Source organism: Rhinolophus sinicus, linkage group LG04 (genome assembly GCF_036562045.2).
Source record: "Rhinolophus sinicus isolate RSC01 linkage group LG04, ASM3656204v1, whole genome shotgun sequence".
NCBI classification, from domain to species: Eukaryota; Metazoa; Chordata; class Mammalia; order Chiroptera; family Rhinolophidae; genus Rhinolophus; species Rhinolophus sinicus.
Genome location: NC_133754.1, coordinates 131521347 through 131593435, shown reverse-complemented (window position 1 = coordinate 131593435; position 72089 = coordinate 131521347). Strand labels below are relative to the sequence as shown.

At 34.1% G+C, this 72089-nt stretch overlaps 1 pseudogene; it reads right to left on the bottom strand.

The window, feature by feature from the left end:
• Window positions 1-41010: 41010 nt before the first annotated feature.
• On the bottom strand, window positions 41011-67651 carry LOC109437548 (elongation factor 1-alpha 1; annotated as a pseudogene).
• Window positions 67652-72089: the final 4438 nt, after the last annotated feature.

Below are 72089 nucleotides of genomic sequence, written 5' to 3'. Positions count from 1 at the left end.
CAGCCAGCCAGCCTGAGGGTCAATCCCACCTACTGATGTGCCAAGAGCAATCAAGGCTCAACTATAACAGGAGAGCACACACAAACCACACAAGGGACATTCCTGGGGCACTTGGCTCAGAGGACCAGGAAGACTGTGCCACTGGGCCCCACAGGGCACCGACTACATAAGGCCACCAGACAAGACAGGGAGATGTATCAGCCCTACCTAATACATAGAAACAAACACAGAGAGGCAGCCAAAATAAGGAAACAAAGAAATACATCTCAAATGAATGAACAGGAGAAAACTCCAGAAAAAGAACTAAGTAAAATGGAGGCAAGCAACCTACCAGAGACGGAGTTCAAAACAATGGTTATAAGGATGCTCAAGGAACTTAGTGAGAACTTCAACAAAGAGATAACAAGCATGAAAAAAGATGCAAAAAGCATTAAAAAAAACAACCAGTCAGAAGTGAAGAATACAATAACTGAAATGAAGAATGCACTAGAAGGAATCACCAGCAGAATAGATGAAGACGAGGACTGAATCAGTGATTTCTAATAAAAATCTTAAATAAATAAAAAGTATGTAACAATACCATGCTATTCAGCAATAAAAAAAGGAATGACCTAGTAAATCACGAAAGATGGATGAATCTTAAATATATGTTGCTCATTTGAAAGAGCTGATTTAAAAGGCTACTCACTGTATGAGTTCATTTATATAATATTCTATAAACATCAAAACTATAGAGATGATAAACATATCAAAGTTTTACACAAATTTGGGCCGGAAGGTATTGAACAGGTGAAACACACTGTAATTTTATGGCAGTGAAACTATTCTATAGAATACTGTAATTATGGTATACATGACAACATGACTTTGTCAAAAGTTATAGAACTTTATAGCACAAAGATTGAATCTTAACATATGAAAATAAAAATAAAAATCATTTTTTAGGTCCAGGGGTTACAGAATGGAATGTAGGATATGGTACAAGATTTAACTGTATTAAAAATGTATGAAACAACCTCACTGAAGGAGGTAGGGGGAAAAGAGTTGGTCTAAGTAATTTTAGAAATGAGTGGAGTCTATAGGTCCTATAATGAAATATGCAAGGAACAGTATGTAATCACTCTACTTGAGTTGATAAAGCTTTTTCCCATAGATGTAAGGGTTAACAATTCTGAAATTACTATGCATGTATAATGGCACTGAACAATTAAGTAAATGGATGGCAGATGGTTGGAGCCAGGTTTCTCTGTTGGAGTTGGAGCTTACAGCAAGAGGGCAGAATTATCCATATGATAATGGAATAGAATCAGAAACATCAGTATGAACTCATAATTGACTTAATATAGGTATAGGTGGATACATATAGAAATAATTATAGCTATACTTACATACGTGGGTTAGTATACACACATATATTTCCTTGCCCTAGCAACTGATTTTGCCTAGAATCAACAACACTCCCATAATAATGAGCACCTGAATGTCCACATTGTGGTTTTTAATATCCTTCAGTAAAAAGAACCAGGGCTTCTTGGAGAAATGACTGATTCTGGACTGGGGCAGTAAGTATTTAGGATGAGCCTGGAGCAATTGTAGTGCCAGAAACTGAGGAAGTATCATAAAAACCACAGGGATGTCAAGGAGAAACAGGAGTCAAGTGAACGAGCTTGTGGTTGATAATGTTTCTGTTAAACAGCTGAGTTAAATCTAAATAGGTGTTAATGTGGTTAAAATTTGAATATAAAATAAAAATGGGATATTCTCCTGAAAAATATACTACATAATAATTTACTATTAGTTATACTAAATAACGGTAATATGACCATTTACTTATAGGCATTTTTGAATTGCCAGAAGAAATAAAGACTAAAAATAAAGAGCTTAAGTATGCCTATAAAAATTAAAGAATTCATTGGTACAATTTAAAGTATCAAATACAATTTTGAACACTGGATTTCTCCCAAAAATCACTTACACAAAGCAAGCATAGCTATAGATATCTGGATTGACACATGGATAGACAGATGATGATACGTAGATAGATAGGTAAGTAGCTAGATGGATAGCATTATTTTCTGAAGTTTTTGTGTAGAAAGGTGAGTACTATTCCTATAACAAAGAAATGAGGCTAATATTTGCAAAATGACTCTTTCCAGCCTAAACCCTCCCTCTTCCTTCCCTTAGTGATGGTCCATAGTATTTTGGAATACATATAATAAAGCAGAAATTGTTTAACTGACAGAATCTGGAGAAAGAGATCCTACCCACCAAAAGATATGAGAATTCTGATAAAAAATCTTTGGAACGTAGGAGAACAAGTGAGGGAGAAATTTGGGTTTTCAGTTTAAAACATGAATTGTTAGTTAATAATTAATTTGACCAAGTTATTCTTGAATTGGCTATAAGGTTATCAGCTATTTCTCAGAAATAATTGCTTAAGGTTAAAAAAAAATAGTTGTTTCTGAACAATAAATATATTTTCCTGCCAAATTTGAGGATTCAGCTATACATAAATGATAAACCATCGTTTTGTCTTTTATTCAGGCAACAAAGTAGAAACCAAAGTTTAATTCTCGGGGTCTGAGAGATTAGTTTTTCTCTTTAATACGGGTGACTACATATGTGCTAGCAAATTTTGACAAGCACAGCATTAATCCATTTTTGAAAACTATGGCTTTGATTTTTTTTTTTTTTTTTTTTTTGTCATTCTGGTTGTTCTCTCTAGATGTTCTCTATTGCTCTCTACCCAGCAAGTTATATTTCCCGTTAAGAAATGCCAGGCACAAGAGTGCAGTTATGATCCTTAATCTTTATTTTATTTTGCTTTTTCCCTGTTTTGTTTTAATGCAGCTTTGAAATTTTAGTAGCTCACAAAAAATGTAATTATGTTTATCTTTTATTTTTGTGTTATTTTAAAAACACAGTGTTTGAAATTATTTTTGTTGTTGTTGTTTTTTTATAGCTGAACAGGTGAAAATTAGTATTCTTTTTCAAGCTTAATGCTATGATAGAGAAAAGTATATTAAGAAAACTTTGAATAGCTTTCTTTATTCCATGAATAGAGGAGATAAAGCAGACAGTTGATTCCTTCTTCCACTCCTCAGAGGAGGAGGCACTGAACTTAAAAGTCTATAATTTACTCTCAAACTACTAGTTAGCACCACAAAAACATGCATTTGTTGTTGAAATAGTTTCTGTCAGAAGTTGTTTAGTGGCTTTCCTCCCTTTACAAATAAAATGTTCATTCATTATATGTGTTTCCATTTCTGAACAAAATTCAACATTTGGTTAAAACACTTTTGAGACTCATGCTACTAAATTACTTGAATTAGGAGTAGTCTTAAAAAGTACACAGTTCTTTATGTTTTCTTTGCTATAAATGTAGAATGCTATTTGTAACAATGAGGTTTTTTTCCATTTAAGGGAAAAATAAATGTAATAGGCAATGGAGTGAAGGACATATTTAAGAAACACAAAATTTTAATAGTTATTTTTTAAATGTCATAAAATTCACAATTCCTTTTTTTGTTTTTATGGAAATGCTTTATCTCACTTTGCTATACCCTTTTTATTGATATGTGTTCATCTGACAAGTGTACATGAAAAGAGGTTGTATAACAAGACAAAATACAGACACTCCCTAGAAAATGGTAAAGAAAAGCACTGTGTAAGCTATCAAATTTAACTCTAAATTCAATTCCAGAAAGCTTGACAACACTTTTTATGTCAAGTTGCTATTTTAAAAGTTTACTTTAATATAAAGTTGGAATTTTAGTCCAACAGTATTAGTATATAAATATATTTTGAAACAAACAAAAAGTCTGTGAAACTCTGTGACCAAGACATTAAGAAAATAATTCAACGAGGAAATAAAAATGAATTCAATCTCTGGATGTCAAAAGCAAGGTATGCGTTATTAAAAAAAAAAAAGTGATGATTGTACTATTCCAAAATAATTACATTTGTTTCTAAAATTAATAGCTTTATAATCACATAATTTTTATAAGTTTATACATCAGAACTTTGATTTAATTTTTTTAAGATTTTAGCATCTTTGATGTTATTTACATGATAGAAAAATAAGAGAGAAGTGTCCAAGTAGCTGATTAATGCAAATTTTAAATGTTGCTATAGTGTCCAACTCAAATGTGTGAATACTGTGATTTATATGAGTAATAGATTCATAGAAAAAAATCCAAAATTTTTAGATTAGACAACTAGACTTTTGGTTATTTTGGTTATTCAAGGAAATAGGCTATGGGGAGGTCTAGTGTTCGGCAGGGGTGAAAAGATAATGAGTGAATGTGATAATATTTGTGTGATTTTGATATAACCAGATGAATATGTTCAGTAGACAACTCAAGAAAGCTATCCGCACTGGAATAAGGGTTATTGTATTTATGGATAAGAATGAGGAGGCCCAACTGAATAAAAAATCAGAAACACGACACTGAAAAAACATTTAAAGGTTATATGGGAAATGTTGCTATATAAAGGACCAATAAAATAGAAATAGGAAGAGAATATGATTTGAGTGGCCACGGAAGAAGAATCATTTCAAAAACCTTTTCAATCATTTTAAATACTGGAAAAGTTCATTAAGACTTTACGCCACTAACAATTAAAAAATGACCAATAGATCTTGTTCTTAATTGACTTCAGCAGGAGTGATTTCTCTGAAAAGTGAAAGCACAAAATACATTCATAAGACATAATGGGAAGATGAGGACATAAGAGCAAGGAATAAAAGCAGTTATTTTTAACAACATTGGCTATGAAAGAAAGTATTATTGCTGAGTCCAAGAAAGGATTTTTTTTTTAAATCGCACTTGCACAAACCTTTGTGATAACATCTTAATACATCTATCCATGTTATTATGCTTATTAAATTGGTTTCAGTGTTAAAATGTTGGGTATATGGAATTTTTCCTAGTGCTTTCTCTTCCCCTCTTTAATCCATTTAATCAGAATAATGTAACAATAAACCAGAAAGCAAAAGTGTATAAAAGACTGTAAATGATGCTACTAACAATTATTCTTATTGAGCAATACTCTTCTATCAGCCAACTTTGCCCCACCATTAACATATAAACAGCTCTAGGAAGTCAAAAGGGAAATAAATCATAAAGTCACTATTTTTCAATGTGTGGTTAACAGATCACCAGCACCAAAATTATTTGGACATTTGTTAAAAATATATATCCCCAAGTCTCCACTAAAGGCATATACAAAAATCTTATTTTTAAAAGGAACCAAAAGTAATATTTATGATTAAGTAAAAAAGGGAAATATGATACAATGAAACAGAAGTTTTGGGCAGTGGAGCTAAGGAGTCTTTTATTTGAATTAGAAAGACAGAAGAAGTTTGGGAGCCCCATTCTTTAATGTCAGTTTTCTTCTTAACAATAGTGATTGGTGCAGGGGAGGTTGTAAAGTACATCTTTTAGGTCTATTCAAGCTCTAACATCCTATGGCGATGCAAAACGCTGGCAAACCAGACATTGTTTAAATTGACAAATAACTATTGTGGGAGTCATGATTTCACATGAGATCTGAAAATATCCTGTTTCTGCTTCTATTTTTCTGTTTCTTGTTTTCTTTCTTATTATTAGGATTGTTATTATTTTAAAAACAGCAACTTTGAAAAACAAGTTTTAATTTCTAATCTTACATGTCAAAATATTATATCTTTCCCAGACAGAAATATTGATTATTTTACCTAGCCCCTCTCTGGAAATTTCAGAAGTTTTTAAGTGACTAAATGTTTCTCAAGTTTTGTTGTTGTTCTTATTGTACACAAAATAATAGATAAGATAAATGATTAATTGATAAGATAAATGATTAATGGATTAAGATAAAAGGGACTTTGGGGATTTTCCCATCCCAAATGCTCATTTTAGACTTCTACTTTGGATGAAAATTAAGCCATAGATTTACCACATCACCTGAAAAAAATTAATAACTAGACGAAATACAGGAAATGACGTTATTATAAGATGTTGAACATCAGCCAATAATGAAGAGTGACCTCAAGATATGGGAAATAAAGAAAGCAACTTCTATAATTGCCCCCCAGCTTACTGCTTAGAGAAAATTTCCAGGCAACAATATAGGGCTGGGGGCGCGGGACTCTGGAATGAGTCCAATAGTTCCCTGAGTCAAAGAGATGAAGCTAGGTTTCCAAGGGTGGCCAAGCAGGCTAGAATTTACAGGACAGAGTACCAAAGAGGAGGGACCTATGCAAAAAAAAAGAAAAAGAAAATCAAAGATCTCTAGAGGACACCCTTCATGTTTTTTAGCTGAGTACTGATCAAATCACAGAGAGGAGGAAACTACCCAGAGCCAGGAAAATAACTGCCTAAAGGAGGAACCTGCCCCTGCAACGCCCCTCCCCCCGCCAAAAATAATCTCTAGAATCCATACAGACCCAGTACTAATCTCTGTTCCCATCAGTTACAATGGAAAACTCTCATAGTTTTCAGGGCACTATGTAGAACATTAAGAGGGGTTTTGCCTAAGTAATTGGGTGAAGTTAGCCTTAAATGGTGCTCTAGTACCATCTAGTAACAAAGTTTATGAACAGGACCAAAAAGAATGAAACCAATTCTAAATAATCTAACTACAACCCGGAATAAAGATTTAAAAAATTGAAAAATACAGAACTATCTTCCACACAATCCCGATGTTAGGCATTCAATCACATTCACCAGGCATTCAAAAAATCAGGGAAATACAACCTGTGCTGGAGAGAAAAATCAACAAATAAAACTGAACCTGAACTGACTCAATTGTTATAATTAACAGAAAATTACATTAAAACAACAACTAACCCTGAATGCATTATGTATTCCACATGTTCAAAAAACTAGAATAAAGGTTGACTATATTAAACAGGGACACATATGGAATATTACAAAAACCCAAATTAAATTTTTAGAGCTGGATACTATACTTTCAGAGATTAGCGAAAAGGAAGAAGTAGCAATAGGAAATAGCCAAAAATATACACAAAGGAAAAGAAGACTGAAAAAATAAAATAAAATAACAGAACATCACAGTACTGAGGGAGAATATCAAATGGTCTCATGTCAATATAATTTCATTGTGAATGGACTCTGGAAAAGGGTGAAAGGGGTCAGAAAAATAAAAATTGAAGAAATAATGGTCAACATTTTTCCAAATCTGAGGAAAAATATAAACCCACACATCCATCCCCTTACTTTAGAGGTTTGGTGATATTTAGAGACTCATCTATTAATATCCCTTAGATGGCCAGTGGTAGATTAAGGTTCATATCCAGAAACGTGTCTAAGAATCCAGGCAATTTCCATCACATCATAGCATCTATTCTTTAATATTGGTACTGTGTCACATGAAATTATACTTCATATGAATTAGATTTAATCTGTTTGTTTTTACTCAATCTCCTTACTTTAAAAATAAAAAAAGAGTCAAGCTGGGAGAAAGATGGCTTTTATATGTAAAACGATAATGAGTAACAGAAACCCATGTTTTTTATTTTCCTCTAAAATAGTTTAAGTCAAAACTAACTATTATGACAGAAATATATATTTTTATATAGCTAACAAAAAAAGCAGCCTTGTCAGCTACCTGGAATAGTTTAAAGTTCATGGACTCTGAGGCCAGATCGGTTTCAATTCAGCTCTTTCACTTACTTGTTGGGTTATGTTAACTAAGTTAATTATCCTTTCTGTTGAATCAATTTTCTTCATCTCTAAGTAGATAATAATGTTGTCTACCTTACTGAGTTGATATAAGGATTAAAAGAGTTAATACTTATAAAACAAATAGAACAGTGCCTGACTCATGTTAAACACTACATAGGTTTGATAAATGACAAATAAATGGTTTGACATATTATTTAACATCCCCAAAGTTTCCCCTCTTAAATGTTACATTTTTAAATACATTTTTTACCTCATTTCTCTTTGTTGCCTTTTTATATATTCTTTTGTTTTGAAAATTTATTTTACTATAGAAATTACTATAGAAAATTGGGAAATGTGTTATCGTTTTTATAAGAGTGAATCCATTCTATATAGAGTATGATGCATCACACCTTGTTACTTAAGTCTTTATGAGTATTTTACATGCTATTAATCTTCTAAATTTATTTTGTGATAATTATTTAATATTAGCTAGGCTGATTTTGAAGACTTTTGTGTTTTTACATTTCTATTAAATTTATTGGGGTGACATTAGTAAAATGATATAGGTTTCAAGTGCACATTTCTATAATACATCACCTATATATTGCATTGTGTGCTCACCAGCTAGAGTCAGTTCTTTTTCCATAACCATATATATATATATATATATATATATATATATATATATATATATATATTTGACCCCGTTTATCCTCTTCTACCATTCCCCGCCCCTCTTTTCTTCTGGGAACCACTAAATTGTTGTCTGTGTCTTTGTTTCTTTGTTTTGTTTGTTTGTTGCTTACAGTTTTATATCCCACATAAGTGAAGTTATATGGTTCTCGACTTTTGCTATATCGCTTATTTCGCTTAGCATGATAATCTCAAGATCCATTCATGTTGTTGGAGGTATTTCATCTTTTCTCATGGTGAGTAATAGTCCGTTGTATACGTGTATATGGACTATTGAAGGACACTTTGGTTATTTCTATGTCTTGGCCACCTCGAATAATGCTGCAATGAACATAGGGGTACATATATTTTTACAGATAAATGTTTTCAGATATATTTGGGTAGATATCCAGATGAGGGATTGCTGGGTCATATGGTAATTCCATTCCTAATTTTTTGAAGAACCTCCGTACTGTTTTCCATAGTGGCTGTACCAATTTACATTCCCACCAGCAGTGTACAAGGGTTCCTTTTTCTTCACAACCACTCCAACACTTGTTTTGAGAATTTTCTGTTATAAACAATGTTGTAATAATGGTCTTATAAGAGATGCTTATACCCTTCTTTTTGCTCAAAACCTTTCTCTATTTTGGCTCTGATCAGCAATGCCTCCACTTACAAACACATTCTGGTGCCTTCTTCCCTATGTAAGCTTTCTCTCAACCACTCTAATATCTGGCTACTCTTTCTCCTCCTCAGTCTTAACCTAATATCTAAAAAAAAGAAAAAAAGAAAAATTGCCTACATATGCTTCTTCTTCTTCTTCATCACTCATCAACTTCACAGACTTACACAGACTCTTAAGACCTTACTGTGACCATTGTTTTCTACTGAGACTGTGCTGTAAAATACCACTAATACCAAATTGATGGCATTATTAACTCTGTAGCACATAAAATTGCTAATTAAAACCACACCTCTCTATCCTGAAATTCTGTTCCCTTGGATTTTATGACTTCCTTAAAAATGATTTTTTTTTTCACTTGTCAGTGACCAAAATCTCCACTGAAGATGGTTTGACTAAAAAGGTGACATGTATCCGTTTACATAACCAAAATGTCTAAATTGTATAGCTTCAGGTACTGCTGAACATAGGGTTCACATGCTAACAGTAATGTCACTTTTTATGTTGACTTCATCGAGGTGATAGTTTCCCTTGTAGAGGGAAATTATCCAACAGCAGCTCTACAATCAACACGTTATCCTCACAGCCATTCCAACAAAAAAGAGCCTCTCTTTCTGTTATTCCATCAACTTTCCATGACAGTCTCATCGGCCTTCTTTCATTCACAAGCATATCTCTAAAGCAACCATGATGCCTAGGAGCTGCTGATTCACAAGTTTTGATGAAAATATTATATATATGGTATATAAATATTATATGAAATATATGTAATAACACATATTGCTTTTATCCCATTCCTATTATCCTACTCCAGTTTCCATAACTCTCGTCAAGAATATTACACTATTCCCTTGATTGGTTTTCATGGCATCTTGTCCTACCGTGCACTTCTGCTATTACATTCTTCCTAAAGCACCGTTTTAAACATGTCACTCTCACATTAATAAATTTTCATGAATAAATTTTCAAATGTTTCTCATTAACTACTGAAGTCTACCCAATTTAGATTGCCATTTAGATCCTTTCATAATGTGGCCCTAAGTTATCGTCTGGTATTTGATCACAATCTCCAGCTTCCTACTTGTGCCTTTCCTGTGAAGTTGTATTTTTTTCTGATTCAAATTAAAACAATGATCCTCCAAGTGACTTTTAACAAGCCACTTGACCTTTTGGTGCTTTTGTAATGAGGACAAATAAAAACGTAGCTCTGCATACTGTTTGGTGGGTTGCATTGTTGAATTTTTCAGTGCAAAGAACTTTGGGCTCCTCGAGTTAAACACATTTTATGAGTGTAGCTTATTGTGTCCACTGAGCCAAAAATAACTGTAGGTTAATAACTACCCTAGATTCCTAATTGAAAAACCTGGAGCCATCTAGCAGACAGCATTTATTGTTGTGTTTTAATTTCCTACATGGAATTAAACTTTTATTCTTTACCTTTGAATTACCTTAACAAGTTTAATGCCACCATATTGTGCTGTCCATTTAGATAGGTAGGTTTTCATTAAAAACCATGTACAGTTTAATCAGCCCTCTTCAGCAAGCTCAGAATTGTCTTATGGTATTGATTACAATATATTTAAATGAATCCTTTGGGAAGAGATAGAAAACCAACTGGAGCTTTTGTGTTATTCCAATTCTAAAGAAGCTCTATTCTCCCAGTTCTGCTTTTTGAGTCAGATTGGCAATGTGTTTCCAGCTCCCTTCCTGAGATAAATTACCACATGAACCCCAACAACAACAACATATTTGAAACAACATATTTGATTTATGTACAGAAAACCTTCTTTGTGTCATTATGTATAGTTTTAAAGGATATCTCTCTTGCACCTGAGAAAGTGGGCTGTGCCTTCCCAGGGGACACTCGTGCTCTATGCCGATAATGAAGTCTAACTGTCTGTAAAACCAACATTGTCAATCAACTTCGTTACCTCTCTAGTGCCAGAGAAACTCACATTACTCTACCCTCTCCTTCCACAGCTTAGTCTGATCTGGTCTTCTTGACCTCTACATATGAAACAACACTTCTGTGCTCCTTTAAGATTTTCTCAGATATCTATGACTCATATTGCAGGAGCCTTTCTTTGTAACTGGATTTCTCATAATTCTGGAATACTGTATCTGGCCAAACCAAATACAGCATAAACCAGATACAGTCACATCTCTCTAAATAATCCTCCTGTTTTATTTAGATAATTTAAAATTAATATTTTTAAAATAATTACTCTACTGTAAGGAGTGACATTTGTTCTTGCTATTTTTACTATCATTGCTGTTGCTAGGTCATATAGCATGGGAGAATGGTAACCATCACAGGCTATGAAAACCAACTGCCAAGAACTGAAGGCCAGCTCTGCCAAGTACCATGTTTCCCCAAAAGTAAGACTTCACCAGAAATAAGCCCTAACATGATTTTTCAGGATGACATCCTCTGAACATAAGCCCTAATATGTCTTTTGGAGCAAACTTTGATATAAAACACGGTCCTATTTTCGGGGAAACACGGCACTTGTTATATAATATTGATAATGTAACATCATTTTTCTCAGCCTATGGTGTTCTGTTTTCATCTCTAAAAGGAGACAATTTACAAGAAAGAATTATGATAATCAACTGAAGACATATATGCTAAGGAGTCTTCAGAGTATCTTGTTCATTTAAAGAACACAATGAGTCTTGTTTATTTAGTTACCTGAATTCACTCATTGCCTTTAATATAAAGCCTTCTAGGACCTTCAGTTTACACAAAAGAAACTGTAGCTTTCTAATCTTAGGTAGCTAGCTCAGGAGTAGCGTGGCACAGTCCAGATTTAATCCTAGGCATTGTGATTTCAATCCTGTTCTTCCCATGTTGATAATATCCCCTCACAATTATGATTACTTGCCAAGGAAAGATACAGATAGAGATTATAAGCTTTAACACAACTTCTTCAGTTCTGCTTTCTGAATGAAAAGCTAAGAATGCAAGAAAATATTTGGGCTCTTAAAAATGTAATGAAAGGTTCTAGAGATATCTCATAATTTATATGTTCTGGTTTGCTTCAACCTTGTATATACATAAATCTAAGAGTGCAGACAAACCTTGTATATACATAAATCTCAGAATGCAAACTACAAATATATATATATATGTATTATATATACATATATATGTATTATATATGTGCATAAATATATATATAATACATATATACTTGTACTTTGTATGTATGTGTGTATATATATATATATATATATATATATATATATATATTTGCAAGTTCCATACTTAGTTTAAATTGAGGCTTATCTCTGAAGTAGTGGTTCTTAAAATTTGAGTGATACAATCTGACAAGTAGCATTATAATATCAACATAATATAGTACCTTGTATTATTCTGGTTGTGTTGCCATACCAGAATACCATAAACTGGGTCGTTTAGAAACAGACACTTATATTCTCATGGTTCTAGAGGCTGGAAGTCCAAGATCAAGGTGCTAGCAGGGTTGATTTATCCTGAGGCCTCTCTCATTGGCTTGCTGATGGCCACCTTCTCTCTGTGTCTTCACATGGCGTCTTCTCTATGTGTGCACACTCTTGATGTCTCTTTTTCTTATAAAGACACCAGTTCTTTTGGATTAGGACCCTACCACTATGACTTAATTTGATATTGAATACTGCCTTAAAGAGTTAATTAATACAAATACACTCACATTGCAGGTAAGGACTTCAACATACAAATTTTGGGGGCACACAATACAGTCCATAACATTGTCATATCATGTTAATCCAAATTAATGAGCTCTTTTAAACAGTAGAAATTTCATTAAAAGAAAAAACATCTATTCTTAAATTTTCAGGAAAAAATATGGTGAATTCTAATATTTTCCAAATTTTTCCTAAAATGTGTATTTCCCATATATATTCATTCAGTAATAGACTATGACAATTTTGATGACTGTTTCCTCACCATTATCCATATTAATATTCATACAAAATTGCCATTCACATACAATTGCATGGCTGTAAAATTATATGTGCATTTTAAAAAATTTAAATTCTAAAATCCCAAGTGAGTCCAAAAATAGACACAACCTATTTTTCATATTTCAGCAGAAATTTTTTCTTCACATGTTTAGCAGTATCTATATATGACTGAAATGTGTTTTCTGCTAACTGTTAACACTACTTCCAACTGCCAGACTTCAGCTGTCACCCCTCTTCAAAATTGGCCATTGACTTGAGAAAGCTGTCCAGTCCTATATCATAACCTATGCCTCAGGAAAGCTTGTATCCAATGAGTGATCTTCTCTAATGCATAAACTCCCAATCCCCTCACCACATAGGACAACTTTGAAGCACCAGTCCAGTTTCATAGCTCTTGCATCTCAGCCTAAATTCTCACTCTGTCCAATCTGATTCCCTTTCTTTCCCTTCCCAAAAGCACACTAGGGAAACCCAGCCTGTGAGAGTAGCAAATACTCTTTTTAGCACTGTTCAAGGTATAATGTAATCAGACAAAATAAGTAAGAGCACATTTCTTCCCTTCAAACAGAGATGTGTTTTCAAAATGTGGCTAATAAAATCATTTTAGTCAGGCACAATTAAGTTTTTTGTGTGTGTTTTTGGTTTTTTGTTGTTGTTGTTTGTTTTTAAACCAACAAGATAAAGAATGTCGATGGTCCTCCCAAGTAGTAAGAACAAGAATTATTTTGTGAAATTTGGTTACAGTTTCATAGATGGACTTCTCTAGGAAATCTAATAAAAATGTAAAATTGACTGTCTAAGCTTTGTTAAGGGGGAAACAACATGAATTTAGCAATAATAGGACAATAATTCTATCAATAAGCCTTATACTTCATATCATTTTTATAAGTTGTAAAACTATTTGACTTGCACTGACACAAGTGTATGCCAAAATATCTTTGAGTTTTTAAAGGAACGGCATGCATCATGTGTCCCTCCTGTTGCAGAGGTTTTATTGAGGGTCTTTCGTGTGCTGGGCAATGTGCGTGGTACTGCTTTTGTTTACTATTGTAATCCCGAGGGTTAGCCGATTGCCTGGACGATCACAGGCTATTAAAAACTACTTCTTTGTGCATAAACGATCAATGGCTGCATCTGGGATCATGACACCTGAACTTAATTGCCAGTTCCATCACATGTATGAGTTGTGGAAATTTTCCTTACCTTCTCTGCTCTTCAGGTTGTTTACCTATCAATTAAGGCTGAAGATAATAATATATTTATCACGGCATGGGTAATGAGACTTCAGTAAGATAGCTTATAAAAATTAACATGAACAATAAATAACACAATTTTGGATTAATTTTTATCTCATTCACATGATGTAGAATACAGTGCAATTTGCCATGTTATTAAATGCTGACCAAGACGGCGTTAACATTCCCCTCAGCTAGACTAAAGTTTAGACAGGCTTCTTCCTGACTCTAGGCCTCTACCCTTCCTTTTCTTAGAATTTTTACTTTAGCAAAACTTGCAATTATGAATTCTCTCTCTGCTCCTTTGAGATGTAAATCTTTTAAACATCTTTTTTTTTCCAGTTGTACAACCCAGGGCTGTCTTTCTCAAGAACTTGGGAGCCATTTCCTTGAAATGTAATCATTAAGAAAGATAGAGCCCCTGAATCCCAGACTCCGTGAGGAGGACAGGAGCCTACCTGAGACAGGTGTCTTGCTCCACGGTATAAAACTACCTCCTGTCATGAAGATATGAGAAAGTTTACTTTTCCTTCTGTAAAACCAGTTAGCAAACCCAGGTAGCCCTTGATCTCTCTCTCTCTCTCTCTCATCCCAGTGTCTAAAAAGCCTCCTACATTTGCTTCAGTAGAATTGAGTGCAGACTGAGTCCTGGCTCCTCTCTCCTATTGCAGCAGCCTTGAGTCAAGTTTTCCTTCTCTGTTTAACTTTGGCTGGTGCAATATTTGTTTTGACAGTGCTAACTAAAATGTATTATGAAAAGCTATCATTTCTGAAATGTGTTAATATGTGCAAGGGAAAGAAGCAGAGGGATGAAGTATGCAGTGGAGGAATCAAATGAGAGCCTTAAAAGCAGGTAGAAGCTAGTTGAAAAATATTTTCATTAAACACTGACTGTTCCCCGTGAAGTTACAGAGATGGAGAGGTGGAAGCTCTCTCAGAAATTATTGTACCGCAGGATACCACAATTTTTAGCTAAAAGGCTCAGACTCAGAATACACATGCTCAATGTTCCAACAGTCGTATTTTACCCCAGACATATTAGAAAAATAAATAATGAAAAGGAAATACTATTCCCCCCAAATTGTACAAATGTCAAAAAATATAGCCACCCTCCTGAGTGTTATTGTGCCTTGCTGTCTAAGCCAGGCAGAATCATCATTCCTTCTGTCAAAACACACAGAAAATAATGTGTGAAGAATACGAGGGAATCTTTCATATTTCCAATGATGAATTAACACCACGATGGTCCCTGTACTCAGCTACCTATTCTCAGCAAAGTCAAGAAAATTGAAAGATTATAGAGAGGATGTGAAGAATTAATAACTTCTGGAAATGGTAGTTACTTTTAAGCCATTCTACAAAGTTACTGCATTTCATAAGAAGGTGGACTAAAAAGAATCTTCTCACTATAAATATTCATGCATATAATTATGTCTTGCTTCCCAATTGTCACTCAGTGATTGAGAAAATGACATTAAGACGTTTATTAAAACTATTTTTAAATTAAAATTTATTGGGTTTACAATGGTTAGTAAAGTTACATAGGTTTTGGGTTTACAATTCTGTAATACATCATCTATGCATCACATTGTGTTCACCACCCAGAGTCAGTTCACCTTCTATCACCATATAATTGATTCCTTTTACCCTCATCTACCACCCCTATTTCTGGTAACCACTAAACTATTGTCTGTGTCTATGAGTTTTTGTTTCTTCATTTGTTTGTCTTGTTCCTTTGTTGTTTTCAGTTTTATATAACACATATCTGTGAAATCGCATGGTTCTCAATGTTTTCTGTCTGACTTATTTGGATCTTGAGATTATTACACTAAGTGAAATAAGTCAGATAGAAAAATATTTTTTGTTATATTTATTGCAAAAGTAATATTTAAATGTAAAAATAAAATTTTGAACATATAAACAAACAAAAATTTGAAATCTAAAAGCATCTATAGACCCACAGTTTACTGATTTAGTGATAGCCACTATTAACATTTTCATAAAATTTATTTCCATGTATGTATAGAATATTTAGCATAGCATAAGGTTTTAGCTTGTACTATAAAGCAGGCATTGTTGTAACCACTATATCAGTATTAGTGCCTTTAATTCTCACAACAGCTTTTTTAAAAGGGCACTACTCTTATTCATTTTAATAGTCAAGGAAACATGCACACAAAGGTTAATGACTTGCCCAAGTTCACAGAGTTAGTAAGTGATGAAGCCAGATTTTAATTAGGCAGTCTGGCTTCATGGCCCACCGTCTTACACAACATAATGTTCATAACCAAACCCTTAATTTGAGAAATTTGATTTGCTAAAGTTTTTCATTTTATATACAATTTAATGGTGAATTTCTTATAGTTACATTTTTTTGCATATTTTTTCACTTATCTCCTTAGAATACATTTCTACAAGAGGACTGCTTATTCAAAGAGCATGCCTATTTAAAAAATGTTGATACATATTGTCAAATTGCCCTCAATACTGTTTTACCAATTTTATTTCATTTATACTATAATAAAGAACCCCTCTTCCCCCCTTTTCACAATAGATTGGTTTCTACTCTACCCCTACTCCCACTGTATCTGAAAATTTAAACCAAAACAACACATATTGGAAATACAAATTATACTATACTTATTCTTTATTTATTAGTCAGAAGATGCTATAAACACTTGCACAAACTTTGTTTTCTAGTTATTTTTCATAGAACTTTGAAAATAACTTAAATTAATCTTAGTTAAATTCATAAATTTTATTAATTCAAGACATGGAAGATGCTGGCTACACTGCTGGGTATAGCCAATAACACAAAGATAAATAATGCTTTTTCTTCCCTTAATTAACTTGCAATGCAAGGGAGAAGTTATCTATGTAAAGAGCTAATGTATAAGGCAGAATAAAGGCCTCATTAATTATAATACAAGCAGAGTATTATTATATTACAGAGAGGTGAACAGAAACATACTACTATTAATAATTCTGATTGAAGTGATGTTACTGTGGTGTTACCTTTAGAGTTGAGAAATAAATGAGAAAGAGCATTTGATAGGTGTAAAGAAGGTTGAAGGACATACCTGAGCCAGGGAACATGATAAAACAAGCTACAAACACATAAAAGTATATAATGCTTCATTTTTTAAATTAAGAATTGGGGGCAATTAATGGGATTTTTCAAACTATAAAAATAAGTTATATCATCTATTTATGTAAACAAACTTGTTTTATCAGAATTCCAATCAACACTGCCCCCAAAAGGACCAGGTGTTTCCATTGATAAAATTTGCTCCACACGAAACATCATAAACTAGTCGTTAAAACAAAAAACGTATCAATCACTTCTTTTGTGCCCAACACTGTTCGAGACACTAGTGAGAGAGTGATCTGCTCAGATCCTTCAAGGGAAAAGACATAAAAAATAAGCAAAGAGGTAAAAAAGAAAAGGTTAATAGTAAGAGCAGAATGATGAAAATAAAACCAGACTAGATAGACAAGATATATCCAGCCAGTCAAAGATCTGGGAAGTATATTGCAAACAGAATGGAAAGAACCTATGGACAGGAGGTAATTGTCATAAAGGAAGGCTAAGTGATTTTGACAGTGATGATTGATACCTTCAGCCTGTATCAAAATTAGCATCACCATTAGCCTCCTTTTCAAGATTATTTGATACCTCTTTATTAATTTTTATTTTTTGTCTGCTCAGGGAGTGTGTGCTACAAATTAAAACAAAAAGTATCATTTAATTTTTTTTTTCACGTATGCTGGGAAGTTACTGGAATTATTTCCCAATCATTAAGTACCCTCTTTCTTATCCTTAATGTATAGTAACCAACACCTATTGTCCCTCTCCATCCTGCCTTTCTCATCCAGCCTCACATTCCAGCCTCTGCTTTATTCAGTTACATCATATAAGGATCCAAGAACTCTTTAAATATTATACCTAAAGCAATTTGATACATCGATGCCAGATGATGTTTCTTTCAAGTTTTTTTTTTTTTTGTCCAAAATTAGGCTTACTCTCATCCACATCCACATAACTTCATCTCAATTGGATTACTATTGACATCTATCCGTAGCTTGATGCATTCTTTTTTATTTGTTTTCCTTTTATCCTGGGGTTTTATACATTTCTTAGAATATAATACATTTTTTAATAATACTATCAATGTAAAACTACATTATTATTTCCTTTAATGCATTTTATTTATCTAAATATGATAATGATACTGCATAAAATTTACATACATTGTTATAACTATGAACTATTTTGACAGAAAATGTTGCTTTTCTTTACCCTAATGGGCTCTAACATATACCATACAATCACCACCATATATGATCATGGAATAATTCTAGAAATGAAATTTTTAGGAATTGTGGTGGGGACTTGCACCTAATTTATGTGACTGTCACCCTTAAGGAAAAGGAGGTAAATTAGATAACAATCTCTCAAATATTGTACATTAACCTTTGCATTTGACACTATGATTTCTAAAATGTTTAAATACTCTTGCCAGTGCTATAAAATTAATATTAAACATTTGTACTTGTTTAGCTTGGGAAAGAAAATTTTATGGGGTTTTCAAGTTGTTTGGAGATTGTCACTTGATGTATTGCTTTAATCACTGTGTCGTTTTAATCAATGTGCACATTTGCTCAGAGAGCTCTGATGAGCATAATATAATGAACACCAAAAATAACAAGCAGGAAAACCTCTGGGTCCTCTTCAATTCCAAAATATAATGTAATCTCTGAATCAAATGACGGTGTCACTGGTCCAATTTGTTCAAGGCAATATGATCAATTTATCTCATCCCAAGAGATATAAGGGGAAGGAAAATATAAAGGCAGTTGGAGCCTCAAATATATTCAGAGATGCTCTGAACATGTCAAATAAATGTCACTTTCACCTGAGGAAAAGAACTTTGAAAACAAATGTTTCAGAGATGTACAATAGTGTCATTTTAGTGTTCTAAAGGAAAATAAAAAAATGTTTAAGCATTGGAAGTGAACCAACCACAGTGGAATCTAGTATTTTAAATTCTTATTCAAATAACATACATAATTACTCTAACGGTTATGATACCAGTCACCATTTATTATATGTTTACTAAGTGGCAGACAGAACATTTAAAATATGACCCCATGGGGATGTAATGAACAGAATAGTGACTATAGTTAATAATACTGTATTGCATATTTGAAAGTTGCTAAGAGAGTAGATCTTAAAAGTTCTTACCACAAGAAAAAAAAATAAGAAAAAGTATTTTGTAACTATGTATGGTGATGGATATTAACTAAACTTATGTGGTGATCATTTCACAAATATCCAATCATTATGTCGTACACCTGAAACAAATATAATGTGATATCTCAACTGTACCTCAATTAAAAAAGAAAGATTAGAACTTTTAAAAAAATGTTATCCTATTTTAACCCATACAAGAATCTGAGAGGAGAGGTAGTTCTTCTTATCATCATTTTTTAAAATAAGCAAACTGAGGCTAAGAGATTTTCAGCAATAGAAACAGAATTAAAACAAAAACAATTCAACTAAGCTTTTAGATCCTTTGCCATTTTCAGAAAGCCTTTCATAATTCTAATGTTTTTATATGCATGTGTGTATTTGTGTGTGTGTGTGTTGCATGCACGTATAATTATGTTTTAACAGGAGATAAACAGAAGACACTTCATCTTCAGGCCATCCGTAGTCCTAACCTTCTTCCTCCTCTGTACCTTCTAAGCACAGCTCACTTCTGCCATATCCCAATTCGGCAGGTCCTTTAATTTCCCTGGATGTTTCTACTTTCATTGTATTTGTTTGTTTGTTTTAGCATAATAATATTCTTCTGTTCCTCTTCTCTATCTTTATGCCTATTCCTGTCTTTAATAATTGGCTCAGGATTCTCTTTCCTTTAAACTTCTCCTTGGCCCTTCCAGTCTATCATGAGATTCACTGGGGATTTATGACATGTTGTAACTGGGATTCTCTTTTCTATACATCCCTGAGATCTTTAATGGCAGTGATTATTTTCTTTCATCTCCATAACCACATCATCTACTTAATACCAAATACATAAATAAAAATAAATGAATTATGTTTTCTTTTTGCTTTACTGCCTCTCTCAACAGAAAATCTATTAGAACAGAGCAAAAGATTAAAAAAGGAAATACATTTCTAACTACTGTGTTTCCCTGAAAATAAGACCTAGGTGGACCATCAGCTCTAATGCAGCTTTTGGAGCAAAAATTAATATAAGATCAGGTCTTATTTTCATATAATATAAGACCGAGTCTTATAATATAATATAATGTAATGTAATGTAATGTGATGTAATTAATATAATATAATATAATATAATATAATATAATATAATATAATATAATAAATACTGGGTATAATATAACATAACATAACATAACATAATACTGGGTCTTATATTAATTTTTGCTCCAAAAGACACATTAGAGCTGATGGTCCCGCTAGGTCTTATTTTCAGGGAAACATGGCATTGCTAATAAGAATGCATTATTCCTGCTTTTCTCTTTTAAAACAGTGACTATTCTAAGGTTTGCAGCATGTCTTAATCAATTGAAATGTTATTGTCTGCTACTTCGAAATTGCATGAATAGAGTTTTGAATTATTTATAATGATTTGAAGACCCTCTATTTTGCTTCTGGTTTTCAAGACTCATGCTCCTAATTTGATAAGGTAGTTTTCTGCAATTATTATAAAATGGAAGATTATTTTCCATTTTTAAAAAGAGTGAGAGTGGATTCAAAAAAAATTTCTATAAAAGAGGTAGACTCAACAATAAGAAAGTGACCAACTCAATTTAAAAATAAGCAAAAGTCCTAAACAGACACCTCACCAAAAAGATATACAAATGGCAAATAGGCGTATGAAACAATGCTCAACATCACATGTCATTAAGGGATTTCAAATTAAAAGAATAATGAGGTACCATTGCACCACTATTAGAATGACTAAAATCCAGAGCGTTGACAACACCAAATGCTGGATAGGATGTAAAGCAACAGGAACCTCATTCATTGCCAGTGAGAATGCAAAATGGTACAGTCATTTTGGAGGATACTGTGTTTCCCCGAAAATAAGACCTAGCCAGACAATCAGCTCTAATGCGTCTTTTGGAGCAAAAATTAATATAAGACCAGTATTATATTATATTATATTATATTATATTATATTATATTATATTATATTATATTACATTGTATTATATTATATTAGGTCTTATAGTAAAATGAGACCGAGTCTTACATTAATTTTTGCTCCAAAAGATGCATTAGAGCTGATTGTCCGGCTAGGTCTTATTTTCAGGGAAACACAGTAATGTAGCCCAGGCTGTCTGCTCAGCTATACCCAACAGGTACAAGCAAAAGGGATTAGTTTTTACATACTACATCAAACATAAATGGAGAATAAAGCAGATATACATATAGATATTTATTCTATATAGTCTAAAATTTGGACCTCAGGGTTAGTTTCTAGGAGCCACGTCAGAGAGTGAGGACAAAATTCTCACTTGTAGCCTCATCAGTTTCTCATTTTAATCCTTAGTCCCACTGTTGTTCTGAAAACAAAATTATAAACCTTTTATAACACCCCCCCTTTATTTTAATTTTTATTAAATTTATTGAAGTGACATTGGTTAGCAAAATTATATAGTTTTCAAGTGTACAATTCTATAATACATCATCTATATATCGCATTGGGGGTTCACCACCCAGAGTCAGTTCTCCTTCCATCACCATATATTTGACCCCCTTTCCCTTTTCTATCACCCCGCCCCCTTATCTTCTGATAACCACTAAACCGTGGTGTATGTCTGTGAGTTTTTGTTTGTTTGTTTGTCTTGTTCCTTTGTTGTTTTCAGTTTTATATGCCACATGAGTGAAATCATGTGGTCCTCGACTTTTTCTATCTGACTTCTTTTGCTTAGCATGATAATCTCAAGATCCATCCATACTGTCAGGGAGCACAAAATATATAAAGTAATTACTAACAGAACTAAAGGGAGAAACTACAAAAACACAATTATAGTAGGGGTCCTAAATATGCCATTGACATCTATGGATACATCATCCAAACAGAAAATCAATAAGTAAATATCAGCCTTAGATGGCACATTAGACCAAATGGACATAGTTGACATTTACAGTCTTTCATTCTAGAACACCAGACTGAACATTCTTTTCTATTACACTTGGGACATTCTCAAGGATAGACCATATGTTGGGACACAAAACTAGCTTCAGCAAATTTAAGAAGATTGAAATCATACCAAACATATTCTCTGACTACAATGCTTTGAAATTGGAAATCAACTGCAAAAAGAAAGCAGGAAAAACAACAAACATGTAGAGATTAAACAGTATGCTACTAAAGAATGACTGGATCAAAGAAGAACTAAAAGGAGAGATCCAAATATACATAGATACAAATGAGAATGAAAATACATCATATCAAAATTATTGGGATACTGTGAAAGCAGTATTAAGAGTGAAATTTATATCATTACAGGCCTATCTCAAGAAACAAGAAAAATCCCAAGTAAACAACCTAACATTACATCTTAAAAAACTAAAAAAAGAACAAAAGAAACCCAAAGTCAACAGAAGGAAGCAAATAATATGCCCCTTTTAAAAGCCAAAGGTTATATTTCATTCAAAGTCTCATGTCATTTTCTATAAAAATGATAATAACTAGTATGCATTGAATGCTGAATACTAGATATTTAAATGATTTCTAGATTTTATTTATGTATAAAATCTTTGAACACTTGTGCAACGTTTGTGTTTCATAAATATTTTCTTGCCTATTGGTTCCTTGTTAATGTATAATTTACTTTCAAACTTTCTTGGAAATCCTTTGCTACCCACCTTTTTGTCCCGTTCTTTCATTAAAATACACCAACACAAATAAAATTATTTATGCAAAAGTTTATCTAAATGGTCTTCACTTACTATTCATACATTTTATAATATAATATTAAAGCTAAATTTGTTGGATATTTTTAAAACAAAGTTGTACTGGGCAATGTTAAAAAGGCAAGGTCAAACTACGGGAGAGAGACCAGAATGAAGTTTGAACTCAGCTCCATAAAAACAGAAGATAAAAGAGTTTTTAAGAGCTGGGGTGAGGGGTATAATACTCTGTATAGTGCTTCTGTGTTTGCTAATTGGCCTTGCTGAAAGGAAAAGAAAACTCTTTCACATCTTCATGAGGAGAGGTAGTGTTACAACTTGGATCAAGGTACCCATCTCAGTCTCCTACCCTTTTCACAGAGACTGGGTTACAGGGGCTCTATCTTCCTTGATGATTACATTTCAAAAAAAACAAAACAAAACAAAAAAAAACTCCAAGGTCCTTGAGAAAGACAGCCCTGAGTTGTAAAACTGGCAAGAGGCTTTTGAAAAAGATTTATGCCCAAAGGGGCAAAGAAAAAAATTGCAATGACAAGTTTTCTAAAGTAAATGGTTCTAGGACAAAGGAGGGAAAAAGATCTCTGTTGTTAGGCCATCTAGATTCCTTAACGATCAGGGTAAAAAGGCAGTCAGGAGCCTTGAGGCAACAAGAGCCTAAGTTTTCATCAAGCTGAGAAAAGGGTTAAGGCCTTCTTGTTTAATATCAATTGTTAAAAAATTTCAAATTCAATTATGAATACATTTAGCACTTCAGGATTGTTGGAGTAACTGCAGTGGCTTAAACTAGAGAGAAATTAAGGGGATTTTCACTGACAACCTCATCTGATGAAAATTATTTTCTTTATGAATTGGAGGTGAAACAATTTAATGTAAATAATACTTTATATTACAAAATGCACAGAACATGTTTTCAGCACATACATTTTATAAAAAGGGATGCTAACTGCAGTAACCTAAGTTAACACAATGCCTATAAGAATTTCACATAGTGCTAGCACTTTAAAAGAATTTGATTTAATTTGCTTAGCAATTAGAAAATATAAAAGAACTGTATTATAAATAATGTTACTGGAAGACTTCCCTTCTATATTTTGACACTCTCTTTTCCTAAAAGGGAGCTGAAATTTTGAGAACATTTTTTTTTCCAATTGGCTATATGAACACGTGGCAAGTACATAGTTTATGGAATCATGTTTAAGCACCATCAATGCAAATAAATAGTAAAAGAGGAAAAAAGTCAGGCAGTGCATATGCAGATCCAAATTCAAAATAACCGCTTCCATTTACCTGTTACGTTTAAAACACTCGATTGTAAAGATTAATGTGATCTCATTATTATGATCTTAATTTTTCAGATGAAAACACTGTGGATCACAGAATTAAATAATTTGCCCAAAGTTATGTAACTAATGTTTGTGGGAACCTATATCCAAGTCTGGCTCATTGCAAATCTTAAGCTATATCCCATCTCAGCCCATCTGAGACAAACTGCTACAGTGAAATAATTTTTATTTGTCTATATTCTACAGACAGTGACCATTATACTTTACAAAATATAAGAACAAACTTACTAAGTTATTGACTAATTAGATATTTTTAGGTAATAGGAATGGATATTGCAACGAATACCCCAGGGATATTGCAACCATGATCTACAACAATCCTTTTTAACATAGCTTTTCAAAGCTAAAATGAAATACTGTAATGCAATATTGTTTCAGAAAGACAACAACAACAACAACAAAAACAAAGCAAAAAACAGCTTTTTTCTTTTTTTCTTTTTGGTATACAAGTAGGAAGAAACTGAAAAGACAGAATCAAATCTTTTATGGTCTGCTCCCTGCCACACCAGCCCCACCCCCATCAAGCTGAACCAAACTACAATACTTAACACCCACACCTTCCCCCCATCTCTCTCTCTCTCTCTCTCTCTCTCTCTCTCTCTCTCTCTCTCTCTCTCTCTCTCTCTCTCTCACACACACACACGTGCACGTACATTCCCACACAGATCAGCACTATTGTAGCCAAGATCAAACCTAGTTAGTCCCTGAAAGGTCTCTAATCGAGAGTACTCAAGTCAGCAAAAAGTCTAAATAAGCTTCTTGGGCTTTGTATTAAAGAATTCCGAGAATAAAATGTATGGAAAGTTTCCAAACATAAGTCTCCAGCTTCACTAAACCCAGAATGGGTCATTTCTGAGTAAAGTGGAAATCTTTAGGTTTGCATTAATAAAGGTTTCTTCACTCAATTTACTAAGTGGTCTTCTAGCCGGACTCGATTGAGAGGATGAAAATTAAGATTGTGTCTTTAAATATACTAATGAGTGATCAATACAGGGAACAAAAAGAGAATAAAATCATGACGTCAAGCTCTGAATGGTATCTGTGTATCATCTGAGTTTATGTGGAATTAGCTGCAGGCATGGAGGTGAGGGAAACTTCATGTGATCCGGTAAAACTTCCAATCCCTGCCCATCGGTCTTTTGCCTTTACGTTTTTGTTTTAGTGACTCTTATGCATCTTTTTTTACAGACATACTAGTTTAGGTGAAACGTTTGTCAACTACCACTTTCTAAAAATTATTTGATTATATATATGTATAATACATACGTGTGTGTATACACACACGTGTATATAATACACATTTTTTAAATATTCTCAGGGAATTAGGTTTAACATATTCTGAACTTATGTGGCCCATTCCATATCCAATGTTTATGCCTCAAGACAGAATTTAGTGGAAAGGATTAGAGTTTTAAGTGTGAACACTTGTGAATAAAATGATTTTTTTTTTTTCCTCCTGCTGCCACAAGGTGAGGTGCACTGAAGCAAAGGTGTAATTTTCCCAAGAAGGCTGCTTCTTCAGAGCAGGTTGATCCTTGAACTATTTCTATATCGGCAAATTGTTTTTTCCCAGGGTTCTGACTATTTATGTTCAAATTTATTGCTCCTTATTACATGACTTTTGGCTCTGGAGTTCAGAGGCAAACAGAACTTTGGTAAAATTTAGCAACAGTAGCAGCAACAGCAGCAACAAAACCCATCTTTATCGGGCAGATTATTGATTAGCCAACATACGTTATACGGTGAATTTGTTATTTTTGTGAAATAAAGTGATGACGCGAATCTTAAAAGAGAAAACGTGCTCTTCAGTTTGACCATCAGGTTTATTTGGCACTTGTATACATAGATGAACTGGTCTGTGAGTTCAGATATTCTCAGTGAGAGAAATTGATCTGTCCAAATATTAGTCATTTTTGCAGTCAGGAGCAAAAGTCAGATTCTGATATAGCTTGTTAAATAAATATTAACCACACAGATAGTATATAATCAAATGGATTAAGTTTCTAATATATGTAATGAACTACATACAATGAACATGTATCTTATCTGTTACATTATACATAGATTTCTAAGAAATGTATTGTTTATTATTGTGTTTTCATTACATATTTCAAATGTCAGTAGCATATACATACTCTCTCTTGATCTCTCACCTTCTCTGTAATGTGATAATAACAACAATAAGGCAGGTGAATATTTTCATTTGCTTCAATATAAAGTAAGTGTTCTTTTCAAAATCGACCTGGAAAATATTAGTTATTTCATGCAGCGTGAAAACGACAGAATGTAACAAAGGCTTATATGACAAGAGGTCCCTGAAGAAGGGTGAAAAATACCTGAAATATCCTGCAGTGGGTTTACCCACCTACAAGCACACAGGGACCAATTATACAGATTGAGGATGGCTTGACAGAATCAAAAATGAGTTCAAAGAGCCCCTGAGAGAGAATCGAAGATTAGATCCATACAGTTTCGGCATTAAAAAAAAAAAAAAAAAAGGTAATTAATACAGGAGGCCAACTAATAAATTAGACAATTGTGTTAAGGAAATGATGGGGGACTTTTACTGTCCTAAAATTTCCTGTGTAATCTCATGGAAAGGTTTAGGTTAGTCTGGATTCTTTTTTGTTAATAAAGTTTCCTCACTTAATTTACAAGGTCTACTAGTTAGATACAAGGGAAAAAATTAAAATTAAAATTATGGCTTTTAATATATTAACAACTGTTTAGCACAGAAAGGAAAATTTAAAAAGCCACAGTGTTGAGCCATGGCTGATACCTGTATGTATGTCAGTGTCAAGTGGATATTTATGAGCAAAGTTGTCATCTGATTATATTTTATCAGATTATATTCCCAATGTCTGAAAATTTATACCTATAATTCTATGTACATAATTCTTCATAAAATCACACAATTAAAATATATAATAACTAAATCGAATTTTATAGTGAAAAATTAGCAAAGATTCAGAAAGATTTTCAAAATTGACATAAAGGCTTCGTAACACATGGGGACTGTTTTTAAACTGTATCATTAATTATAAACTTTATCACATACATACATATGCATTAATAAATAGAGATGTAAAAATCACATTTGAAATTTTGCCACTATCTAAATAATAGTCCATAAAGCTTTGGGAAGATTTTAGGATATCTTGTGTCTGTACTCTGAGGTAGTTTCTGTCACCTAGTGATACTATTTAAATTGTCAACTAAAAAGTGCGTGTCTCTCTAGGCATAGATCGCTGAAACGCCCAGAGTTGACTGTTAATGGATATTTTGCTTTCCTTTTCCCAAACCATGAGTGCTTTTTAACATCAGCTTAAATATTAACAGAATTATGTAACCAATAAAAGTTAAAAAGAGTAAAATCCCAACACAAAATAATAAATTTTCATGTACAAATTATTTAAAAATTTGGAACTGAATTTTTAATTTAGTTGACAGCGTTTCACATATGTACAAGTGATTTGCATTAGTAAGAGGCCGCTTGTTGTTTTTATTTTCCATTGCTGTGTAACAGATTACCACAATCTTAGTTGCAGGGAACAACACTGATTTATCATCTTACAGTTTCTATAGGTCAGAGATCTAGGCCTGGCCTAGCTGGCTTCACTGTTCAGGGTCCTGTGAGGATGAAACCAGTGTGTTTGCCAGATTGCATTGCAATCTGGAAGCTTGACTGCCCAAGCACCGGCATCCAAGCTTTCTCAGGTTGTTGGCAGGTTGTGTCCTAGTGGTCGTAGACTCATAACAACTTTCTTCTTGAAAGACAACAACAAAGAGAATCTCTACTTCTTCATGTCTCTAACTCAGAGAAAGCCTGGACCCTCTGTTAGAGAGATCACCTGCTTAGATCGGCCCACCAGGATCATATCTCGCTTTTGATGAATTTAGATGCAATTGATAGAGACTTTCATTACATGTGCAAAATTCCTTCACTTTTGTCCTCTAATGGAACCATGTTCACAAGTCCTACCCACACTCAAGGGGAGGGAATTATACAAGGTATACGCAACAGCAGAAAGAAATTTTGAGGGGGCATCTTAGAATTCTGCCTACAACACATGTCTAAAGTATCCTTGCCCAGTATATTTCCATCTCTGAGCAGGCCACCTAGATGGAGGAGGTCTTGTAATTTTTAGTCATTGCTTTTGTTCTCACTGATTTCATATTTGAAACAACACAATCAAGCACAAAGCAAGTTAAGACATTTAAGTAAATCACTGCTTTTTCTGTTCAAATTATTGTTTATCCTCTCTTTTGATTTAGGTATAACATACAGAGCAAAATGTACAGATCTTAATTGTATAGTTTGATGATTTTCACCCAATGCTTAGACTCAGGTAACCCCACACCCATATCAAGATATAGAATATGGCAATCAACACAGAGAGAGATCCCTGTTGCTTCTTCCCAGTAAATGACTACTTGTACTCACAGAGGCAAATGACTGCTCTGATTTCTTGCTTCATAGATTAGATTTACTTATACTAAAATATGTTTGGAATCATTCAATACATATTCTGTCAAATGTATCTTGAAGGTTCTTATCTCTAAATTTCAATTATCATTATTCATTGGTAGACTATCACTTTGTTTACTGATAGTTTTAAAACTAACTCAACTGGTTAGACAGGAGACTTGACCAAAGTAACTGGAGAGACTTAAAAAATACTACTGAGACCATCTACCTTGACCTCTCCTGAAGCCACGATTTATCAAACAGCTCTTGATTGTTCAATCTGGAGATGAAGTTGTCTGTCTGTGAATGAGGACCTTGGGGTGCTTGCCCCTGAGTGTTTATACACAGTTTCTCTCGCTGTCCTAAATCATCTGCATGTTAGTCAAAGCCAAACATGAATGTGCTCCGTGGAGTCTTGTGAGTCTTTGCAAATCTTAGAAGTTCCAGTAGTGTTTTGTTTTTTTTTCTTGTTTACTTTTGTTTTTGTAGCTTCCTTTAGATTTTCTAAATTGATGTAGCGCTAAATAAAGTGATTTTACTTTTTCCTATATTATTTGGGTACATTTAATTTATTTTCTTTGGCTTGTTGCTTTTGATAGAACCTCCAGCACAATATTAAATATAAGTATTAAGAGTGCATGCATAGTCTTGTTTTCTTTTTTTCTTCTTTTTTTCCTGCTCTCGGGAAGAAATCAGACTTTCACCACTAAGTAAGAATTTACTGTAATTTTTTTTTCATGTATGTTCATTTTAGATATATAGAAGAGTTGCAAAGGTAATACAAAGCATTACCATATAATTTCCATCCAGTTTTCGCTATTGATCACATCTTATTGAACCATTCATAAAAACTAAGAAATGAACTATACATTTTGTCTAGATTTTACCAATTTTCTGACAAATATTTGTTCTGTTCTAGAATGCAATGCAGAATATCACATTATATTTAGTCATCTTGTTTTTTTTTTTTTTGTTTCCTTTAATCTGTGACAGGTTCCTAGACTTTGTTTTTCATATCCTTGATACTTGTGAAGAATATTGGTCAGGTATTTTATAGAATGTCTCTCAATTTGCATTTGTCTGGTGTTTCCTTATGATTGGGAATAAGAAAAGGAGGTCTAAATTAAATTCCCAGAAGCAGCATTCTCTAAGAAAAATCAATCCAGTGGTTTTGCTAGAATGTGTCTTGGTTTTAACGCTTCTGGGTCCATTTCTCAGACACATAACATTTATTTCAATAGATAGTCTTGTGTGTGCGCGTGTGTATGTTTTAAATTTTAATTTTGAGAAAATTTTCTTTAACTGTTGATTTTCAAATACGTGTTGTTGTTTTTCTGTTTTTTTATTTGGGTTTTTGAGGACTGTTATAATCCATATGTTCACACTTTTTTGCTTAGATTTAATAATTGTTACTTTTTCTCAAATATTTTAACTATTTTTATTAAGTTTTCTCTGCTCATTTTTAATCCTCTATTTATCTTGAGGAATCATCGGTTATCTTTATTTATTCTTGTTTCCTTATAACTTAAATGTCCTGGGTCAATTTCCTCAGATATTTTCTGGCACATTTTCACTGTCTGTAAGAATATTATTCTGCAACTTATTCTCTTTTTTCTTATAGTAATTTTATACAGGACCTGATCTTGATACATTTCTATTGCCAATTATATGAAGTTAGTTTTCCTGAACTTTTTAAATCACATGTTTCAGGAAAAAAGTTTAACATTATTGATCATTTTCAGTGAAGGGTTAAACAATCTAATGGCTTGCTGTCTGAGTTTTCCTTGCTCTGTTTCTTTATCAGTTTACCAGGTCTATCATAACAAAATACCACAGACTGGGTGGCTTGAATAACAGAAATTTATTTTCTTACAGTTCTAGAGGTTAGAAGTACAAGATCAAGGTTTCAGCAGGTTTGGTTCTGTCTGAGGCCTCTCTCCTTCACTCACAGGTAGCTACCTTCTAACTGTCTGCACATGACCATCCCTTAGTTTTTGTGTTGTCTGTGTTCTAATCTCCTTTCTTACAAAGACACCAGTCAGATAGTACTAGGGTGCACTCATACAACTTCATTTTATCTGAATTACCTCTTTAAAGTCTCCATATCTAGATAAAGTCACATTATGAGATATTAGGAGTTAGGACATCAACTATTTTTTTGTTTGTTTGTTTGTTTTTTGTTAGGGGCATAATTCAGTTCCCTTCCTCATCTTTTTATTTAGAATTCTCTTTCTTTTTCTCATCTGTACCTATTTTGCTCAATTTGGATTCTAAGTCAGAAGTATATCACCAATGTGAGCCACTTCCTAGAAGGAAACTCTAAGAGATCAGTTTCAAGACTTTCTATAAAGTACACTACCCCAGCTTAATCAATCCTTCTAACCCAGGGTCCTTGCAATCACTCAGTAGGAGAAGGCAACCCCCTCCAGGTTTCACCTGTTTTCTTAAATTGGTGAAACCTATTTTCCAGGAAATAGTCACTATTTTGAGCTTCTTTTGTCCTCACATCCTCAGATACTCTCCCAGTTGATACTTCCTTCCCACATACAGTCAAAACCATGCAAGACTGGCTATTAGAGGTTTGCCTCCATCAGCTTGTGTGTTAGAACTCATAAAGTTCTAACAATCAGGAACTAGCTAGGCATTTAACAGCACGTCTTGGTGTTCCTAAGAACTGCCCTAGCCTCACAGGTAGGCTGTGGTGTTCTCCTGCGGAATATTAAAAATTTAACAGATCACCAGCAGGTCATTCTGGACCATGATGAAGCACAGAAGAGCAAGAGCTCTCATGAACAGTGTCTGAGCATAGACAAAAACAAGAACATTGCACCAACCAGAAAAATTACCAAACACTCCCTCTCCTGGCTACTGAGAGTGAGTGCTACTTCCTTTACAATGAAAGCTTTGGCTTCACTCTGTTCTCTTCATTTCCTAAATAAGATTCACAATACATCCAGTCATAAAATTATTCCAATTTACTAATATCACTAGAGCCAAATCAAATTCCACTTCTTTGAAGCCTTCCCAAATTAATCCAACACAAGCCCAAATTCTATAACAAACACTCCCTTACTGAGATGCCCCAAGATTCTTCATGGTGCACTATCTCATTTATTTCAGGAAGTCAATAAAACTGACTTTATTTCATCACAGATTTGTTCCTGATGGCATTTAATTGATGGGAGTCACCCTTATGTTTCCATCTTTTTGTTTTTAATTTGTCCTTATATTTGATGTCTTTATATTATAAATAATATATAATTGGGTCTTGTTCTTGATACATTCTGATAATTTTAACCTTTTAATTGGAAGGTTATTTAGTTTATATTTACCATAAACACCGATGTGGATGGGTTTAAGTATACCATAATGCCAATTGTTCTCTGTCCCATTGCTTTGTTATCTCTTTTCCCTCTTTTCTACCATCTTTTATATTAATTGAATATATTTGAATATAAGTTAGTACTCCATTTTATTGCCTGTTTGCTTATTATCTATACCTGTTTATTTTATCTATTTCTCTGTGCTTGCTTTAGAGTTTTCAATGTGTATCTATAACTTATCATTATCACCTTCCAAATACCTTTGAACAATTTCACATGTAATTGTCCTACAGCAATGTCTCTACCCTCTTTTGACTCTTTGTGCTATTGTTATATATTTTTTAGATATGTTATAAACCTCCTATTTTTGAATTATACAATCAATTTATTTTAGGTTAAGAAACAAACAAACAAACAAAAAACTGTTTGCACAGATATTTACCATTTCTGGTGTTTTCTATTTCTTTGTGTAGATACGAGTTTCCTTCTGTTATCATTTGTCTTTAGCCTGAAGAATTTCCTTTAATATCTCTTATAGTTTAGATTGGCTGACAATAAATTATTTCAGCTTTTGTTTGTGTTAAAACGTCTTTATTTTGTTTTGATCTATGATATTTTGATGGATATAGAATTCTTATTGACACCCCCACCCCCAGCAATTTATTGATTCACTTCTTTGTCTCCTGGTTTCTGGAAAGTGACCATAATTCTTTCTGATGTTCCCTACATACACGGTGCTTTTTTTCCCTCATTTTGGATACTTTTCAAATTTTCTCATTATTTTTCAATGTGATTATGATATACCTTGGTGTATTTTGTGTGTTTGTGTGTGCCCGTGCATGTGTGTGTGTAGTCTCTGTTTGTCCCATTTCTTTGTTGTCACTTTTCCCTCTTTTCTACCAATATGTGTATCCTATTTGGTTAGTTTCAGTGAACTCCTTATACAAGTAGATAAGTTTTTCATGAAATCTGAAAATTTGTCACCATTACTTTTCAAACATTTCCCCCAACTCTGTTCTGCACTTCCAATAGCAATTATATTATATTGTTTGTGCTTCAGGTCACTGAGCTCTTTTCATTTTATTTTCAATTTATGTTTTCTCTGTGATACACTTTGAATAGTTTCCTTTGCCCTGTCATCGAGTTTAATGATCCTCTACAATGTTTCCTTCACTGTTAAGCCTTTCAATGAATTTTTATTTCTGATATTGATTTCTTATTACAATTTTACTTGGCTCTTGTACATAGTTTTCATATCCCTACCGATATTAGTTTTACGATTCTTTCATTATGTTCATAGTTTGTTTAATGTACTTGATTCTAATAGCTGTGTTAAAGTTATTTTCTGCTGATTCCATTGTCTTTGTCATTTCGCAACTTGTTCCTATTTACTAATTGTGTACCTAGTTATTGGTGATATATTCTGGATTCTTCACACATTTAGCAATTTTTTATTGCATTCTTGTCATTATAGATGCTAAATTCTTGAGTGATTTTTTTCTATTAAAAAAATAGATAACTTGTTTTCTGCAACAGTTAATTTACTTTCAGGAAAGCTTGATGTTTTGATGCTTGTTTGTAAGCTTTGTTAGGGTTGCTTAGAGTAGGTTTTACACTAGAAATAAATTAGTCATCTTCCTATGGTATCACCTTTCTCTGTACATCTGGGAAGTCAGTGAGATCACTTTACTCTGGAATGTGAGAACTCAAACCTCTCTAATCCTTGTATGATCTTTTGTACTTTTCATGCTTACAAAAAGCATGAAATTGTTGGTAATTATTCTTTCCCAGTAGATGTTCCTTGTCTTACTTTGTAGTTTTTCTCTGTGCATGTTTACTTAGAACTTAGTTCACCTAGTTCAACCAAGAAGTTAAGGGTATTACTATGCAGATTTCTGGAATCCCTTCTCTTCACACCTCTCTTCTTACTGGTACTTCACCACCCCCACACACACCCTCAAAAAAAAATAAAAAAAATAAAAAAAATAAAAAATTCCAGCTACCACAATCCCCCCAGCCTTGGATCTGTGTCTCAGCTCTTCAAGATAAATTTTTGGGCTCCCTCTTACAGAGATCCAGAAAGACTCTAGGGTCAGAAAGCTAATACAATTGTGGAGCTCACCATATTTGTTTCTCTTCTCTCTGCAGTCATGTTTATGTACTATCTTTTGTATCTGAAAACAGAAATTTCACATAAGTTGTCCAATTTTAAAGATTTTTATATACATTTTTTTTTTTTTAATGTTGAAGGGCCTCAATTACCAATCCTGCATGTAGGCTAAATTCCAAATGTTGTGTTTTTTAAGACTAGCTCTTAGCAGGAGCTTTCCCTATATCTGGCTGCCATTGAATTCAACATGTGAAAGTACCCCAAATTGACTAAGTAATTTTTAACATAAATCATTAAATATTTATGTTAAAATGTATAAACACACAAGATGAATAAATTAAACTCAACATTGTGTAGCCTATTTAAACTTGGAAAGAAAGTATCGATGCAATCTTTTCACATGAATTAGTTTATATTAACATCTATCTTGAAGAATGACTAGGCTCTTACTATGTGAGGAAGGAAAGATTTGTAGGGCATTCATGCAAACCTTCTAGCATGAATAAAGGTTTAGAAGTCTGTCCATGCATGAAGTCCTGAATAAATATCTATAAACTTTATGTTATTAGACCTTGGGAACCGTGGGCTGTGCAATGTAAAGTGGTTGTTGTAGTGTGGTAAGAGGTCTTCATTGTAGGAGCTAAAGTAAGAAAACGATTGGGCTGCATATGAGCCTTTTAAAGGTATTTTTATTGCTGGCAGTAAAATTTGTGTGACTTCAATTTTTCTTTTGACTAGCGTCATAGATTTGTGACAGAGTCTGGGGAAAAAAATCTGTAGTTCTAAAGGAAAAAGCCTCCATTCATGAGCCTGAACAGCTTCCTTGGTGACACTATTTCAGTATTCTCTTGTAGCACGATTCAAAATGCAAGCACAGTCCCCAGAAAGAGGGCAAGACCCTTCCTGTGAATGCAAACAAAAAATTCCAAAGACTTATTTATATTTATTTTATTCCTTTCCTCCTTTGCCTCAAGACTATTTTCCAAAGGCGGGGGGGGAATGATTTAGAGTAAACTGATCATTTGGAAATACATAGAACACTGGTATCCATCTAACTTGCATCACTTTCATCACTTCAGACAAACCCCATTTTTGTCTTTCTCTAGGAAGACTCGTTCTGTCAAGATGGGCTGAACCAAAGCCAAGGCACGGGTTTTATATGCTTCATATTAGATTGTCAGTTCCTCCCTTCTCCTGGATGACTACCTTTACATCTAATTTTAATGTTCTAAAGTTTCAAATTCCTTTCTTTCCCTAGTCGCATGACTTGTATCTAATTTGTGCCATAATACTCTTATCAAAGCGCTTTCAAATGTATGAAACTATAATGCAAATATAATGCAAATAAGGTATTAATTCAGAAAAGTTAAATGAATTCTAAATAGATAAAAATTAAATTAAAACTTTTCTTGATTAGATAAATCTCACAAGAAAGAATGTGGTATTATATAAGGCTGAAAACAAAGAGACCTACAAATCATGGCAGTATTTATGTGAGTGGGTTGTGACTACACTAATGAGATATCGCTGGTACCCAGAGCAGGCTTTCAGCTCCCCAATAGGGTTGAACACTTTCTTTGAATTTACAAGAGTACATCTTGCTCTTGTAAAACTAAAACATAGAAATAACACATTATTTTGTATCATCCATAAAACCTAAAGAAATGTCAGAGCAAGGACTTCCAATACAGCCTTTGGTAAAATCTAAAACTTTACTAAGTGCCCTCATTAAAGATACCACAATCCAAGCTTTCTTTTCAAACCAGATAAAATAATTTAAAAATTGCTAATATATTTTAGAGGGTTAGGCAATTATCAAAATGCATAAAGAAAACTTTTGAAGACACAGGTATTAAGAAGAATAAGATTTTCATAGAAATTTCAAGAGAAGGAAAAAAAACTTGAAAAAGCAATTCATTAAGAAGCACAAAAGACACCATTGGCTATGATCTCCATGACACTAGCACCCCAAAACAATGTTCAAAAGGGATTCTTCAGTTGTATGTTAGCAAATACAGGATAACCTTAAGTATGAGAACTGAAAAATATAAAACAAATGTCTACTTTTCAATAGCAACAGAAGTTGTCCAGTTTACTGCTGACTCTACAGGGAATTAATTAGTAAATTTCCTTTTGTCACCACCAGTTTGAAGTCATTGGAAAAGGAGACAGGAGTATAGACATGGAAAAAAAAAAATGTTGGAGGCAAGATATGAAAGAAATAAAGAATAATCTTCACTGAAACAAACCTATCTTGTATTTTAAAAGGGATACTAGCTAGTTAAAAACAGGGTCATTTATTGTACATGTTCTTTTATGTGGAACAAAGTGTGCAAAAGAAATATTCACCTTTGAAGTTGGGTTTTCTGCTTGAATTCACATACCCATAGTACTGCTCACTTTCGATTTGCCTTAATGAATTTACCATTCATATATTAAGTAATACTACAGGCAAGCATCAGCTAAGTGTTACAAGCATACAAGTCCCTTACCTCTAGAACTCAGTCCAGCAAGAAGGGCGGAGATGAGAGTCACATGACCACTACAAATAGTATTTTTTTTTTTTTTAAGATTTTATTGGGGAAGGGGTACAGGACTTTATTGGGGAACAGTGTGTACTTCCAGGACTTTTTTCCAAGTCAAATTGTTGTCCTTTCAATCTTAGTTGTGGAGGGTGCCATTCAGCTTCAAGTTGTTGTCCTTTCAGTCTTAGTTGTGGAGGGCGCAGCTCAGCTCCAGCTCCAGTTGCCATTGCTAGTTGCAGGGGGCGCAGCCCACTATCCCTTGCGGGAATAGAACTGGCAACCTTGTGGTTGAGAGGATGCGCTCCAACCAACTGAGCCATCCGGGAGGCAGCTCAGGTCAAGGTGCCATGTTCAATCTTAGTTGCAGGGGGCGGACCCCACCATCCCTTGCAGGAGTCGAGGAATTGAACTGGCAACCTTGTGTTTGAGAGCCCACTGGCCCATGTGGGAATCGAATCGGCAGCCTTCAGAGTTAGGAGCACGGAGCTCTAACTGTCTGAGCCACCGGGCTGGCCCTACAAATAGTATTTTTTAAAGTTGTACACTGTACATTGATGCCAAATCTAAGTACATGTTGTTCTTGTAGGCATCATAAATTTTTATATTTATTAAAACAATATTTGGCCAGTGACAACAAATTATTTTATGCTCTTGAGTCTAGTGGTATTTTTTTTTTTCATTTTTGACATAAATGTTTGATAGGCTGCAATCAACAAGGCTTTAGGACCAGCTGCAGAAGAATTTAACACATTTAAAGAGGATTTTCTTTGATAAGTTAAGTGTAGCCCAAATACAGCCTCATGTTTTGATGCTCAAAAACTTGATTGGATAAACACAGTATCAATTACTCCTTTGAGAGTCAACTAAGAAGTTTCCAACACTGATAACTAAAATCAGTATGAAAACGCACAGATTTATATGGGTAACAGAACTATGTGAATCAGAATATTTGCATTTATGGAACCAGCACATTCTCTTCCTGAATGCACAATGACAAGGAAAGCCAAGCACATAATTAGCAGATGATTTGATGAAAATTAGAATAAGAGTAGTAACACAGATAAATACATATTTACTAGCAATAAGCCTAAGATACCGAATACACACACACACACACACACACACACACACACACACACACACACATACACAAAGGGTGCCAAGAAAAGTATACACATTTTAAGAAAGGGAAAAACTATTAAAATGGTAATACTTAATATATACTGATAACAAAAGATGAATGCAAGTCATGTTTGACTTCTACAGTTACAAGTGGTGCTCAAACTGGTTACCATCAGTGTAATTTTAATACAGCTTTTTCCTTTCTTAAAATGTGTATACATTTCTCTCTCTCTCTCTCTCTCTCTCTCTCTATATATATATATATATATATATATATATATATATATATATATATAATACACACACATATGTCAAGTTGTGTATATATATATATACATATATACACACATGCACATACATATATATATGTATATATACATATAGATGCAATATTCATAACTAGCTTGCTCTTTACATTAAGTTCATAATATTCAAACATTATTGTTAAATCCTAAACCCATCCTTTATAATCAGGATGTCATCATTAAAGGAGTAGTAATACCTGAAGTCTATTAGACATAACCTTTCTGTTACATAGTATACAGAGTATATATCTATGTCTAGCTCTATATCGATATATTTGGATGGCCGTTAACACTGTTAGCATCTCTTCTCTTTTTCTTGGTTTTCATTCAACTTTTCTGACTGATGCATATTTCATTTTTATGTGTTAATATCTTTCCATGGTCTCTGGTTCAACTGCTGGTTTTCTGATCCATAAGATTTATGACTACCGTTTAAGTCATTGCATGTTGACTTTGACTTTTTAATTTGTGTCAGAGAACATAGTTGTTGAGTAGAGGATGATATGGAGCTTATTTAAAACTGCAGAATAATCAGAGTGCATATTCCTTGAGGGTCAGTCTTAATAATGATTAATAAAATATATTATTATGGCTACTAGAAACCTTCCTTTTTTTTGTAAATTAAAGTTTATTGGGGTGACAATTGTTAGTAAAGTTACATAGGTTTCAGGTTAATGTAGAAGTTATGAAACTTTGAATTTCTAGTTTATTTAAAATGGAGATTAAGCTAGAAAAAATAATGAGATTTTATGGAACGCATGGTTTCACTACATATGGGAATAAAACAATGTTTACTGACACAAGACATAAGAGAAAGAAAGAACAACCAAAATGTTGCCATAAAGATTTTGCAAGTCAAAAATATTACATTATCTTCCTAGTAGCCTACCTGATCCACCAACTTATACAACAAAAATTACACAAAAAGGGTTGCTAATGCTGTCTTGTCTGAAGATGTGCCTCCTCTAAGGTTCCACAACTTATTGAAAATATTGGTATTTTAAAGACCCCATATTAATTAAATATTATGTCAAAATTGACTAATGCCTGTAACATGGATGGTGGGAAAAATAAGAGCAGTATAACAAGTAATCAGTTAGGCAAAGAAAGAATTAAAAAAAAAAAATCTATTACCAAAATACTATTTTAAAACATTCAAAACCATACATTTTTCAGATGATAACTAGGTTAATGGGAAACTTGGCACACTTATATGTTTTCTTCCAATATAATGTTATTTCAATTTCTATTTGATTATTAAGCCCTTGTAAGATTACTCATATTAATTATCAAAGGACCACATATACCAAAAAGTGAAATGCAAAATGTGAATGCTACATTAAAATAAACCATTAATCTTCAACGAATTTTGTGCTTATGCTTGTTTGCTTTGACCAACACTTCCAAGACCCTAAAGGGTATGTATCAATCTAATAGTCCAATGGGTTCTCTTTAATAGAAAAAAGTAAGTAAGCTCAGATTACCTCTAAGGTCATGTCTAGCTTCACACTTTAGATTATTTTTTAAATCACGATGTTTTCATTTCAGGTGAGAGAAATGCAACTAATACTTATTTAAGAAAAAAAAAAGCTTCTGAAATGTGCAGAGTAATATTGCTTTGGGGCACTGCTGGACACTGGGGCTAGACATAGGACTCACTGTCATTCTTTTCCTTTATTCTCAGACTACATCTCTCTGTGGTGGCCTCTGGCAACTCTGCATCATCCTCACCCCTGCCTTCTATTTAGCAGTAGATCCTAGAATTAAATTTCATTCTCTTCATACCCATCCCTGAATGAATCACTATGGCCAGTGACAAGAACTACATCATTTGGCAAGGTCTGGGTTATTTAGCAATATCTTGGATGCAGGTGGCAACAAGTATCTCCACAAAGGAAAGTTGAGGTGCTATATCCATCTTTATGATACTGCCTCTCAGAACCTGGCTCGTAGTTGGCCCTACATAGATTGAAAAATGAATGATCTATCTGTGTTCCTGTTCTTCAGCATTCTCATTCCCATCATATGTTGGATTATAGTATATATTTTCTTTCAAACAATATACCTACAAAAAGAAAAATATTGCTTTTATTTATTTATTTATTTTTTTGCTTTTGCAAAGTACCATCATCTAGTGAGCAAGAATTATTCGTTTGAATCATACCAAACAAGTGAGGAAAACACTATATGGATCTGATAAGATGTTTCTGTGATGATGGAAATATTTTCTTATCTATACTGCCCAACATAGTAGCCACTGGTCACAGGTGGCTATTTGTTTTTCTCATTAAACTTTGTTTTAATGGGTCTCAAAATTCTGTGACAGATTTTTGGTCAAGTTGTTTTCATTAAAAAGTACTGATCTTAAAACCTAATAACTTAAAAACTCTCTCTCTCTCTCTCTCTCTCTCTCTCTCTCTTTCTCTCTCTGTCACACACACACACACACACGCACACACACACACAATTGTCCACAAAACATTCTCCTTTTCTTCTGAAGGTTTCACGATGCATTGTAATCATTAACCAGTCTTTTACTATTACACTTAAATGGCCAATTGAGACAAACCGTTCTGAGACCGTTCTTCCACCATTGATTAAGACTGGAGTGGCAGGTATAGGGGTAATACTCAATTAGCCTTCTGAACTTTCTGGGCAGATTTGGTGATTTTGCCAGCTCCAGCTACTTCTTGTCCACTGCTTTGATGACACCCACAGCAACTGTTTGTCTCATGTCACAAATACCAAAATGGCCCAGAGGAGGAGAGTCAGAGAAGCTCTCAACAAACATGAACTTGCCAGGAAACACATAAACGATGGCAGCATCACTACATTTCACAAACTTTGGGCCGTTTTCCAGATTATTCCCAGAATGACAATCAATCTTCTTCAGCTCAGCAAATCTGCAAGCAATGTGATCTGTGTGACAATCCAATCCAGGTGCATATCTGGCACTGATTTGGCCTGAATGGTCCAGGATAATCAACTGAGCCATGAAGCCAGCTGCTTCCATTGCTGGATCATTTCTGCTGTCACGAGTCACAGTCCCATGATAAACATTTTTGACAGACACATTCTTGACATTGAGGCCCACATTGTCCCGAGGAAGAGCTTCATTCAAAGCTTCATGGTGCATTTCAACAAACCTTACTTCAGTTGTAACATTGACTGGAGCAAAGGTGACCATCATGCCAGGTTTGAGAATACCAGTCTCCACTCAGCCCCGAAGGACAGGACCAATAGCACCAATTTTGCATACATCCTGGAGGGGCAGACACAAAGGCTTGTCAGTTGGATGAGTTGGAGGCGGGATACAATCCAGAGCTCCAAGCAAGTGTCGTTCCACTGGCATTGCCATCTTTATGGTGAATTTCCATCCCTTGAACCAAGGTGTATTAGCACTTGGCTCTAGCATGTTGAGAGTTGTAGACAATTTTCTTAATGTACGTGGTGATTTCCTTAACAATGTCTTCAGATCTCTTCTGGCTATCGGGTGGCTCAGTGGAATCTATTTTAACACCAGCAATTAGTTGTTTCACACCCAGTGTTTAAACCAGAAGGGCATGCTCACAGAGCTGCCAATTCTTGGAGACACCTGCTTCAAATTCCCCAACACCAGCAGCATCAATCAGGATGGCACAGTCATGTTTTCGATAAAGTCTCTGTGTCCTGGGGCATCCAAGATGGTCACATAATGCTTGCTGGTCTTGAATTTCCACAGGGAGATATCAGTGGTGATCCCAAGCTCATGTTCAGTTTTCAGTTTATTCAAGACCCAAGCATACTTGAAGAAGCCCTTTCCCATCTCAGCAGCCTCCTCAAATTTTTCAGTGGTTCTTTTGTCGATCCCACCGCATTTACAGATTAGATGGCCTGAAGCAGTAGACTTTCACGAATCTATGTGTCCAGTGACAGCGATGTTGATATGAGTCTTTTCCTTTCCCACTTTGGCTTGGATTTAATGGTGGTTTAGTACTGTGTGTTCAGAATACCTAACATGAAATCTATCATCTTAACATATTTTAAGGTGAGTATTATTGGATTGTTAAGTATAGGCACTATGCTGTACAGAATATCTCTAGAATGTGTTCATCTTACATAACTAAAACTTTACACCCTTTGATCAATAATTCCCTATTTCTCCCTCCCCCTGGCCTCTAGCAACAACCATTCTATTCTCTCCTTCTATGAGTTTGATTATTTTAGATTCCTCCTATAAGTGGAATGATGTAGTATATGTTTTTCTGTGACTGGCTTATTTCACTTAGTACAATGTTCCTTAGACTCCATCATGTTGTACCAAACGTAGGACTTCTTTTTTAAGGGTGAATAATATTCTGTTGTACATACATATCACATTTTCTTTATCCATTTATCTGTCAAGGGACATTTGGAGTACTTCTATATCTTGGATATAGTAAATACTGTTACAATGTATATAGGGGTACAGATATTAATTAGGGATCCTAATTTCAATTATTTTTGGATATATACCCAGAAGTGGGATTGTTGGATCCTATGGTAGTTCTATTTTTAATTTGTTGAGGAAATTTCATGGTGTTTTCCATAATGGCTGCACCATTCTACTATTCCATCAACAGTGCAAGGGATTCGTTTTCTCCACATGTTCATCAACACTTATTTTGTGACTTTTTGATAGCAACCATCCTATCAAGTGTGAGGTGGTATTTCATTTTGGTTTTGATCTGCATTTCCCTGATGATTAGCAATTTTGAACATCTTTTCATGTGCCTCTTGGCCATTTGAATGTCTTCTTTGGAGTAATGTCTATCCAATGCCTTTCCCATTTTTAAATCAAATTATTCTTTTGTGTTTTTGTTTGTTTGTTTGTGTCTTTGTTTTGTTTGTTTGATTTTTGCTATTGTGTTGTAGGAATTCCTTATATATTTTGGCTTTAACCCCTAATCAGATAGGTGGTTTGCAAATAATTTCTGTCATTCCATAGGTTATCTTTTCACTCTGTTGACTATTTCCTTTGCTGTGCAGAAGCTTTTTAGTTTGATGCAGTCCCACTTGTCTATTTTTGGTTGCATGTGCTTTTGGTGTCACATCCAAGAAATCATTGCCAAGACCAAAGTGAAGTAGTTTTCCATTATATTTTTTTTTGAAAAGTTTTATAGTTTTAGGTCTTCTGTTGAAGTCTTTAATTCATCATAAGTTGATTTTTGTGTGTGGTAGAAGATAGGCATCCAATTTCATTATTTTGCATGTGAATATCCAGTTTTCCCAACACAGCTATAACTTAATAAAATCAAATTCTGATTTTTCAAATTTGGCAATGAAGAAAGAAAATTCACATGGGGTACATGTTTAGACTTTTAGCTCCAGTTCTTTTTTTGTGATAAACTATTTCTGACTCACAATTACCACATATTTTATCTTCTGATTCATTAGCACTGTGTTAACCATGGCTATATGAAAAATCCATGGTTTTTCGCTTCAGTGACCTCTCATGATTTAAGGTTGTCTAACATCAAAGCAGTCTTGGGGGGCGTGTTTTCTTCTTTATTGCACTTTGCCAAAATTGAATATAGGATTGTCCTTTGGGAAAGTCTGAGGAAGACTGAGACATTTAAATAAGACTTTACAAGTCTTGGGTTATCAAAAACAAAGCAAAGCAAACAATCAAAAGAAATATGCTGCTACAAAAAGAAACATGATTAGATAATCTCTTTTATAAAACAAGGCAGCTAAGATAAGAATAAGAAAAAACAAAAACAAATTGAGAATGCCTCGGTTTGTATCTCAACCCTGTAACTTATCAGACATGAGACCTTTAGCAATTTCTTAACCTCTCTATGCCTCAGTTTCCCCATATGTAAACTAGGATAACAATGGTGTCTACCACATAATGTTGAGGATTAAATTGAACACATGCAATATACTTAGAAGAGCACCCAGCAAGTGGTGTTTAATAAGAATTAAGTATTCTAATCATTATCAATGTTATCAACATGATCAGAATATGGTCTCTATAGAGATGTTTCTCTGCCTACTGACAGAAATTGTCTGCTTTACCTCTGAATTTCACTCAAGCACAACAGAATCTTTCAAAGTACAGAGCATAGATAATAAGTTTTACCCTGTCTTTATGTTATTTCCCAAACTCCAGAATTTTTCTCTGTTAATCCCTAAAATGGACATTGGTATAATAACAGCCTTTTTTTTTTTTAAATTAAATTTATTGGGGTGACAGCCTTTTAAGGGTGATCTTTCCCCTACTTTCTAAGGTGTGACTTCAATCAGACAATCATATCAGAGTATTCAAATAACCTATGGAAATTGTAAACATAAAATCAGTCTCAAACTATTTCTTAAAAGGGCTGCGAATTTTATAAAGCACCTACATAGTATTCATTACTCATTTGACCTGATTTTCAAAACAGTCTATAATATAAAGTTTCAGCATATACATTCATTAACGAAAAAACTAAATATCAAAGAAGCCAAGAGTTAGGTATGGCGTCGTTGTCATGATTAGGAAACAGGGAATTCCATTGTTAAACCCAGGTCTTAAAAGTCCAAATCCAGAGATATTTCTCTTTTCTTTCTTTCTAAACATTAAGCTTTTTTATAATGAGGTTTATGTGGTCAGGGTTATTTTGTGGATAAAACAGAAATGAGAGGTGAAGATGCTATAATTTACTTCTTTTTCAAGGCTGCAAGTTCATTCAAAAAACATGAAATTGTACAATTTGCTATTTGAGCTATCTTGCTATATCTCAGAAATCCAAATAAACTCCATAAACTTTATAGAAAGAAAAAAAAATCAAGGAGCTCACTGTTCTATTAAGAATGCGCAGTTTTAACTTCAGCCTACTTTAAATAAAAATGGTAAAATATACTATTAAATTACATTTTATTTTGTACTCTAATGTCTTATTTCTGTTACATATCTACTACCTAAAAACATACCTTATTACAATTGAAATTTAGATGCTTATGTACCTACTTCCATATCAACTATTATTTTCTCTTTGGGAATAATTTTCATTGTTGTACTTTCATATACATATTTTCTCACAGTTTCTTCTTCAATCTCAAATTCTTTAATTGGGGATTTTACTTAAAAGAAAATTATAAAAGACACAAAGAGATTTGATGTCCAAGCAAAGCACCTAACTGAAAAATATTCAAGTGAATTCTATTTTTGTTATCTTACAATAAAACTTCAAAGGAGATGATGGAAGATTTTCCGGCATATAACTGTATTAAAAAATCTTTTTAAATGATGAAAAGCCATGTAGATGAATAGGTCTTTATACTTGCATGTGTGGTTGCCAACTAGACTCCTTCTAGCTTTTCATTTATTTTATCTCTGGCTTTTTTGGTGGGTTTTCTCAATAACTTTAGTACAACACTTAAATATACTACATAAAAAGCTTTATTGAATGAAGGACTATGATTTTGTGATGCCTTTCCTGACCCACAATACAAGACCTGGCTCTTAATGCATCAAGATATCTGGTTATCATGACTCTAATTACCATAATTTTTACACCTATTAATTTTGTCTGTAGAATTAATTTCCATAACTTATGACTTGAAACAAAAACATCAGCCTTGTTCCATATTTTCCAAGAGCAGAATTATTATAAACCTCATAAATGCCAAATGTTATTATCATTTTTTAATCTTTTTTGCTCTGAATCCTCCAAACTGGTTCCCTCTTATTAAAATTCAAACAGCTGTAAAATGGCCAAGCGATTTGAAGATGAAAGTAAATGTGAAGTGACTTTCATCCATGCTGAACAAATAGAATATTATAAACATACTTTCCAGTTGAAGTTACATAAAGCAAATTAAGAAATACCTAGGGCTATAATTTACTACAAAAATGTTTTTAAAATTTCTGACAGTTTCATTTAACTAACTAATTAAATTTGCTTGTAGGCATTTTAGAGATGGAGTCTAATAACTGTACTGTCATTTGGGAAGAAAATGAAAATTACATTTTTTGTGAGAAATATGTTTGTAATGGTCTGGGTCTCCAACTAAACATTTGACAAATATCTGTAAGTATTTATGCCTAGTTGTATTAGATAATAATGCCGATTCTATTAAAAGGTAATTAAAAGACAATCCCACATGTAATAGCTTGGAACTATAAATGTGTATTTTTTAAAGGACCTGCAAAAAGGAGAAGTTCAAATAGAGTATTTTTATCATATGAACAATATGTATTTATTGTGTATTTTGTTTACTCATTTCATAGATATTAACATGTGAAGATGATCCATTTTATAATTCTCGATCTTTGACTGCGTGCTGCTTCTTCCTATGAATGACAGACAAATCCCATCCCCAGGAGTCTGTGTTTCCTAGATGCCAACCAGAATTGTTGTGGAGGTCTTAGAATTCAGTTTACTAGTACATATACTTCTACATTGAGAGGGCTAATAGCTTTTTTGATTTCCCTCTAAAGAAACCCAAAATACAAACTCTTTTTTGAGGCATGTTTTAAGCCTACAAGGAAAAACATTCAAATAGAGTTTTGCAAATAGTGTCTTTAGGTAAATCTTAGAATGAAATACCCTACAATCTTCTATAATTATACCCCTGGATTGTGAATAATGGTCAAAACACTGATTTTCTCTTTTTATTCTCTTTAGAAACAATCTAAGATCTTGGCACGTAAAATATAAAGCACCTGACAACATTTCATAATTACCTCCTTTCATTATATGTAATTGTGTTATTCATTTCATGAAAATGACATTTAAGAGAAAAATGGGAAACCTACAATTATATAATTATTTTGCCAAATACCAAAGCGCATATGCTCTGTAAAATTCAGACTAGCTCAGGGTTTAAAATTTCACTGAATGTATGTGCAAAATTATCCATTTTATTTTAGTTCTTCTCTTACCTTCCATTAACCTGTGAACTCTCTAAAGTCATAAAGTGGTACTTTCATTGGGCAGTATCCTTCAGCCCATAGTTTAGTACCTGACACACAGCAATCACTTGATATGCATTTACTGGTTTGACTAGACCAAAATGATTAAAACGGCACTAAATTAACAGGGTGTGGCATTCAGGAAGGGGAAAGTTTAAAAAATCAATCATTTGTGGGCTTTATTATTCTTGCTGCTCTAATAATTTCACATTTTCTCCCTGATTTTAAAAAAAAAGGAAAAATCAATGTCAAATTTGTAGAAAAATGAGAAAATATTTCCATTATAGTAAAGTTTACACTACTGTTGTTGTTAATTAGAGAAAACTGGGACAATTCCTGTACTTCTGATTGCTCTTGCTTGCATAGAAAATTTAAATTGACACTACAGCCCCTCCTACCCTCCCACTTCATTTTTAATAAGCAACTTGGAATCAAATCATAACCTTGGCCTACAACTTCAGTCTACACTCTAAGCCATACTTTATGTAGACATTTTACATGGTCCATTTTTGCCATGTTTCCAGTGTTGAAGTCAACCAGCCAAAGACTACTAGAAACATAACTGTATCACACAGAGTTAGGTTTTCGTAGCTTTCTATAGTAAATGAGAGTATATACCAAAGGAACCGTGGGAGTCTCAGTGCAAGGGAATTTGAGAAGGTATCTTATAGGATTTGTGCTTGTTCTGAGTGATTTAAGGCAAGTTTAAAGAAGTGGTGTCAATTTTGAATTGGGTGGCATTGGGAAGTGAAGATAGTTTGGTCATTGGGTATTTTGGTATTTTTTTTTTTATCCAGGAGACCTGAACATTAAAGTAGGATTATAGCTTTCAAGGGTAGGGAAACAATAAGCCAGAAGACGGGATGACTAGTTGTTATTTTTATTATATATTTTGGTTGCCTAGTGTACATGTCTCTTATCTTATTCTGATGGAGAAACTGACCTAAAATCATTCCCCACTATGTGAAACTGACCTAAAATGGTGGCCCCAGTGGAGAGAGAGTTCCCCAGCCTAAGCCCCAGCCCACTTCTGCATAACCCCCTCCAAGCCACACCGGAGCCAATCACCAGACGACACCTACCCGTTCCCCGACTCAAGGAAGTCCCCAACCCATAAAAACCTGATCAAAACCTTACTAGGGACTCAGTCTTTGGGAAGAATCCCGTTGAGCCTGCCGGCATAATAAAGCTGACCTTCCTAACTCTCTGAGTGCCATTTGGGTTCTTTCCGGTCCTGGTATCCATAACAATTCCACCATGGTTGCAGAGTGACCTTTTATGAATTTTGTTTATAGTCTGCAAATGTTTGTGTGTGTGTGTGTGTGTGTGTGTGTTTGGTTGAAAACACAGAAGCATAAGTGAGCGTTTCTAGTTGGCAGTATCTAATGTCATTTTTCCTTTTCTTATCGAACTTTATCATAATAATTTGTAACTATTATTTTTTTAATGTGGATTAATACTAGATAGGTGACGAGGAGGTTGTCCTTTAGTGACTGCTTTATCTAACACAAACCCAGTCGTTATTAAGGCAAGTCAGATCTCCCTTTAAAAAGAGTTGTTCAAGAAAACCCATATAGATGAAAAAATTGATCTGGGTTCCATATTCCTATGCCATAAGCAAAAGCAGAATGTTTTATAACAGAAATATAAGGTGCAAATTGAAAATCTACTATTCTTCTTGGAAATCTCTGTTACAAGTAGGATTTCATAAAGTCTCATCAGACTACAGTTCAATCTAGCCTTGAGAGGTACTTGCTTGATATGATACTATATAATTCTTGGTGCAAAAAAACACTTTATCTGATGTAAAAACAGGCTGAGGTACTTGTTTTTATTTCCAGAACTCAAAATACAGAAAATTAACTGGTACAGATCAGGAGAAAAGTAAGTGAGCTCATATCAAATCAGACTCATTGAGAACGAGAGCTTGGGTTCAGCAGTCGATGCTAAATAAGGGTAAACCAATGCCTGATTTAAATACCCAGGTTAGTAAAAGTGAACCATGTATTTTTGACCAAAAGATCGCCTGAATCACACCTGTTGGCTCTTAAGAAGCTTGCCTATGAAAGAAGTAGAGAAAAGCAATGTGATGGAAAATATGTGTGGGTCCAATATTATTGGAAGAGACTCACCAGAAATGACATTGTCCCATGGATATCAATGACTCTAGCTCAAGACAGACAGACAGACAGACAGACAGACACACACACACACACACACACACACACACACACACACACACTGGTTTAAATCACAGGAATAATAAAATTTTCCAACAGAAATAGAGGGCTTCTAAAATATCTAGTAGCAAATTAACTATTTAGGACATTTTTTCTATTTTAGAGAGTGGCGTTCACTTGGCATTTTGCTGTATATTTATCATTATACTGTAAACAACTAGAATGCTAACAGTCTTTGATCCCTCTGATTAAGGTTTCTATTTTATCAGAAATTAAGTTCAAAAATGAGTTACGGAAATTTAGATTTAAGTTAATCCCAGATGACCAGTACTGTAGAACAATAAATGGAATACAAAGACCCAGATGAAGCAGACTTATTTAATTGTGAAGGCATCATGCAAGGAGAAGTTTCCTTCCTTAGAGAAAAATCTTTATATGAGTCAGTTTTCCTTCTGAAGAGGATTATGGGTCTACTAATTAAAATAATGTAGAATAAAGGAAATTCTAGCATAAATATTACTTCAACTACAAAACGTTAATAATCCTAAAATACATTTTTTTCTAAAAAAGTTATTTTCATTCAGTATTTTCAAGGGCTTCTGGTTGTGCATTTCCACAGTCTTAAAGATTGACAATTGTGGCAATTTCCTCAGACTGGTTCTGCCTGTCTCAGATGCCCTCAACAGAGTATCCCTCAAACATTCACTCACCAAAGCAGCAAATAAAAGGGAAAATGTTGGCCACATTCATAGAGCTGAAAACGAGAGACAGAAATAAGATTCACATAATAAAATAAAAATAAAGAAGAAGGAGGGTTTGCTTAGCAGCAGGAGGCTCTTCCTGCAATATCTGGTCTATGAATATACATTTAAGATTTCAGGAGGAACTGGGCCTAACAATCCTAATGTGGGTACATAAATCTAGACTTCTTTTGGTCATGAGTTATAGAAACTCACTCTAAGAATGGAAAAAGGAAAGTAATATATTGCTCATGTGATTAGAATGACTGGAGAAAGACCTTTAAGTACAGCTGGGTTTATGGGCCCAAATCATATTCAACTTCAGTTTGTCTCTGTATCTTCTTTTCTGCTTTTCTCTGTTCTGGCTTTAACCTCAGCTGAGTTCACTACTTACAGAGATCCACGTAGTCACCCAGGAGTCTCTTGCTTCCAACTGAGCTATGTAGCAGATTAGTAGATGTTCTTGGTGTCCTGTCCCTATCCTTTTGGCACTCTTAGTTCCCACATGTGTCAGTGGGTGCTCATCCTGGGCAGCTGCAGTCTCTCTGCCTGGGAGCTGTCTACGGCTGGTGGAGCAAGGGCAAGCTGGAGTGTGGGGAGTGAATGTCCCCTGGGGTAGCCCTCAGCTTTGAGGTATGTTCTACACCATCACCCAGAAGTTCCCAACAAGACTGAGCTCCAGTTCCCCAAAGCAGCAATCTGCTCAGAAGCACACCCTCAACTGATTCCTTTTCCTTCCCTCATCTCTTCCCTCTTCTTCTATAAGTGTTTCTTTGGATCATCTTTCAAATAAACTACTTTCCCTCAAATTTTTGCCTCAGGGTGTGCTCTTATGGGGATCCAACCTAACACAAGCAACCTCAAAAATAAAACCAAAAAACAAAAAACAGACTTTTCCTTTAGATACTAGAGAAAGATGCTAAGTCTGGGCTACTCTGAGGGCCAGGTCTTAGTCACATACCTTCCGTGTTGCTAAGGAAAAAACCAGTATGTATCTATTTCTTACATACATGAATGTGTCTATTATCTAAGGAGTAATACTTGTACATGTGAGGCAGGCAAAATGTGATACCTCCACAAGAGTTTGGAACATCTCATAAGTGAAATATAACTGTATGAGGCAGAGGATAAGGGACGTCTACTTCTGGCTTTATAGGGACAGCAACCAAATTATTAAACTAGTCACATCCTCCACAATTGTTTAGACTAACAAGCTGAGTCTGAACAATCCAGTCTTAACTGTAACCTATTTTTAGGCTATTAATTTGATTCATGTATCCTTATATTTAATTAGGTCCCTTTTCAAACATGAATTTAAAAAAAAAAAAAACACAACACATGGAATATAAATTTATAGACTATGGGACAAAACATTTTCTATTATTATTGGTTTTAAACAAGGTATCTGTGAGACTGATGAAATTCAGAAACAATGGAGAGGATACCAGTAGTTTGGAAGTACAGATTCTGGTAGATTTGTGGACAATATACATTGAATTAAAGAAATTTTAAGTCAATTTGGACGGAAAGCACTAGAAGGATTCTATGTGTATTGTGACATCCAATGGAAATGTAGAAACACACTAGGGTTTTTTGATTTTTTTCTTTTGCAGCCTGAGTCAAACCTATATTTTTGAGGCTTATTTCTATTGAAAAGCCACTAAGTCCTGGCTGAGACCCATCCACGGGGTTCTTTCTGGAGTCAGACACAAAAATAGAAGCATGTAACTACATTGCAGGTTTTAGTTGCTGACTGGAGGGGATAGAGAGTAAGATAACTTTTCTAAGACATGTATGCATCAGAAATAAGCTACACAATGTAGAAATTAAACCTGGAGCAGAAAATGGCCATAGTGAATAATAAGTACTATGATCCAAGCAGAAAATTCATCCTTAATAATATCAATACATTTGCTAGTTAATAAAGCAAGGAGATGCCACCACTCATTGAATATAGCTGGGAGAACCTAAGTAAATTTAAGTTCACCTCTGAAAGCTTGGAAATAATTCCGTTAATGAATTCATGGGAAGATATAGGTAATGAAATTCATACTCAGCATTAAAATAAAGAATTGACTCTCCTGACACTAATTACACTAACTGGAAATAATTCCTTTAGCTCACCAAGGGTAGACACATGAGGAAAAAGTTCTGTATCAAAAAATGAGTCACGTGCTTCACATGTACACTGTCATGGCTTCTTAGGTACAATCTACTGAACAGAGCGCAGATTCAGCAGAGCTGAAGAGATCGTTACTCCACCTTCATAATACAGAACAAACAACATAAACAAAAACCCCTAGTTTTCAGAGGAAAAGTATAATCTATTTGGATAGCACAGAGAGCCCAGCAGCCCTCTGACTGAATATTATGAGAAGTGCATGATGATATTATAATAATAAAAGAAAATGGAAATTATGCAAAAGTTAATACATTAGATCTACTTTTCCTACTTTAATTTCTCTTGGTTCATAGGTAACATTTTCATAAGTATACCCTTGCTGTTTCAATTTCCAAGATATTTCAGATTTTAATGTCATTAAGGTGTGAGAGACTGTTGAGAGACTGTTTATGTTCAGTTTGACAGCTTTTGACAGTGAAGACACCAAAAGCTGGAAATATTTTATATTTTAAGAAGGATTAACAACACTTTATTTATGGAATTAAAGCAAAACAAAAAATTTAAAAACCTGAGAGATAAACAATTATTCTCCCATAGACCTGGAGGAAGAGGATCAGATATGATCCCAGGACAGATGTGATCAAAAAGTCGTTTTGAGGAATTTCAAGTTCTTTTCGTGACTTGCAAAGTGTTCTCTAGGTTGTTTGTGGGGGCGGGGGGAGAATGACAAAGAATGTTAGCTGTATAGAGAAGCACACTCATCTTCACCTCCCTGAAAGGGCAGAGAAAAACTGCCATAATGTTCTGTGAGTATGAATCAAAGAGCTTTGGAAAAAAAATACCCAAGGTCACACCTAGTAATGTCACCTAGCTGATCCTCATCTATAAAACCAGAGTTAAATAAGGAGGTTTTCAATGTTCCTTTTAACCCTAATGTTCTCTGAGTAACCTTCCATGAACAGAATTCTAATCTTTTATAGACTACAGGGAATTTAAAATAAAATGAACATACTTCATGAAGCTATTCAGTCAACTGAATCATTTATTGTAAGCCATTTTGGGAAAATGTGTTTGATGTTCTATGCCTTCTGAAGAAATTAACAGTACCTTAGCTCTGCCTTGGGGTGGTTTTAAAGGGGAGTGGATGTGGGTGTGATCAAACACGACAACACTATGTTGCCTCCTCTCCAATAACGCTGAACTTCAGAAATAGCTAGAAAGAGGAAGGGTTTTCCTGATGCTTATCTAGCAGTAAAGAAAACTGAGACTCAGAATGCCAGGATTTTGTTTGACTTTTGGCATTGATTTGAAATGTAGCCTAAAATAATTTAATAATCTCTCTGTGTGAGTGACTTTTTTTTGTTTTTACATGCAATATTTTATAGCAAGGCAGAGGCACGGAAGCAACAATGCTGTTTGTAATTATCATTATGCTGCTTGCTCAGGAACTCCATTTGACTCAAAAACCTCAACATTCCAGCAGTAAAAACAAATATACTTTCTCTTTGGAAATGCATTTCTTGTACTCTTAGGTAAGGCAAGATTGTCTGTTGGACATTTCAGAAGGTGAAATTTCATGTGATTTCTCCAGATTTATTAAGCTGAGGAGGCTATTTAAAGTTCTGTTTTTCTAATTTTCTTTATTTCTGACATTCAAACTTCATTTCAATTTTAATGTCATTAAATCTTACTAAACAGAACAAAGCATACCTTTATCTGCAGGTTTCAGACAAGAGTTATAAAAGGGGGAAAGAAAAATGATCAATAAAAGATTGTATATCATGTTTAAATATCAACTCCTAACACAGTGTCAGTTAATAAATATAAAATGGTGCTAAGGTTATTTCTCCTTCAGAATTAAATCATGCAACCACATTTTTTTTTTTTTTTGCCTCACAGAACATTTTGAAAACAAATCTTATTTTAAATTTTATTTTTTTATCTAGAACATTTGATTGATCTTTAATTTTATGGCTGTGCATGTGAAATCAACTGGCAATAATAATAAGAGCAGCTTCTTATTTACAGACACCATTTTCATAGAGGGCTTCCTATTATTATTTGCCCGTCCCTTACATTAACTGATTCAATCTTCACAAAACACTTGAGTCAATACTATTGCTATTTCATTTTAAATTTTAGAAAACTATATCACAGAATGTTGAAGAGTAAGGTATTCTAATCTTACAGCTACTGATGGCACAATTGGGGTTTGAATTTGAGAGTCCAGCTCCACTTTTCTTAATTCTATGAACAGTCTCTACCCTACAGGAGTGTACTGATGCTGTGGGACTCTATTACTGTATATAAATAGTGATTTTATCACCATCGTCATCTACGATGATACATTCACGTAAAGTGTCAAACAGCTCTGAATTGAAATACAATACTTGGATGAGAGCTGGAAGATACAATTTTAGTTCTGGCACTTCGCTTAACTTACTGTTTGATCTAGAACAAGTTACTTAACTTCCTTGGGCTACAAATTTTCATGGGATGCATGCATAAATAAATAAATACTGTAGAAATATGGGATTGATAAACTTTTACCGTGTGATTAAATGCAGACTCTATTAAGCACTTAATTTGTCTAAAAATAATCAATGTGACCTTATCCAATTTAGTAGGAAAGTAAATTTTGTTGCTATAAAAATATAGAATAAAATGTACAATTCATTGACTTGACTATTTCATTGACTTGATTTGGATTTTTGCTAAGGACGAGGCTGTTTCTTAAGATCAAACAAAACAAAATGAAACATCAAGATATACACCACAAGAGGACATGTGTGAGCAGTAATGAAAAAAGCAATAAGTCACCTGTTTACACTTTTTGAGTCGAATATTTCTTAACTAAAAAAAAACACAAAAAACAAACCAAAAAAAACATTTAAAGGAATAATGGAAAATGTTACAACAATGATATAATAACCTCATAATATTATAGCTTAATCAAGACAAGGAAAGAGGCTTTTGTTTTTTTCTGACTCACTAAAGTTAGAATCACCTGGAATACAAATGTTGATTGAATCGATAGGCTTGGATGCATAACATGCTTCAATCTCAAAGTGGTAGAAGTGGCCATAGAAGAGGGTGAAAATTGCTAGGGGCTCTGAGATTTTGGTCCATCACTGTTGGGAGAATAAGGACCAACCCACAAGTAGCAACACAACATAGGAACTACAGATGTTAGATGCATTATAAATATCAGGTTTTAAGGGGTTTTTTTGTACTACTTTTAGTATTTGTAAATAAGAGAAAATGGGAGTATGTAGGTGAACTGGATGACTACAGGAAACATGCTTTCTGTAGTAGAATTTTGGAAGAGACAGGGGCAGATGTTCTACATTTGTGTAACGGCATCCCTGCGATCACTATCCCTGCGATCCGTCCTTCTACCATCTTCATACTCTGCCATCTCTTCTGTGATCAATTAAAGCAACATTACCTCATATGTCAGGAAAGGAAAGAAGCTACTGGAGTCTTCGGGTGTGAAGGGGGCGTTAGTCTTTAGTTTAGACACATTTTATAAATAAAGTTTATCAAAGCATCCATGTTTTCCAGAGACACCATAAAACCTATAGGACAAAGTTCTGGGATACACAGTATTCAAAAAAGGGGCCTGAGTATCACCTTCTTTGAAAAACAGTGGGCAAATGACACATTTAGGAACAAGTCTTGCCTTCTTAGAAATACTACATATTTCAAAAAATGTTTATAGGCTTTATGGACTAGGAAACAACCAAGTTAAACAGATAACAGTATCCCAATTTTTCAGAAGGGGAAACTAAGGCTCAAATAAACTGCAGATTGTACAGCATTGTACAATCCTAAGGAGAGCTAAGATTTTACGAAAGTATTTTGTTTTGAAATGTAAATCCATTCTTATGCCACTATACTAGTAAAAATTAATGGGTCCTATAAAACTCCATGATGATATAAAAAATATCTTGAGGAGTAGGCGCAGTAAATTTTTTTCCCCAAGTAGAAGACTTCAATTTGTGTAAAGGAACAGCAATACCAGCAGGTATGAAATTGGATCAGCTTAAGTTTGTGTTTGTATGTCAGTGGTTTGTTTGTTTTGTTTTGTTTTCCAATTTGATTGGAAAATAATTGTCATCACTGTATAACTTTAAGTTATCTGGCATGATGGTTTGATTTACACATACTGTGAAATGATTACCACAATAAATTCAGCTAACATCCAGCAAATCATTTTAATCTGTAATTCATTAAGAAAAAAATAGCTGCAGATGTGATAATGAAACAATTTTATAGAATGTATACAGTTTTTTCCTTTAAAATATATTGTAGGTGTCAGATGGGCACTTGTCTTATTAGGGAGACCACTTCAGGGACGGTGTAGATACCTGACCCTGACCACTGCACTATACACCTGAGACTGAAGCTGAATAACAATGAATGTCAACTATAATTTAATATGTATATATGAGTCAATGGAATTGTAATAGCTATATACGATGTCAGAGGGCCAATAGATTGGGGGAAGGGTTATCACTCTATGAGGGATGAAATGTCTACTACATTGTTTTGTACACCCAAAACTGGTTAAATAAATAAATAAATGCAAATAAAAATATCTGGTTCTCAAATTTAATCTGAGATAGACGTCTTAGAGACAGAATATCTGAATCTATCGCCAAAGTGTTAATTTCTCGGTCAGACGCGTTGTGATCCACTACCACTGTGTTGTTGGCTTTATGACTGTACATTACAACTATAGTATTGCTTTGGTCGAAGTAGAAAGATTCTGTTGCAAGGAAAACTTTTCAGACTTGTTAAAAGAATAGTTCATTTTAATTGACGGTATCTTTATTTCTTCGTTGCTGTAGGCCGTATGTTACAGCAAAAATAATTTTTATGTGAGACAATAAGACCTGGAATTGAACTTCTATTCATCCATCTACCATCTGTACGATAATAATCGAGCTACTGTAATGGACCTCTCTGAGGGTCAATCAACAATCTCAGTCTTCCTTCATCCCTATCTATTGCCGGCTTCCTCTGAGCTCTGCCTGCCTGCCACAAGCTCTTATTTGCTTTGCTTGATCCATCTCCAGTTTTCTCCTCTGGACCTGTGGGTGTACATAATCTTGAGTTATGGCCATTCCCAGCCAGACTGATGCCAATTAAGCCTCCAGTGACAATGCTGTGGGATTAGAAATTCTGGACCCTGATCATCAGTCTGGGTACCTTGGCCATTATGTATTCTGTCAAGATTTTCTGCCAAACTTGAATACTGTAGCTCTTCTAGGTCCCTATTCTGACTCCTCCTCTTCTCTTTTCTCTCTCAGTGAACATGCAGTATAGACAAACTCATGCTTCAACAGGGTTCTTAGCTGTCAGTCTTAGCATTATCTATGCTGCTCTATTTCGTCATGAATTGGCAATGACTCAAAACACATACTTAAAAAACCCTTTCATATTTTGATAAGATCTTATGCAGATTCAATCCTTTCCCTTTAAAACTTTCATATTTGTGTTTAAGGAAAACAAATATTCAACAAAATACAGATTTCACAAATATATAAATGCACATGTTTATTATATACACTATTAATATCTCTCTCACAAATGTTCTTGCACCTGTTCTGAATATTCTGTTTGTCTTTCTAGGTATATTTACCATAGTTCTCCACCTTGTGCCTTGCCCCAAGAGGCTAAATTCTACATATTTCATCATTAGGCTAAGTGCCTCTCTGACTTTTAGTGTCTTGGCCAATGGAAAGTTTCACTGACAGGACATCAGCGTGGGAGAGTAGAGAGAGATTGAGGGATTTGTTTCCTAGTTCTCAGCAGGCAGAAGGTAGTCAGAGGCTACCTTTAGGTGGGAAGTCCTTTTCTTACACAACAGTTGTCACTAGGTCATGAAAACCACTGTATCTGCTTTCCCTTCCTGGCCATGGCTAGTCCCTTCTTGGCTTCCTTAATCCTGCATACACTTTTGTAAATAGAACCATCATTAAATTCTACTTACTCTTTTTATATGTGCCACCTGGGTTTCATAGGACCCTGACTGATACAGTTTCCATGCACCAAGTTTAACTGAGCAATGTCTACTGCAAGTGATTGGCCCCCTTTTTAGAAATAATTGGTCCCTGAACAGAAAGGGAAGAAGAAACTGATAGAAATAGTTTACAGTCGTTCAGTCAAGATTTAAAAATGCAATTTAAGATAGCATATCCTATAGATACATACAAATATATAAAGTAGTCAAATTTAGTAGGACACTTATGTTTTAATGATGTTTAAGACAATTCTATAAAAGAATATTTGAGGTAAAAAAAGGAATGAAAAAAAAAGGAATGAGTAATATTTTTCCTTTCTTATTCAGTGTCTTTCATACTCTGATTTTTAAATATCTTTTTCAAGTCTTAGAAATTCCCTGCTCAAACTCAGGTCTGTAATTATGATCTTGGGAGTCTAATAATTTTATGTTTTCCCTTTCCCTGTAGCCCCCCTTGCAAGCTGCATCAATAAATCATCACTTACACATCTTTTTTCTTATATAACTGATGAATAGCACTCATAACTTCTGAATAATCAGGTGAACAATCATGTTAGACTTTCAAAGAAGATATTGTGGACTTTACTTGAATAATCCATAAAAGAGGATTTTTTTCTGAATACTTCAATCACTAATTAGAGAACTTTTTCCTACCATCGAACTCAAAATTTCAGCTTTAGAGACATTTCTATTCTCGCTTTATCAAACACCTTATGATCAATCAATAACATTTGCTTTAGTAATTATGTATTATCAAACTTTTCCAATTTTCTTGAAAGGTATTCTGACAGGTATTCTGACAGATACCTTTCATTTCTTGAAAGGTATTTCGAAATGATAATCTTGCAAGATACTGTTGGTTGACTGTGGCAGCCGAGGCTGTTGGCTTTTCTCCAAGACTAGTTTTCCCTTCTTTCTGAGCAAATCTCTAGCTCAGTCCCCAGGCTCTTGTCATCATTTATGGTCATATGACCAGATTCAAGCTTACTCTGAGGGTAAATGATGGTTTTTTCTAAACCTGGCCTAGGAAAACCTCAAACCATGCAATCCTCATGCTCTTTCCTTTTCTGGCTGAATTACACGGAGATATTAAATAATGTGACCATGGAAGTTACGTGTGAAAGACAGTACAGAGATCATCAGCATGGGTTGATGAATAACTGCATGGAGCAGAGTCCCTTTCTGTTTGGCTGGAATTGTCTTTTATTGTAACAAACAAGAAATATACTTCTGTTTTGTCTGAATCAATACATATTTTGGGTCTACTTGTTACAAAGGTTAACCTACACTAACACAAACACTATAACTCAATTACTTCTTTCTCATTGATGGTTTACAATGGTTTTATCATTTGTGTTAGTGAATATCCTTAACCCTGTATTTTCCCCTAAATACTACATATTTCCTTCCTTTTACATGAAGGTTATCAAAAAATAAGTCTGTTTTATACACATTTAGTAACTACTTAATGAGAGTCGTATAAGATACATGCATTCTGCTAGGTTTTTGGGATAAGCAAAAACAGATGTATTCCTTGTCTCACAGATCTTGCTGACTTGTAAAGGAGACAGACATTAATCAAAGAATGGAAGAAAATAAATAAATGTTTACAAATGGAGGTAACTATTAAAAACAAGAGTACTATGAAATATCTGCTTTGGTATGGATGCCGGACAATTCTTTGATAAAATGAATGAGTGAAATCAGTAAAAGGAATAGGATTAAACCAAGTTTTTGAAAAAGGGTGGAGACCGCATGTCAAGCAGGAGAAATACCATGTGCAAAATTCCTATGGATGGAGCACACCAATGCAAGGACTTTATAGGAGGCCACTGTGCCTGCAGCACAGCCAGCTGTGGGATATGAGATAAGGCCAGATAAATTGATGGGAACCACGGGATGCAAAACTCCATTGGGCATATTCTCTTTTCCCATTCCCTTTGTAAGGCATTGCAACCTGACTTCCACATATTCAGAAAATTGGCTTTGTCAATGTCACCTATCATTTATCACCACTGTTTTCCACTATTATTGAACATTCCCTCTTTAGAGTTACTTCCTCTTCCACTGGAAACTTTAGTGTCTCACACTCTTCATTCATTTCTTACATTATGGCAAATTGCATTTTCCAAACATTGTCACAGCAGTAATTCCAATCATGTTCTTCCAGAGCCTTGCCACTACCCCGTCAACAACTGAAATCTATTTCTTCTTTCCTTGAAATGACGTAAGCTGTTTGGCTGCCTCAACAAGCAGAATGTAGCAAAAATGATGCTACTTCATATTCAAGGCTAGTTCTTAAAATGCAATGCAACTTCCAGCTGGCTCTCTCTTGAGACCATCACCCTGGCACCCAGACAGTATGTTTTGAGGAAGCCACGGCCACATGGAGAGGTCACATTTAGGTGTTCCAGCCAAAAGTACAAGCTAAAGTCTCAGCCAGCAGCCATCATCAACCTCCAGATATGACAGGGAGCAAGATTACAAATGATTCCAGCCTCCAGATTTCAAGTTGCTCTGGCTGATGAGTGAAGCAAAGATAAGCTATCTATCCCTGCCAAGCCCTGTCCAAATTGAACATTTATGAGCAAAATAAATGTTATCATTGTTTTATTTCTCTAAATTTTGGAGTAGTTTGTTACATGGTAATAGGCAACAGAACAAATATTCTAATTATTTCTCAATTTTCTTTAAGATACCAGTGTAGAAAATTGTTTTCTTTATTTTTTCCAATTAGCCTGTCTTGAATCATCCCTATCACTTTCTAGCTATGTAAACGAGTACAAGGTACTGTACCTCATTTTAGTCACCTGTCAAATTGGGAAAATAATGATAAATATCTCATGAGATTATTATAAAGATTGCATGGCATAATTCATATAAAGCATTTATTATAGTAGCTGGCACATAATAAGTGCTAAACAAATGTTTTATTTTTAACTCTGAAACTTTGGGGTTTCCTAGCATTATATCCATGATTCTATTAACTTCTTATTTGGTGTGTTCTACCCAGAATCTTATTCCCATTGCATCAACTATCACTTTGTCCAAGTGACATATTATTTCCTTTGATTTAAGTAGGTTTTTAGAGTATAGTTAAAACCAAATTCATATTATAGTTTTTCATAATTGCCTTATATGCTGCAATATCTATTTTCTTCCTTTTTCAACATATCTGATGATGTTGATTAAAAAAAAAAAAGAATCAGGCTGTGCTGAGCATTTTAAATAAAAGTATGAGTCATCTTATAGTTAGATGATTTCCTGGTAAAATGAGAAACAAAGAAAACCTGAAGCTGAGGAGGAATGAGATAGCAATTTGAGGAAAATTTAATTTTTGATAAAATTTGTTCACAAAAAGAAAATATCCTTTTCCAAACGAGGTAACATTTGGACAGGTATAAAAGCAAAAATATAATTACCACTATTAAGAATGGTTAAATGGTCACTTAAATTGTGTTTGTTTTTAAACTCTCAGTGGTTGCGATATTTGCTTCTTGTTTTATTTTCTAACCTACTCAACATGTTTTTCTGAAAATAAGTGCATATTTCTTATTTTGAATTAAAAGCATGAATTAGAAAATGCATAACTAAGTCTTTAAATCAGTGCTCTCATAAAGAGTAATCCATGCCAGTGACCTAGCAGAGTTGGCATGTTGAAAGTGATTTCTTTTTTATTTAATCTTATTTTATTTTTGTATTTTAAGAAGGGTGCAGCTCACAGTGGCTCATGTGGGGATCAAACCTGCAACCTTGGTGTTATCAGCACCAAGCTCTAACCAACGGAGCTAATCGGCCACCTGAAAGTCATTCTTAATAGCACCGTGAATCCTCCAGAAGATTCATTCAATAAGAACGATGTCTGTGAAATTTCCCATACTTCACCTTGTCAGATATAGTCATGTGCATCCCTGTCTGGTTCAAGTCTAATAATGGCTAACGTTATGGGGCACTCCCTATGTGCTGGGCACTATTTAGCTGATTTAATTGCATTCACTTTCAAAATAACATAATGGTACTATTTTCATCTCAATATTTTAGATGGATAAACAGGCACAAAATGATTAAACATTATTTAAACCTACCTAGATACTTGGTACCTATCTAAGCAGGTACTTGTTGAGGGACGGGTTTGAATGACCTTCAAAGCCCTGCTTGTAAGACATTGTGCCACTTAATGGGCCAGGGGCTCTGCGGTATGAAGTCCAAACTCTGGCCCCAGTCTTGTTGCCTACCTATCTCTTCCCTCTTTTTCTCTCTGTACCATCTATGCTCCAACTAATCAAGAAAAGTAAACATTTCCCAACAGCACTCTGCATTTTTTACCCCATTGCTTTTTTTGAAAAACTTACAATGTAGTATCATTTTCTTCCTTTTAGTTTGTCAAAATTCTAACAATTGTTGTCAACTCAGTTAAGTGGTGTCTTCTCCATAGAGATATACTTGAGCTAGCCCTATTTATGAGGCAAAAAAGAGTCCTTTTTTTCAATTGATGGAAAATATATTTTTAAATAATTGTTTTATTTCTCAATTAGAGTTAACATACAATATTATATTATTTTCAGGTGTACAACAGAACAATTACATATTTATATAATTTATGAAGTGATCATCCCAATAAATCTATTACCCATATGACACCATACGTAGTTATTACAATATCACTGACTACATTCCTTGTGCGTACCCTACATTCCCGTGACTGTTTAGTAACATCAATTTGTACTTCTTAATTCCTTCCTTCCTTTTTCATCCATTCCCTCCAAACCCTCTCCCATCTGGCAACCATCAAAATGTTCTCTGTATATATGAGTCTGTTTCTGTATTGTTTGTTTATTTTGTTCTTTAGATTCCATATATAAGTGAAATCATATGGCATTTGTCTTTCTCTGACTGACTCCACTCAGCACAATACCCTCTAGGTTCATCCATGTTGTTGCAGATGGCAACATTTCATTCTGTCATATGGCTGGTAATATTACACTGTATATATGTACCACCTCTTCTTTATTCATCCATCCACTGAATAGCCTATTGTGTTCCTTGATGATGTCACACTAATCATGCTTTAAAATGTGAATGATTCAAACCTGTACAGCACCATTAAGAGTTGTAGGCACTTCTTTCTCTTTCCTCGGGAAATATCCTTCTTACCTCTCAGATATTCATTCAATAGGTTATATCCTAAGCTTCCTGACTGTAGGAACTGTTGTATCATCTTTTTTGTTGTTATTGTTTCCCCAAAATGACTTGCATAAAGCCTTGAATAAAATCAGTATTCAAAAACTGCTGGTTTCAATTAAATTGGGTTCATCACCACATGGCTCTCTACAACACAGCAAACATGCTAAGCAATTATGAAGAATCACTGTTCATAGAAACCTGATGAAGAACTTTTTATATTAATATGTTTTGATATTCTAGTTATCTAGTATCCATGTAAAATACATAAAGCAGCTGACGTCAAAATTATTTTGTGATAAAATGTGAACGACAAAAATGTTTCCAATTATCCAAATATATTATCAAAGATGACTCGAAGACCAAGTTGAGGTAATAAAAAAGCTGAAGGTTACAGTGCTATTTAATTAATCTAAAGTAATTTTGACATTCAGACAAGATAATTCAATCAGAAAAAAACAAGATTACATGTTTTGTGCCTTGATATTATTCAGTTATTTTTCTCCATTCTTCATAATTAACTACATGCAACCAGATACATTTTTTTCAAAATAAATATGTCACAGCATATCTTCTAAAAATAACATAATAAATGATCATCTCTCTGATAGCACATTTGCATTTGGTGTGCTCTACACAGCTGACTAATTCATCTCTGTGGCAGATGTGTCAAGACAATAATGACATTTTCCTCACTTGGTATTTGAATTCTCCTAACAACATTTAATTTTATAGAAGTACAGACTTGTCCTTAATTTTCTTAGCGGTCATCAGTCTTGTATTTCTTTTTTTTTTTTTTTTTCTTTTTTGGTGTGTGAGGAATTTAATCAGACTATCCTTTTCAATTTGTCTAATATGTTCAATTCTTTCTCTCTTTCTCTCTCTCTCACTTTCTCACTTGCTCACTCAAGAATTGATGGACTTTTACAATTAAAATGTCCATCCATAACTCAATTAAATAAAAAAATATTTAGTTGGTCTGATTTATTATGCAGTGGCCTAGAACGTAACTGATTCAACAGGTACCAAAAATACCTCCTGCTGTACTGACACAGAGCCACTATGGTATCACTTGCAGAAACCAACTGCTTTAGCATCAAGAGAAACATCCCCAAGGGCAAAAAATATATTGTGGCTCAACCCTCTATCCTAGAACGAGTGGGAGTGTTTGATTACATGCACGTTCAGGGAGTTGCATAAACCAGGTGGAATGACCAGGGAGTGCTTAAGTTTAAGCACCACTGCAAGAGGGATACTGACTACATGAATTTACCCTGCTGTGCAGAGCCACACATTTCAATCACTTTGAGTTATTAGCTAATCAATTTGAATGTAGTTTTTTTAATAGCACTTAATCAGACACTTACGGGAAATATTGTTATGCAAAATAGTTCACCAAAGAATAGTTCTACAATTTATTTTTCTTTTCTGTGGCATATGTTGGAGATCTGGCCTCTTTCGGTAGGCTTCTATACACAGAAAGGTCAAGATTTAATATGCTTGGCTTTAAAATGTGAAAGGAAGCCCACGAGAACATAATTGCAGAGCTTCCAAAAGAGGGCCAGTGCATACATTCTATGTAGAAGAAGACGCCCAGCTCCCAAACCTTTTCCTAACCCCCTTTTTTTTTTCTTTTTAAGCTTCTTCCCACTTTGAGCCTCATCTAAGCCATCCACTGTGGCTCTTAATCTGTTGTTTGTCATCACTTTGTCCTGACCTGGATAACTATAAGTGATTATGATTATTCTCCCAAAGCAGCCCTTGCTATTCTCAGGGGTTTATAATCCTTTGGAGTGCTTTTGTATTTTGACTGCAGATACAGTTGCTGGTGTATAGGCATCAAAACACCTTTTAAAATTTTTGTTTTAAAGAGTGATGAGGCTTATAATGTATATGTTTAATAGTACAATGTTTTGATTTATTTTCTGGGAAGATGGTTGGGCAATTTCAACAGTTGATGGAAATATGTCATTTCTGCCTGGGAGTTAAAACATTGACTAAAGCTTGTCTCACCAACCAAGGCAAAAGTTTGTTCTGCTGTGGTTTGGATGTGCAATACCTATGTTGTGCACGTGTGTGTATACATATACACATACACACACACACACATACACGCTCAAACACATAGAAGTTAACAATCCATAAATTAACTAGATTTTTTTTCTTTACATATTGCCAACAAAATGATTTTAATATATCCTTGGACTGTACTGGTGAATCGATTTAGTCCAAACATTAAAATAAATAGTACTTTGTAAACGTACTATAAGTAAGGTTTAGAAGCATATGAGAGTTCTTGATTTACTTAGGCACTGCTCTCACTCAATATAAATATGGCCTGTGGCTGTGTACACTGCATACATCATTTATACTATTCAATAACATCTGATGCATATTAATCAGGCTAAAATAAGAGAGAGGAGGCTAAAGAAATTCAATATAAACATGTAGCAGAGTGAACTTTTTGACCTCTCTTTATTGAACAGAGTTAAATCTATTACTTAGAATTGGGCAACAACAACACAGGAAGGATTTGCTACAGGGTTATCAGCTTTCATAACAATCAGTGACAATGATCAGACCATGCTGTGAATTTGAGAGCTGAGTTTAAATTAAAATGAAATGCCCTAGATTAGGCATTAGATAAAGTTGCCCATCATATTATTAATTTTAATTAGATTCTCTGCTGCCTTGTATTCTTTGATCTGAGCTAAGTAATTAAGCCCATTTTACTTTCTAATTGGATTATGGGGCATATCTCGCTAAATTCGAACATAAGAGAATGTATTGGTCCTAAACATACTGCTTTGATGTGGGTATCCTGCCTATAGAATTGTGCTTTGTATATAAGAATACATTTTAAAATGTATTTGACTATCGCAATAGTGTTGGTCGTTCCAGGGAGATTGTAAAACATGATTTCTTACACTTACGTCATGTGTTGTGTCCTGCTGATTCCTTATTTTTTAAAGCAGAGGCTTTTGGAATCTGGAAGAAAGAAATTTTCTAGTGCAAAAAATTTGAATGATTCCAGCATGTGAAAAAGGGAGTTAGGGGTCCAGAAGACAAAATGTAGCCCATTTAAAGAGAGAGATGTCAAGATAACGCTAGACTCTGATGGATTATGATGATGAGCCAGACATATGATTTGATGGTGCAGCTTTATCTTAAACCAATTGTCAGACTGTCGAAACTTCAAATTTTATGTTGAAGATGACTTTTGAGGTTGAAAATAGGTATCATAGGTAAATTTGATTGAGCACTTACAATATTCCAGGCACAGTGATAAACATTGTACATAAATCATCTCGTTTAAATTTAACATTGCCTGTTGGAGTCGATATTTTACTTAAATCCACTTTACAGAAAACTGTGCAGAAAACTGAAGAATAGAGGCTGACTGTGACTTGACCCTGCTGCTACGTGTCAGATGTGAGGCTCGAACCTGTGTCTGGATGACTCCAAAGCTGATGTGTGTTTTAACCAATATCCCTCTCTGCAGCAATTCTAATTTAATCACACATTTTAGGAATTTGTCTTGAACTCCATTTTCCCAGGTTTAAAATGGAACCTGAAGTGACCGGAAACTCTTAGCGGTGCTATATAGTTTTGAACCATTCAAAATTTTAAAACGTGATTAGTGTGACATCATCAGGAAACACAATAGGCTAGTCAATATTTTTTTCTATTTTTGAAAAGCCACAGCTACATATAGGAATTATCTGGTGCTTGAATAACAATAACATTTATTTGACACATTGATAGCTTCTGCACTGGTCTCTTGCTTCCCTGTTACTCTCTTATGGTTTATTTCCATCCCAAGAGCCAGAATGATCCAAATAAAACATAAGTCAAGTCATACTAGTATTTTGTCTAAAATCTAAATGGTTTCCCACTTCACACAAAATATCACTCAAAGTTTTCTTTGTAGTTGCAATATTCTCCATTAGTTGACTGCACAGCCTGTGTGATTCCATGTCATATCACTTACCTGCTTCCCACACTGATTCAGTCAGACACACCTCTGGCATTCCCTCAAATACCAGCAAACATTCTTGGCCCAAGGCTCTTGTATTTACTATTCTTTCTTCCCCGTACATACCCTGTTTCCCCAAAAATAAGACCTAGCTGGACAATCAGCTCTAATGCGTCTTTTGGAGCAAAAATTAATATAAGACTCGGTCTTATTTTACTATAAGAATGGGTATATAATGTAATATAATGCCGAGTCTTATATTAATTTTTGCTCCAAAAGACACATTAGAGCTGCTGGTCCGGCTAGGTCTTATTTTCGGGGAAACACGCTATGCATGTCTTCCTATTCCTCTTAATTCAAATCTCAGCTCAAATATGGTCTCTGAGATGCATTCCCTGACCATCCTATACCAAATAATACGAAATTGCACACTATTCACTATCACCCCTTAGTCTGCTTGATTTTTCATTGAAACATGTATTATATGACTATTTATGTATTTACTTACATATCTATAATTTTTATGATTCCCTTACTCTTACTGAAACATAAATTCCACAAGAGATAAGTAAGAACTTGATTTGCTTTGTTCACTTTAAAATCTTTAGAGCAGAAGAGTGTCTGGCAAACTATATAAATCTAGTTTAAAAAATAATGCATGATGAATGAATAAATGAATGAACGGATATGTATATTAATGCCCATTACATTAAAGGTATTTTAGGCATTATGAAATAAGTCTGGTTTTATACACATATTTTCCAAGGACCTTTTTAGCCACCTTGTTCTATGACACAAAATCTTCTACAAACACTGAGACATTACACTGCTAATACACTTAAGAAAAAGGAAGTATTTCTGTTGGCAAGGCCCCAGGAATAGGGATGAGTAACTATCTGATTATTTTTAATACATTCATGTCTCTACTCTTCAGAACCAGGCAAATTTAGCAATCAAATCTAGGTTAATCCCTTTTTACATTTTGAAGGAAACCCTTCTAGTATATAACGTGACTTAAACTAGTAACTTAGCAGTATCAGCTTTAATGTTGACTCCTGTTTGTCCTGATTTCCCAGTATCTGAATCACCTGTAGGAATGGAGTTCAACTTTTACCCTGCACTTTCTGTTGTCATTTCTACTCCGATCACTGTTGCCTTCTCCTACTGTCTGCTTCACGCATGTGGACCTCTGGCTATGTCCCTAATATTTGTTGTTGAAACTTCTGCTTGCTTGCCTAGCCCTGTGATTTTGTGTGGTATCTCATCTCCACCCTGACCTGTCATCACAGTGCTTTAGTTATGATGTTCATATAACTCCAAAATTTCCAAGGATATTTTAATTTAACAAACATACATCATCATGAAAAAAGCTATCAATTAAAGGAAAAAAAATCACTAAGTATATTTAATATCAATAGCCATATATATTTAAGATCTACTGGTATCCATTTTCATTGCTGACTAGATATATATAGCCTACCAAGATGTACGTGGAATATTTAACATCTCTCCAGTATTATGGTATGCTGTGGTAAGTTACCTGGATACAAAAAATGAGGTTTCAGTGAAACTATAAATACCAGAATAACAGACTTTCTGAATATCAATAAATTCTGCCATGGCTCACTACAATAGCTTTCTATTAATCTTTAATGAGACAATGGTGTAAAGCACTTTGTAAATGTCCAAGTGATTTAATATGTAAACTACAACTTGATTAATAGAATATAATTCAAAGTATACATGATTTTTCATGTGAAGTGTTGAATTTTTTATTTAAAATGTTATTACTTTACCACATGCCTTTAAAAATATGTGTTATGAATGAAAATAATATATTTTTATGTGAATCATAATAAAGATTTCCAACGATGATTATGAAAATAACAGGTATGACATACTAGGAAAGCTGGATGAGATTGAACTACATTTTAAAATAATAGGTTCTACTTAAATTGGAAAACTTGAGGCTTGCTATATCATAATAGGAAGGAAAAATAATTTGTGCTTTACAGAACATGTCTGTGTTTTTACTTTATAACTGTGTTTTTCTTACGTCAAATAGGAACCATATTTCTTTTGAGCTAGGGAGAAGAATTCAAACTTAAAATGATATCTTCAGGAAAAGACATTTAACACAGTACTGTAGGTTTTAAAATATCATACATGAAATGGGGCACCGATGCATCCCTGTCACACATGACTATCTGAGAGGGTCAAATTGGGATTTCTGTGCCTTCAGACCAATATTCAATAGAGCATCCTGTGTTTGGTTAGCTATTCAAACTTCTCATCTGCCTAGTCAGCATGCTCCCTTTCTATTGCTAATATTCATTGTCTTGGGTTGGCTGAAATACATGCTTTTTGTGTTCTACGAAAATTTCATTTTTTGCTGACAAATACCCTTATGCCATCAAAGTTCCTAAACTTTTATTACCAGGGGTAAGAAATGCTTCTTTTCTCCAGAGAAATTTTAGGTGCTTGTTTGTGATTTAAATAAATTTAGGCAATTTATTAGGCAATTTGTCGGGGGTTTAGTACTATCCATTGCTTCATCATGTCCTAGGCTTCACAGAGAACATAAAGACATCTAACACGTTTCAGATCAAGGCTAAATCAGGACCTCAACAGAGATATACAGTATTACTGAATGAAATTTCTCTCTTTAAAAATATAAAAATCCATACCTCAACATAATGAAGGCCATATATGAAAAGCCCATGCCTAATATCATAAAATTCACAGTTAACATGCTGAAAGCTTTCCCTCAAAGATTGGAAACAAAACAAAGATGACCACTATCACCATCTTTTTCAACACAGTACTGGGAGTTCTAGGCAGGACAATTAGGGAAGAAAGAGAAATAAAAAGCAACCAAATCAGAAAAGAAGAAATACAATTGTTTCTTTTGCTGATGATATAATCTTCTATACAGAAAATTCAAAGGTCCACTAAAAAAACTGCTCAAACTAATAAACGAATTCAAGAAATTTACAAAAATCAACATATGAAAACTGTTGTATTATGATACACTAATAATAAATATCTGGAAAAAAATGCATTTAAAAAAAGTATTAATAAATTTAGCTAAGAAAGTGAAAGATCAATACACTGAAAACTATATGACATTGATGAAAGAAACTGAAGGACACAAATAAATGGGGAGATATTTCATGCTCATAAACTGAAAGAGTTAATATTGTTAAATTGCCCATGCTACACAAAGCCACCTTTAGATTCAAGGCAATCCCAATCAAAATCCCAATGACATTTTTCACAGAATCAGAAGAAACAATCATGAAGTTTGTATGGAACCACAGAAAACCCTGAATAGCTAAAGCAATCTTGAGAAGGAACAGAGCTGGAGGCATCACTCTTCCTGATTTCAAACTATATTACAAAGCTATAGAAATTAAAAAACAAACAAACAAAAACAAAAATAATATTGTACTGTCATAAAAACAGATACATTAAAAACAGAATAGAGAGCACAGAAATAAATCCACACATATATGATCAACTAATATTTGACAAGGGAACCAAGAATACTCAATGGAGAAAGGATAGTGTCTTCAATGAATTGCGTTGGAACACCTGGAAATACACAGGCAACAGTATGAAATTGGCTCCTGATCATATAACACTCACAAAACTTAACTGGAAACGGATTAAGGACTTAAACGTAAGACCTCAAACCATAAAACTCCTAGAAGAAAACATTGGAAAGTAGTCCTTGATATTGGTCTTAACAATGACTTTTTGAATATGAACCAAAAGCACATGCAACAAAAGCAAAAATAAAAATGTGAATGACATCAAACTAAAAACTTCTGCCCAGCAGAATAAATGATCAACAAAATGAAAAGATAACATGTGAAATGGGAGAAAATATTTGCAAACCATCTGCCTAATAAGAGATCAATATCCAAAATATGATTTTTTTCCTGTTTCCTCTTATGTATCTCAGTTCTGTTTATGTTTGTTTGTTTGTTTGTTTGAGTGGTTACCATAAAGTTTATAAAAAAAAGTTTCAGATATAGTTGTCCTTTTCTTCAGCATGCATCTTATCTACATTCCCCTTTACAAATTCAGAAATGTACCTCCCCTTTTATGTTTGTGTTGTCACAAATTATCCCTATTTGTGCTGTGAGTTCCTTTCTGAGTTGTAACAGCAAATTGTCTTCACCTTCTCTTTTTTATATTTTTATCTCCATTACCCTTTATGTTATGTTTAAGTGTATAGTGCCCCATTCTGTGTATGAGTAGCCTACCCTGATTCTCTCTGTCTGTTAGTAATCTTACTCATAGTTTTGTACCCTTTTGTCTTTTCTTTCAGGTAGAATAACCTACTTCAGTATTTCCTGAAAACCAGACCTTGAAGTGGAAAATTCACTCAGCTTCTGTATAACTGGAAAGGTCTTTATTTCTCCTTTGTATCTAAAGGATAACTTTGCTGGATATATTATCCTTGGCTGGTAATTTCTCTTTCAATAGTTTGAATATTTGATTCCACTCCCTCATAGCTTGTAGAGTTTCTGCTGAAAAATCTGATGATAATCTAA